Raw genomic sequence first — 72,089 nt, 5'->3', positions numbered from 1 at the left:
ATGTATTAATTTGATTGCTGTTTATGTAAAATTTGTTTAATTTATATATAAGTTTAATGTTGTAAATGTCTGAAGAGGGATTAGGTGGTAGAAGAAACTCCTGTGTCTCAATCTCGCCCCAAAATAAAGACGACTATCCATCTATCAATCCCTCTTATCCATTCCTTGCTTGTTATCTCTCTAATTTTCTGCAGATAAGTTCATGTTGAGAAACCTACGAGGAAAGGGGACTCTATGGAGGGGGATCTTTCTCCCTCACGTAGTCTGGGGAGGACGATTTCCCTCCTAAGTGCCATAAAAAACGTCTATTCTCAATTCTGTGTAAACACTCTTTCCTTCACTACTAAATACTCCAGATTGATATCGAAGACGAGTTTCCCGAACCAATACATTGACACCACTCGAGCCTCGGTGCTGAGTCACATCAGGTGTCCGAGATAAGCGTGGAGGGGCTCTCCTCACGGAAGGGGTAGTTAACCCCCTGGTAACTTCTTTCTGCGATGTCTGCGGTGTCGCCGGTTTGGTTTCCCAGCTGTAGGGTGTCGTGGCTAACTCCTTTCTTCAAATAGTTCACAGCCCTCCGCTAAGGTGCAACGATCGGATACGGCCTCCGGGCCGATTAAGTCAGGAACCACCCGCCCGCCCACAAATGGCTCTATGACTTCCTTTAACGGTAGATTACCAAATTGCTAAATATTACCTTTACATCCGGAAGTAATAACGTAGCTTGTAGTCATTACTGTATATGCTCTTTTTCTTGTATCAATTTCTTCCCGACATTTGTCCATGCCCTTCATCCCATGAATTGCCTTATTTATTTAAGCATTCGAAGTCATAAGATAAATTAACCAATTAAACTTCGACTCTTCATTGATTGCCTCTATAAATGGGCAACGTAATCAGACATCAGTCTATTTATCAATGTGTTTGATCTATTTTTGGAAATAATAGCATATTTATTCTTTAATTGTACTCCTGCTTTTTTCGATCAATGTTTACAACTTATTATAAAATATTTTCCGGCGATTTTGTGCAGGTTTCACAAATTTTCTATTTCTTTTTTACGGCATGTTATGAGGTGAGAGATTAGTGTGTTGGTTAACTCTCAATTCAGATTTGGGGTTGAATCATGAATTATATCCAGGAAAGGGATTAAAAAACCATTAAATTGTAATTGAACCTTGCATCAAATATTTCATCGGAAATCTGTTTGGTTGCTTGAACGGTGGGCACGGGAGGACATTGAGTAACGGTCGCCTCCGCTGATACCTTGAATGATCTGCATCGTCTGTGAAATCTGCGTCCGAGGCTGTTTCACGGTGATAATCTTTCCGCGGCTTGGCCAGAGATTCATGTCGCTGTGTGCAACAACTTCTTTGGAAATATTGCGATACAGAATACCTTGCATCATCACCGTAGAAACGATACGAATTTGCCGTCCTCGGTTCCATGGCATAATTTCCTTACCTCTCCCTTGATTACCTAATGCAACGATATTATTAACTCCCATGGATGCTGTCTGTATTCTATCGGCTGGCCTTATATATTAGGGTGGTGTCGTTAAGCTTCGGGCATCTCGTTTCTCGAAATGTTCTCCTATTCGGCGCGCCTGCGGACCTTCGGTGTCTTGTTCGCGTTTCCTTTTCCTTAAATTGTAGAATGAAATGCACCATTTGGCGCTAATATAACTTTGTGTGAGTAGAAGTAGCTATATTTTTACAAACTCTTAATGTATATTGCCGTGTCTATAGACGTATGCATTGTTAAATCAAATTGTGTTTGGGTCCAATTGCTCCGCCGAGTGTGGCACACAACTGTATTGTAATAATTAAATAAATAAAATATTATGCATGGGTATATATATATATATATATATATATATATATATATATATTCTGATGACGACAGTCGTGCCGTCGAAATGTCAAAACTACATGTCAGTGTCCTTTCTTTGTGCTGCTATGCTTTACAAATCTTCATCTCTGTACTTATCTATAGATGCGTCACCGAAGAGCGTTCCATTTCGAAGACACACACACACACACACACACATATATATATATATATATATATATATATATATATATATATATATATATATATATATATATATATATATAATATTTTGCTACATGTATATCGATATTCTCCTTACTCAACGTCCCTGTCATCAACCCTCTCCTTGCGAAAACCTCTTTGTATATGCATTACTTCCCCATATGTTTCTACTACTTTAGCCATTTTGGTTCGAAACACTTGCGAAATAGGTAAGCTGCTCCAACTGCTTTAGTTTTTGCCATCCTATTTTAACATCTAGCTTATGTCTTGTCTTCATCTAATTCTGAATAATTTTGTTTTATTTGCATTTCTTCTCATCCCATACCAATCGCACTGAATTTTCGGTAATGTTTGTAACCCCGTAGCTTACTTGCCAACTAAAGCTTCCGCTTTCACAAACCTAACTTATTTTATGAATCCCATTCCATTCCACCACTTCCATTTCTATCTCCAGTTCTCTGGCTGTTTCACCATTTCCTCTACCTTAACGTTGAAGATTACTGGTGATAAGAAATGTCTTACTCCTCTTCCCAGCATTCTCCATCCACCACTGGTGCCTGATCTGTCTGAGATATATACAGATTGCGGATAAGTGTCCTATCCCTCTAGTCTACTTCTATTTTTTGTTTTACATTTGTTAATTCTACCCAGTTGACTATTAAAACGCTTTGTCAAAATCTGAGAATCAGACTAAGACGTCCTGGTTTTATTCTATGTTCCTCTTCATTAGTGACCTCATCAGCTATGACATCGAGCGTGCCTATCCTCCTTCCAAAAAACTGATCGTCCGTAAATATTCAATTGCCCTGCTCTTCGACCCTTTATTAATGAACTTGAGAACAAAATTTTCTGTGTGCGAAGTTGGACATAACGTTCTGTAGTTATTAAATATTGCCCACCTTCCCCTTTTTTGGAATAGGAACTAATACTTATCTCTAGGCATCACTGAGTACTAAGCTCGACGGCGTGTGGAAGTTATGGTTTCCCTGGAAGATATAGTATGATACTCGAAAAATCACATAACTTGGGTGGAGCTGCAGTTGCCCAGGATGGCTTGCCCGGGAATCGAACCTGGACCCTCCGGTCATTATATATATATATATATATATATATATATATATATATATATATATATATAATGAATACGAAGAAGTAAGATAGCGCTAGCGAACTAAAACAGAGAGAAATATACACAAATGAAACAAACTTGTTTTCCGAGCACGTATTCTAGTTCCTTCTCTTACTTGAGAAAGGTGTTTTGACCACCGAAAATTCGGCATTCGCGTGAGTCTCATTTGTGTGTTTCTCTTCGCTATCGCTATCTAGCTTCTTCGTTTTCATTATTTTTCACATCCGTGAGACTCACCTTCTAGATATATATGCATATATACCATTTCATTGACATAAATTTAAATAGACATTGTGTGTATATATATATATATATATATATATATATATATATATACATATATATTCTTTGATTCAGAGCCTAACTAAACGCAGGAAGACAAAGAAAGGCATTCACGAATATGGCTGACGTTATGACGGTCAAGCCATCGTCCTTAGGTCAATAGCTCCTGTCTTCATAAAAATATTTAAATGTGTGCTCTTTGGCTAAAGGAGAATGAGTGAGTGACATTTCCGAACGAATGCCTCCGTGAGTAAAAACGTGGACATTCTGTCGGGATCTTTCACAGTTCTGACGAACGCCCTCTCTCTCTCACGCCGAAACCCCATCGCTCTCCCTTTTTCCCACCGACCCTTGCGACCCTCGCTTTAAAAGGGAGGTGGGTGAAGTGTGGGGGATGAGTGGTCGGGGCCGGGAGGGGGATGAGGCGAGGACTCACGCGCGGCTTGGCGTGTCGTCCCGTCTCGCCTGGGAGACGTGCGTCTCGGCATTGAGGGGTTTTCGGGGGTGCTGCGAATGGCGAGAGGGGAAGAACAGGCACGTGTTGGCCGTGGGGGCTCCGGGTCCGGCCCTGAGGAGCGAGGGGAGAGCAGCAGTTGTCCCTCTTCCCCCGTGATCTCCCCTCAGTCCATTGCCTCCCTTCTTCGTGTTTTAGGTCGCCGAAACATCGCCGCCCGCTTCCCCTGGGCTTTGCTTCCGCATCTCATTACGTGGTTCTCGTACTCTGTATTCCCCCTGCCTCGGGAGGAGACACCTAACTACCGTCTGCGTGTTTTCGTGGACCCTTTTCACTTCCCCCATTCCATTGGCATCGGCGCGCGATTCCCACAAATAGGTTTCAGAGTCGCACCAGAGAATTTTTATGTGTAATATGGGAGGTATGTTCATAGGAAAAGACCAACTTCTTTGGGAAAGGAAAACATCCTCTTGTAATCGTGACCAGTAGAAGAATGGGCGCCGAGGTATCGAAGTTTCAATTAAGCGTCGGACCGTTACCCCGAGCGTCCGTTTGCGATTCGATATTAATGAAAGCCCGCTCCTCCAAACCCCACCTACTCGACGGTGAGTAACTTCGTTTGCTCGTCTACAGGTACGAACGCTTTAAGGGTCAAGGTACGGACCGAAATTGATTTGAAGGTAACGGTATACTAGTGTCCTACCTTCCTCTGAGAAAACGTATCGGTGGCGTAAATCGTTTTCTTGTTGTCAAAAGGAAGGCTATAGCATTCGGGGAGGTAAAATCAGAGATAGATAATAGAACGGATAGGTTTAAAATTTCCTTTTTTCCTCGTGCCATTAGAGATCAAAATAGAAATGAAGGCCTCTGCGAAGGAGATAATTGCCATTGGTAGTGTATACAAAGTTTGCAGAAAAAGTATGGGCAACAGTTTTTTCCTGACCTATGCTTGCAATGCTAAATTTATACCGTCGGTTAAGTGTGCGCATGATCACAGATCGTATTACATTTCTAAGATAACAGTGCACACCATTATAACTGAAAATTTGGCGTTGTGAAAGATCTGCGCGAAAATCGTCCCGAAGGTCTTGACGCACGACCAAAAGCAGAGTCCAGTGTCTGCTTGCGGTGATCTTCTGCAACGACATCGCGACGATTCCCCAACCTTCTTACAGTCCCGACTTGGCACCTGCAGACTATTTCCTATTCCCAAAAGTGAAATCCTTCCTCAAAGGACATCACCATGGAACCCCAAGTGCCGTCAAAGAAGCTGCACTCGTATCCTTAAGGACCTTCAGGAATCCGCCTACCAGGGAGCCTTCGAGTCGTGGAAAAGCTCCTTGCCGAAGTGTATGAACACTCAAGGGATGTACTTCGGAGAAATTTGAGGGATCTGAAATAATTCTATTTTTCCGATACTTTTATGCACAAAATGTATATGTTGTCGATATACTCTGTTTTATTTTAAATAGACCCATCTTTTGAACAGTTATCATGCAATGTTTGAATATGCGTATCCTGTTATTGAATATTCTAGCGTGTCGTGTGATTAACTTTCATCTAGTGCATGGCCAAACTGATATTCGTGTGGACGTGTCATGATTGGGATTGCGCATGCACGGCTGGTGATGTAACACCTGACACCCCTGCCACACTCCCTAGCGGCGGCTTGCGGGGCATTATGTAGATGTAGATGAAAACATACAGGTTACATACAAATGTGAATTTTTGCAAAAATTATATTCTGTGGGGTGAAGGGTGATTTATAATCGTGATGGGCGATTTCAACTAATCAAGTGCACTTGCCGAAATAGGGTAACACTCCTTGTGAAGCGAAAATGAAGCAAAAATTTCAGCGGGAGAAGATTTCATGTTACACAAAATATCGAGCGTCAGTCACCTGACACTGTAGAGAGTGCGCATACGCCCTCGCGGTGTGTGGGCGGAGGGAAGGATTGCATTGTTAATGCATTTGGCTCGAGGTTTCTCCTCGGCGTCCGCTTCCCCTCTCGCTCCTCCCCCCTTCCTCGTCCTATTCCTCCTCCCCGCTGACGAAACTCTCGGTGAGTGGTGAGGCCGGGAGACCCTCGGGGCGAAGACCCTCGATGATGCGGCTGTTCAAGCGCTGTCTTGCAGCGGTGGGACGACCCTAGTGACGTGAATCTGAGCCGTCTGCTACACCTTACAAATCCATTCCATCTCTGAACGTGCTAAATTTTTTCGCTTTTGCTCGCCCCTCTATTGCTCCTTGCGGCGCATTCCCCCATCTCCACTCCTGCATACCACATTTCACCCGTCCGTCTGATCCTCGGCATTTGCCAAAGGGACCAGGCGTTGAGGGCTCAAACGGATGTTACCAAAAACGATGTAAATCCGATTCTGAGACGCGAGTGCGGAGTTTGAAATCTAATGTTGTTCGTTTGCATCGCGAGATGCAACGGGGATGCTTGAAGTCGGGGCCATCTCTCGGGCCTGCTCCAGCCACTCCGAGGGGCGACTGGGAGGGGTGACATTTCCCACCCCCCATATCCGAGCATCCCCTGGGCTCATTCATATGCAAAGCCTCCGAGAGTTAGCTGAGAGCTCCAGGGTCCCAGTGTCCAGGAATGACGAGGAGAACCTTGGGGCTGGCCAGAGGGCGGTTTTAGTGGCCGAGGGGCGGAGGGAGTCGTCCAGGAGTGTGTGAAGGAGAAAACCACCCCCTCCCTTCTGCTTCCCTGTCCTTTTTCCCACCAAGGGGTGGCGAATGGATGCGGCAAAGAGACGGCATTCATATGACATCTACATTAAACCCTGCAAGACACCGGGAAGGGGTGTTCCCAAGCAGGCATGCACAGCACACGAATAAATTAAGTCTAGTGCCATGCATGAGACAAAGCTACGGAAAACAGTCATGACAGACAAATGAATTACCAACCACTTATCGTATTTATTGGGAATGCACTCGGTACCACCGCCATTTATAGTATGATCATGCAGCCAGAGAGATATGTTAATTTTTGAAATTTAGCTTCGACTATTTTATTGTTCACTACGGTGACGGCTTTAAATCTAGTGCAAAGTGTTAGCTCACGTAGCTGGTAATAGAGAACTATATAGAAGAGAGATAGGAAATACATATGTGTAGTGAATGTCCTTTCTCTGTGCTTCTGTGTTAAAATGTTTAATCAAAGTTTTTAATTATTTGTGTCGTCGCTTATGATCGTTCTTTTTCGAATAAATAATCCGAAAGAAGAGAAGGAAGGAACTATATATATATATATATATATATATATATATATATATATATATATATATATATATATGTATATGTATACACACACACACAGATGCATACATTATTTCTACAAAAATACCCCGCTATCCACCAAAAGGTGTGCCGCTGGTAGGTGCGGGCACCAGGTAGGATGGGTAAGGATAAGATAACAATACGAGAGAGGAAAGGAAACGGGAAAAAATATTCAAGAAAAACCTCAAATAACGTGAAAATCGGTATACATGCTTGAGGAAGACTTAATTCAAAGCAAGTGTTTGTTTCTCTCAATAAATTAGTTCTTTGTTATACGGAAAATAGGGAATAAAAATGAACCACAACCATTTATACGACAGATCTCCACCATAGCAGGAAAGGTCATGAAGAACCAGAAAGTAGGAAGTGGACATTCTATTAATGCATGAGCATGCAACTCAAAGTCCCCGGCTCTAAAGTTACGCGTAGAAATTTACATGCAATATCTACCCTTTCGTAGTCCATGCTGATTCCTTATCCATTAATCCTGGTTGTCCCGTAAAATGAATATGGGACAATTATGTGTTCTAGAGCCTTACACATGTTTTCATAAGGGGCTGAGGGGTGGTAGCGGGTTCACGCCTGCGCTCCTTGCTATCGTTTGTACGTTGAGCGGACGTTATAGTGGGACCGGCATTTTGTTTGATTGATCGACGATTGATAGCCTGCGTCACAAAACACTCGTCTAGTTGAAAGGCATCCAATGCCTTGAAGTTTTGTCAGTTCACCATCCCTGTAGATGATATATTATACACACACACACGCAAACACACCCGCACACACATATATATAGGTTTTTGTGTGTGTGTTTATATATATATATATAATATAATTATTTATGCAATATTGAGGCATTATCATAAGTTATTTTAGTATTAATGCTCTTTCCAATATGGATTTAATTTGGAAGGGAAGAGACTCAAATTATACTGACATATGCCATGTACAAGTATGTGTCGGAATAATCACTACTCAAGTGAAATAGGCACCTTGAAGATCACTATGGGATAACTTTTCATTAATTTATTATTTATTTAATTCATTTGTCGACTTAATAGTGCGAGATTGAGATTATTAGTTCCTTTTTCCAGCTTACCCTTAGACACGACATTGAGGACAATTATATTGCTCATTGGGTGCAGAAAAATCTGCTTTCCCAAAAATACGTGTATTGTAAATGAGCATTACTCGGATTTGGGAAACTTAATGCCTTATTCTCAATTCGTTTCAGAAATTTATTAGTATATGCTTAACTCACCGAGTATAGTGCTTCCCTGCCAATTTGATAAAGCAAAATTGCTATTTTTTAATCATTTAGAGTATAAAGCATTTATGTTCAACAAAATGGAAAATTTAAATGCGAGACATTTTACATTTTGTTGTCTTTGTTATTTCAGTTCAACTGCACATAATTTTATCGGAAAAATTTGATTTTATAAATAACAGATTGTGTAGAATTTTATAATTTTTGCATTCATATAATTTTGTTTTTTTCTAATTTACTTCTATTTTTTTCAGGTAAGGGCACTGTTGGCAAGGCATTTTTTCTTCTGGAATTTTGGACCGGTTCACTTCAATGGTCTGTAGATTTTCTTCATTTCAATGGTGTGGTTGTGAAACGGTTAATATTTTACTCGTGTAGGAGCCTGAAAATACATTAGTTTGGATTGATCATGTACATGTTCACTGTTCACGGGATTGTTTTTATTGTGCGTTTATGCTAATGACTCATCAACGTAAAACCCGCAATCCTCCAAAAATTGATATGGGAGGGGGCGCAAGCACCAAGTGGGAATGGTAAGGGATAACGGATCATTGGTTCGGGCAACATTTTGTAATGAAGTGGTTTTCCTAATTCGTTTTTGGCACATTACTTATTTGTAGCAATTTTTATTTTGAAGTCCGTTTTAATTCACTCTCTTTAATGCTTGCTTGTCGGTCTATCCTCGTGAGTAACGCCTCCGTCTGCTGACCATAATATCGTGAGTTGCAGCCGCCTTGGCTATGGCTATTATTTTAATGGGGATGATACCGGATCGAATCCGAATTCTATGGACAAATCAGTCAAATTTTCACGAATAGACAAGTGAATTAATTTTAAACGGAACTGTTTGATTAACTGAAATCGCTCTCAGTACCTATTGGAATGATCTGTCCAGATAAAATTTCCCATTTCCTCAACCCTGGATAAGTATTTGAATAAACGATGCCTGAGTCGTAAAATTTATCATGTTAATAATTTCAACTTTTTGGTGCGCCGGGGTCGGTTTGCATTGCTAATGCTTCGTGGTAGTAATTCGGGAATTTAGAATGCCACCATGTTTCGTAATTGGTTTTGCCTTCAATTTTAATCCATGGAGATGAAAAGATTAACTGATTTAAGTAAATATTTTCTATAAACAAAATTATTGTCTTTCCCATGGTTTCTGTAGATCATGGAAATAGCCGTGTGTGCATGGAAACTTTATTTAAATAAAATATTGATTCTTAGAATGTAAATTCGTGTGTTTCGTTTAGATTCCCTGAGCCTCATTGCATGATACGTAAATGCCATTAGGCGAGTAGTTCTGAAATGGTACATTCGAACTATGCGAACACGAGTCCAAAGCTGAGCAACCTAAAATACTGATAGATCTTGCTCTGTTTTTTTTCGTTTGACCAGACCCCAAAACGAAATACTTGATAACATTATCATTCATAAAAATTGTCCTTAAATCCCCTGCTACCCACTGGCGTTGTAGATTGCGTTCTTGTAAATGTTGACAGAAAATTGGAATGCCGCAGTACTCTACTAGTCCGTTGCATATTGCTACGGACTTGTTAATGTAGTTATAACCTAGTCGAATATCTGGCCTATTTCCGCATATAATCAGCTTAGGAATTCAAAATACACGTATCCTCTCATTAGCTTACGTCGTCTGATGTTTTGTCTAAAAACAAATAAAAACTTTGCATAGGCAGTTCAAAAAGTTATCCGAGGGCGTCAATTTTCTAATAGGTTTTCGCCCCTACCTACCTAAACTCATTGTTTAATCGGGTAATTCTCAAAAGGTGTGCACATTGCTGTAATATTGGCCTATTTCCTCCAAGCATACACACGCCTCGTGTTTGACTCGATCCACGAAGTGAAGGGAACCCGGTATCGTCCCCTGAGCGCTTCCCCATCGCCGCGGGAGGATGGGGAAAATAAATTTCAACGAGACGAGGAGTTATGGGCCAATAAATCCTTTACATCGATGCGAATAATGTAAATGAATCAATAAAATTGGTGCCGAAGACTTATTTGCGTAATTATTTTTTATGTTGTCCAAGAATTTTATTTTCGATATCGTGGGTGGAATTTATTTTCGAAGAACTATCATTACTATCTCGTCTAGGATACAGAGGACTCTCCACCGCGGTCAAAACCGAATTTCCACATACGCACACGTAACATTTTAGGCGATCGACCAGTGAAGTTCAATGTGCCATTGAAATTAGGTGAGAAATTTGGCCGAGGTAGGATTCCAGGGAGGATAGGGAAGAGAGTGGTGAGGGAAACTTGGCGGTCAGTATGCTCCGGAGGAATGGCTGGGACAGTCCTACGTTTCATCCGGCACTCCGAGGACATGTTTCTGCTTCATCCATCTCCAATTCCCATGCTGAAATGTAATTTATGCCATTGTGTGGTCGATTTTTTTCTTTCCCGTCTTCGTGACAAGCAGTCTGAATCTTCGTATCGTAATGAACACGATATTTTTATAAAGACGGTGGACATTAAGGACGGAACACGGACCTTCGCTAGGAGCAGCTGGGTGTGTACCCTTACGAGGGATTGGGCATCACTTAGGAGGGATGGGAGTGGGAGGGTGGTGAGGTCCCTGCAGGGGAAGCTAGCCAAATTAGGTGATGCAGGGGATGCTGGTGGCGTCGACAGCGTTGCGGTGGGAAGGACGGTACGGTTGCGGGGTGGGTATCTCGCTAGCCAATCAGCGGCGGGCTGGTAGACACTCTCCATCCGTCTCCACTCCCATTCCGCTAATCTCTTCATTCCCTCATGGCTTCCTGCGCTGGTACTTAACCATGGCATTCCACTCTGATCCTTCGGCTCCCTTTCCTTCAATTCTGGTCTTCACTGAGCTATCGTGCACCAAAATGTGTCAATCAATTTCTCTCGTCATCTTATCGTAATATTCTCCATAGGCGTCGTCCTTCCCTCACTCGCTTGGAGGTACTTTTTACATTTATCACCCTGGCCATTCATTTTATTTTCATTCAACATTCTCCTGTATCACCATGTTTCCATCCCTCTCAATCTCTTCTCCGCTGCTTCTATCGTCCAAGTCTCGCACCCGTAGAATTTGGCATCGATGGCTAACACAAGTCTAAACCGTTCTACCGTTGCCATTCTGCTCATAATATCCCTCTTGCTTCTTCCGTCCTTAGTGATCCAACTCTTTAATAATCAGACCCCTTACACTTGCCACTGAATGCTTTTTCTTAGTCTTACTGGATAGTTTCTTTCCTGCTTCAACTGCAAGCTATTGCCTTGGTTCTTAAGGAACCCTATAGACGAGTGTGATATAGGAATATCAAAATAATCACAATGCGGTGCAATATGAATGAACGAAGATTTGAGAAAACATTTCCAAATGTGAGCTTAGTTCATGCAAGCTATATTTATGCTGCCATAATCGTAATTCAGTACTTAAATTGTACTTTGAAGAAAAGGAATATTAATTGCGAATGTATATAGGAGCTTGTTCTTTTTCTATTTGCTTCAATCGTTGCAATTTAGTCATTTTCTGTAGCACCTCATTTCCTATGTTTCCAATTGTTAGCTCTTAGATATCATTAAATTAATTAATTTCATTCATAGAATATATCATAAAAATTCACTTCTGAAGCGATCCTTAATTCTCATTTATCGCGCCACATTTGTAAATTGGGGTTTTACGGCACTCCTCCTGGGCCTATTCACCCCGCATGGCCGCCTTTCCTTCGGGCCTTATTTGGGTGGGACAGTCTAATCGACACAGACACATGGCAACGTCTGCACTGAGGGATGGAAACATGGACCTTGCGAAACGGGCGATAGAAGTTTCGAAGGGAGTGGATTATCCCCGAGTCGCAGTAGTTGTGGGGACTGGGCATACTACGTATGTGTAGGCAGCAGCCTATCCCGGGAAAAATGATTTGCAGCCGCTTCCGATGACGATGGTTGACCTGCCTCACGGTGTGACGTGCGTTCCTTCTGTAACTTCCTTGGTACCATACCACTTTCTTTTTGTTAAGATCTAATTCATTCCGGATGATCTCGTGCGTTGATGGAGTGGAGAACGTGGTTACATTGCGTCGTCCCCCCACCCCTCCGCGATATCGAGAGTGGGACACCCCCCCCCCTTCTCAACTCCCCCTCCGCGTGTTTGTGTGAGTCAGTCGGTGGGGGCGGAGGCCGGGGGTGTCGGAGCCGTGGCCGTGACGGAAGCGTTGGTGCGTGCGTGCGAGCGCGCCCGGCCCGCCGTACTTTCTTCCGCGAACCAAAGGGAGTGAGTCACGGGACCGGAGGAAGAGAGCGCCACCCCTCGCCCGGTCCGCCTCCCTCCCATTCTTCCTCCCTCCTCTCGGCGACTGCCACTCAGTGTGAGTCTGCACGTAGTTGCCGGATTCCAAATCAGAAGGCCTCGTCGGCGCGAACATCAAAGCCGTTTGGGACGTTCATAGTAGGGTAAATCGAGTCCTCCTTTTTCATGAAAATCCAAATTCCTCGCGGCGTTAACAATGTAATTTTTTCACCGGAAAAAGATCCTGACGTAATTCATTCGGATGTTGACCATTTTCCGAAAATATCCTTGCAAATTAGCCCGTGGGAGTGATCGTGGAAAAGTATAGCACACCGGGTTGAAAATGTGTTTATTGTCAACCACAAACAACGAACACCGAAATGGAATGTGTTGACTCAATTAAATGCCTTGGCGTTACCCTCACTCACGATCTCTCCAGGGTGAAAAACATACGAGGGATATGTGGAAAAAACTAAAAAAATAGGATATATTAGAAGAGTACTGGGTTAATGTGATGAAAAGATCAAAGAGAGATGTTATCTGTTTTTGGTTAGGCCTCATTTAGAATATGCTGTATGCATATGGTACCCTCACGAAGGTAGATTAATTACCGAATTGGATCGCGTGCAACGTAGAGGAGCTAGATTTGTAAAACGTTGTTTTGATAAACTTAGTATCCAAAATCTTAGAGCAGCTAGGCTGGGAATTGCTCTCGGAGGGATGGCTAAATCACAGATTGAAGCTCTTGCATAAATTGGAAGGTCTCTTTAGGAGTGATGTTGAAAATGTATTATTGCGCCCATCGTATTATGGTGGGAGAGATCATGTCATTAAAATGAGAGAGATCAAGTGTGGAATAGAAAGATTTAAGATGTCATTTTTTCCACGAACGATAGGGAATCATAATAACATAGTTCAATCGCGGCAGGGTCATGTTCGGATAAAATTATTCTGGTTTTGTATTCACCCCCTGCTATACACCCTAGCGGTGGCTTGCAGGGCACTAAAATAAATAAAAATCCATTCGACGGGTAGTTTTCTCTTGCAGTGTTTACATTAAATATTCCCCTCCTATTATTCTGCCTTCTTGAGAGGGCACTCTGGCGGTGGCTTACATGGCATGTATAAATAAATAAAATAAATATAAAAAACCATAGTGTATGTGTTCGTATGTCGGTGGCGCACGTCCCTGGGACAAAGCAACCGAGAATCCCTGAGAGGGCGCGGGGCGGGCAAGTCGCGAGGCGGGTGGCCTCCTCGCCTCGCGATCTCGTGGAAGGCCGCTGCCCCGCGGGGTCGGAAGGCGCCGGCGCAGCGGGGTCGGCCCCCTACCGCCCGCCGCCGTGACTCAACACGGCAACCGCAGAATCGAGGGCGTCGCGAGTGGCGCGCGCGAGATAGGAAGGCCGCTGAGAGTCCTGTACACCCTCCCATATTTTGTTTCGCCATTCCTTGATTCATCTGGGCAAGCAGATCCGAAGGGGTGGAATCGTTTCCTGTTGACGGTAGCAGAGGTATTCTATTCAACCACCCGAGGTATTTTGTATTAGGGGCCCGTTTCTCAAAGCGTCAATAAAATTTTCATCCCATAAAATCTAATAAAATAAATAAATATGTATATTATTTATATTTATATATAATATCGCCATATGGCGAACAAATATTCATTCTCATGGAAATAGATGAAAGGAAAAGGGACAGGAGCACATAGAAAGAACGAACTCAGGAGAGGCGAGGAAGGCGGAATCGAGCAGATTACAAGCGTAAAAAATATTTCCACGACCGGGACTTGAACACCGGATTTTTCGACTTGCCGGGCCGATGCTCTAACCTCGAAGAAACGTAATTTACACTGAGATCTGCGTGGGCTTCATGCTGCAGCCATGTACCGTCGATTCTATACATATCTATATAAACATACGTACATATGTATATATATATATATTTATTTATATATAAACATAATTAGCATAGTAAACTAAATCCCATTGAATTATTTCAGTGCGTGCAATCAATTACATACATTAATTATTGATTAGGACTATAATATATTAGTGTTTTGTGATAATAAGACTATAGTATTTCAACGCGAGGACTTTTTAATTCAGTACCATTGAAAGGTTGGCCTAAATTCATTGCTTTTGATACGATACCTTTCCTTCCTATCCACTATCAAAAAGAAGAATCATTCTCCTTACTTCTATTTATCATGTTCTCCGGGCCAACTTCATTGTGATTTTCTTTTTAGGAGAGGTTCCGTATGTCTTCGCCGATGACCTCGCCCTGTTCTGGGGAGATTTTTGTTGAAGCCGACCTGCGTTACGAGTATGAGAGCTCTGAACATATCATTATCAGTTGATTTCGGGAACATACTATTGTGTTGTTTATGGCATCGATCTTAGCTGTGAGGAGACGTAGTAAATTGAAACTTTGGCGACCGTTGGGTTTGTGTCCGAAGAAAAAGCCACCGTTGGGTTTGTGTCCGAAGAAAAAGCCGGAAAGTACTGGAATTTTTAATAAATCATTTCGATTTTGTAGAGAAGTGGAAGACAGCTAAGAATTTTGTTGTGAGTTTTCCTCTCGTCAAATTTAGTTTCGTGGTGTTCAGAAAGTGACATACTATAATATATATACTATAATATATACTATATATAGTATATTTAAACTCTTCGACAATATACATCACATTGATTATTATTATTTATTGCCCTACTTTATTTGACAGTAACTAGGAAATATTTCACTGTATAACATTTGTTGTTTCCAGCGTAAACTTTATGGAATGTACATTACAAAAGAGTGTGCAATTATAAAGTTAATAATTTCATTTCAATTTCACTGTGTATGTGTTATGGGTTAAATGGAAGAAGGGGCTATTTGGTATCAATTTCGCCCAAATAAAGACCTCTATCCATCTATCTATCAATCTATGTAGAATCTGATAGGTTGAAGACACCTTCTGGAACTCCATCATTCGTTTTTGAAACCGGGTGCGGGGGAATCTGATGTAAATTATTGGAAAGCTGACGTAAATTTTTGGAAGTCTGATGTAAACTACTGGTGGTCTCATTGCGAGATCTTGTTGGCAAGCATTGCCAATTTCTTTGAGTCATTCCGACGAAGATTGAATGGAATGAAATCCATGTTTCAGTATATTTGGCGTGTTTTATTGGTCGACTCTCTTCGAATAAATCTTTATAATTCTTTCTCCGAGGCGTGAAAAAAATAATAAAAGTTCCTGTTTGTGTGCGAAAAGCGCGTTAAAATCGAATTCGAAATGCATGCGATGGACGGTCGTCGTGTCGCCTCGTGTTACCTCCAGATCGCCTCTTCCGGGTATGAGACATATAATGGAATTGATTCCGCGTCGAACAAAATGTTTTCAGTCGCATCTTCCGACCGAATATAATATTCAAGCCGCCACATGATTTCAGCTGGCAGAACGGGAGGGGCGAATTTCTCCAACCCCGTCCCACGTGTCTGTACAGGGAAATGGAGTTGAGCAGAGGGTGAAGGGCAGGGAGTCCTCGAGATCATCCTCCCGCTTCCCAAACGTTTTATCCACCTATACTCGGTCGTCGTTGCCATGGCTACGTGAAATATTTATTATCATCGGAATGTAGAGGGAGAGCGGGGGTGTTTTTACGCGTGGCTGTGCGCGATTGGGTGCGTGGCTTGGAGGGTTTTCGGAGAATCGGAGGGCATCCAACGCCTGTGCCGGACTCTTGCGCAGTGGAGCCCTTTAGAGAGACCTTCCTCGTTCCCACCCCACTCCTCTCACCCTCCCATCGCCTGTATTCTCTTCCATGCATATCCCGTCTCGTTCCCCTGCAATCATTCTGCATAATGCCGCAGACCAGCGAATGCTGATGTGTCGTCCCCGGAGATGAGGACCGATTGTCGGTACGTCCGTGTATCTGCGGGCGAAAACGAATTTGCTTCCTTAAATTTTAGCCTTCGCATTTTTGCGATGGCGATTTTGACTAACTTTTGAAGGAGTGATTTTTTCTCCTATAAAGTGTTTGAGCACTGTTTTATTTGGAAAACATCGTGAAAATCGCCGATTTACGATTACAGATCTCTCGCTCCGCGTGGTTTGTAACACACCGCTTTGGCAATGACGCAGAATTGCATGCTGGTGTAAACAAGTGGTTAAAATGTAAGGCGACAGGGTGATTCAGAGACGGAATTGAAAGGATTGTGTATCCTTATCATAAATGACCCAATTTGAATGGCGGCTCTGTAGAAAAAGAGATTGTGTCACTAGTTTCATATTGTATTTCCTAACGTAAGTTACTTTCTCGACAGCCCTGGTATACATTGTTGTGTAAATGTGTTATCAAACGATTTGGAGTATTTTTGATGTCATCTCGTTGATTGTATTGTTTTACTAGAAATTATAATGGTATCTTGTGTGCATTTCTCTTGAATCCGATGAACTGCTTGCAATATCATATACATGTCAGAATTGTTTTCCGTACTTATGTCTCGCACATGTATGTCACACATACTTGTATATCATAGTATATGTCGTACATATGTATGTCATGATATATGACTTAATAGTCTTTTGCTCTGCTTCCTGGGTTGATGCAATCTATGCCACAAATCTTTCCGGCGGCTTGCAGGGTATTATGTAGGTTTAGATGGCATCCTATAAACTTTTCAGAATGCCGAAAGATATGATCCGGCTATGCACATAATTAATTACAGATGCGAAATTAAATTGCATTTATTTAAGTAAAACAGTAGATATACTTTCCGTCATTCCTCAACGAATTGCCTAATGCATTCTTATCCCGCCGTCACTCGGTGTTACAGTGTTCAACCGCTAATAACAGTTTCTGTGCATTGAGATTGGAATGCATTTTTTAATGGCCACTATCCTAATCGCGAATGACCCATGCATTCTTCTTTTCCATTTGATATCAAGGATAGATTCCGCGAGGATACCGTGCTCATAGAAACACCTGTGGTATCTCCAGAAGCTTCGCGGTATTTTATTTCAAAAGTTATTCTTGACATTTTGTAACTGAATTGTTCGCGTGTAAAGAATTCGAGAACTCTTCTCACAGTCAATCAATTCACACCGTACGTCTTAGCTATTCACTTGCCTTTATTCCCGATCGATTTGATCGATAATGAAACGTCTCTTTAGTTCCCACCTGAAAATGAAATATGCGAATTTTAAATAATTGGAATATTCATTTCATTAATGGAATTCGTCTTGTAAAATGTAATTTTGGACTGCGATCCCTCGCCCCTAAATCTTCTACTTTTCGCGAGAACTTCGTGTCTGCTCCGCTTTATTTCCTTCTGCACTTCTTCACACTTCAGGACGCTCAAATATTTCCAAAAAGCCTAGCCTTCCTTCATCCTCGTAGCTTACCCAACTTTTTCCCTTCTATCGAGGCCTTATCACACACCACATCTCAATTTTCTTGCGCCTACTTTCTTCTGGCTCCTTTTTGGATTTCTCCATCTACAACTTCCCCTTTTCCACCCACGATGTTTGAAACTTCATCCTTAGTTTTCATCTCCGCCCAACTTACGTCATCCATTCTGTTCAAACACCCACATCTCACAAAAGCCTCCAATCTACGATCGCCCTCTTGCATCAAAGACCAATATTTGGGACGATTCGGTGAAAATAATTCCTGCGGGTCGACACGTCGCGGCGCGGTCTACGGCGACGGGAGCGCCAACTCGAATCACGACGGCGTCTAGGAATGAATCCATTTCCCCCATGTTGGCCCCCTCCCCCACCGCTCCCACCCCTGCGATACGCCCCCTACCCTTAGGGACCTTCCCACGCCCTTAAGGACGCCCCAGACCTACTTCAGCAAGGACTCGGCCCCTCTCCCCCTCTGAACCCCGCGTCCCCGCAGCTCGCTTTTCACAATGTTCTCAATCTCATCTTTACCCTAAGCCCCCTCCCCCCTCCTCATTCCCGAATACCAACCACCCCTGGCGTGCAGTCTGAGCCCTCTCTCCTCCCCCATTTCAGAGAGCGACTAGGAATTCCTTTGGGATCCCCCCCTTCCCACAAACCTGCCTCCACTTCCCCCTCCCCTCCGAACAGGCAGGACGACCACCGAGAGAGGGTTTTCCTCCCCTCACCCTTTCTCACCCTGGCGAGGGCATGGTCCTGGAGGGGAGCGCGAGGCCGAGGGCACGGGTCGCGCCTGCCCGCAAGAGGATACATCGGTCGGGAGGTCGCAGATGGGACGACCGCCTCCGTGATCACGTGAGCCGTGCGGTTTAGCGTCACTTTGTTCGCCGTCGAGGGAAGTTGGCATTACCCCTCGCCACTCTTTGCGAGTTACCGTGCAATTTGAACCATCAAATCGTATTGAGAATGCAGAAACGACACATATCGTCTGTATATGCCCGTCCCTTGTTGTTAGCCATCAGTTCACGTCGCATATGATTAGTTGAGGTGAAGACCGAAGTGACTTCCTACAGTCGAAGTCCAAGCCTATGGTTGGATGCCTTCTCTGGTTTTGCGCGGAATCGACTCCATTCTTACAACTGCATAATTAGCAATTGATTCGTTGTGGATATAGCTTCAGAGTGAATAACTCAAATTATTTATTCTAAAAGTCATATACTCAGCTGAGACTAATTGTAAGTTATTATAGGGACTTAGTCCCATTCACTAATTCCTCCGTCGTTCCTAGCTGTCCTTGTAGTGTTTATTTCTCCTCCCTCACGTTTTACCATGCGAGCCCTTTCAGTCCTGAAACTCCAGCAACTGGGAGAGTATACTATACTCGACCAAGTCGCCCATGACCTTATGACCGCCTACCATCACCGGTTCATTTATTCGACATTCCTTCACGTCCCTCGGATATCTATCACTGCTGCCCCTGTTTTTAATAAAGGACATAGTTCAGGGAAGTTCCCGAGTTTTAAGGGGGATCTCGTCGGCGACTGGTGCGGGTGGCGAGACGTGAAGGAAGGGAGAAAGGGATGGGATGGTAGGAGGAGGAGAACGGGGTTTGGGTTCAGTGACGGTGGGGCAAAGGGAACTCCCTCTGGGAAGGGGGGGGGGAGCGCTCGGAGCACTTGAAAGACGCTGTAGGGGCCGGTGTTAGAAGAGTCCATTGTGTGCCCGCGTGATTCCTTCTTATGCGCAAACATTTCTTTCGCTTCAGGAGAGGGGGGCGAGGGATTTCTTTGGGAGGGTGATGGGTGGGTCTTGTTTTGGACCAACAACTCCTCCCTGAGCGGACAGCGTATTTATTCTCTCTCATTCCAATCTTAGGTTTTGTCGATTTTTCAAATGTGAATTCTTATGCGGATGATTTTGTGGGGTAGCTGTTATAGCTGAGGATAAATAGTCGTATTTCTCTTGTTTTTCATCTTACATCACGACTTGATAGTACAAGATTTGTGTAGATAGTATCGGTAGTAATTTTTTCCTGGCGTATGCGTTAAGTGCTGAATTCAGACCGTCGGTTAAGTATGCGCATGATCGCAGATCGTATTGGCATTGATAAGATGACAGCGCAGGCAATTATGACTGAAAATTTGACTTTGCCATTTGGTGATGGTCATACGATTGATATCTATCTTTTTGTTTTTCATATTATGATGAGGAACTTGGTTCTCACATTTGGGGAAAAACTCTTTCAGTAAAACACGCTTTTCCTTTTGGTGTTTGGTTTTAGAAATCAATCCCATCCGCAAGCGTTGCCGTCCATTTACCACCACAGCTGATCTGTTCTCGCCTATAACATGAGTTTACTGGGTGAGCAATATTTAAAATAGACTTTGGTGAATTCGTAATATTTATAATAGGAAGTTAAATTATAAGTAATATTTGACGGGACACTGCAACTTAGGGAACTGGAATTCATATTTTGTATTAAATTTGACTGATAGTTGCACCCGACGAATTTGCTCGCTCGTTTTTGTTGTAAAGACGTAATGATTTGGAAGATGGTGTTATATGGAGAGGGGGTCTCATGCGGCCGGCGGTTCTCCGCGATGGACGCGGGCGTCTCGTGCGACTTGCGGCACTAAATTATTTGCCCACGGGCCCGTCGCTCCGGGGGAGGGGTGGAGGCGGGTCCTCCCAAGCGCGCCCCTCACCCCGCCCCACCCCCTCGACCCCTGGGAGAGAACCGCGCGCGGAGTTAGCAAAGATTCGTCGAGGCCTGCGACTGCAGGCTGCACACATAGTGGTCAGTTTTACCACGGCGTCATTCTTCACCAGAATATCACTCGCTGACACCTTGAGGACTCTAAAAAAACATATATTCGACTGTGAGACAATCAAACTATTTCTCCATGGTCTGATCTCAACTTACAGTTTGAAGGGAAATTCTGCGAGCAGACCGATGCATTTGCTATAGGATCTGCCTTATCCTTTGCCATTGCTAATTTATTTACGGAACGATTCGAAAAACGAGCACTTACATCTGCTCTGTTACTTCCAAGGCATTTCTGCTGACTGGGAGACACCTTCATAAGTTGGCAACCCGGTTTTGGGTGCTTTCAACGGATTACATCAACAGATGAATATACAGCATGTAAATATCCGATTCTCGATGGTGAAAGAAAACTGCGCACAACCACGATTACTTAATATTTTAATGTATCGGATGAGGGGAACACCCTTGGCAACAAATTGTAAGTATAGGGACTGACTACCATACTGACATTTACCTGAACACCTTTAGCTGAACGTCAACAGCCAACATCCTTCATGCCGAAAGAACGTTGTGCTGTCTTCACTCGTCCGTGGAGCCAAGTGTACTGCTGTCGTCAGAAAGTCTCGGAAGAACTACAGCACCTCAAGAATAACCTTTTTCAATAGGGCTACGGATAACGCCAGAAATATTAGACTTTTTAAAGGCCTGTAGACCCCCGGAGACTCATGTCATAGCGGAAAAAACTACTCCGGTAGACAAGGCGTTTTCGTCTCCTCAGTATCAAGGAAAATGCCTCGAATTCTTAGAAGATTTGTTATTGAGGCCATCATCAACCTCCGCCGAAACTTAGGAATAAGATGGTTAAGATCAATGATCTCGGTTGAAAACCAAATGATTTTCACCCTGAAGATATACCGGGAAACTGCGAGATCATTAATGTATCATATGCGGTTGGTATACATGTGAATGCCCCCCAAGACTTAGGATTGGGACTCCGGAGAGACTTGTTCTTCTGTCCCATCTCCAGTTCTCTCTCCTTTCATTCCATTTCTCTTATTGTCAGTGCGACGAATATTGCCCGCATCAGCGTTTTTCCACATGACAATGGTGTTGAGGTCAATGACGATTTTCACCATCGTCCATTGTACTTTTTCAGCACGAGAATTGGCAGCCCTTCAAGCCCCCTATTAATCTCTTCATTCCTTCATATTCCTCTGTGATGAAATCCTCCCTGTTTCCTATCACTTCAATATTGTAAATCATCCCTATTACGCCCCTTCTAAATTTGTGTCTTCTTTGTCTACGTACTCAATCTCATTGTGACCCTATATAAGCTATCGTATCTCGTATGTTCTTTTTGTTTTCCTTCTCGTGTTGACGAAGTATTCTATAGGTTTTTTTAATCCATATTGATGGGTTGAGCTAAACTTCTGAGAATAGGTCAAATTCTTGGGTGTAACACTGAAATTAATAACCTTTATGGGTTCAAAAATCAGGAGGGTATATAAGTCAGCCTTAAAGAGGCTATGTTTTATTAGACGGGTGCAGGTAAATGTAATAAAATTGGCCATGGAGCGGTGCTACTTTGCTTTGGTTAGACCACGTTAGGAATGCGCGGCAACTATTTGGGATCCATGACAGAAAAAGTTTATTGAAATATTCAACAAGGTTCCGAGAGAATCCGCTGGGATTCTTTTGAATAAGAAGATTTGATTTGAATTTTACGCGAGAAGATATTGAATGTGACTGATATGTTGGAGGCGTTCAGTTTGGGTTCCCCTCGAAACACGAAGAAAGCCGGCAAGACTCTTTGTTGTTTCAATTTTGATTCGAAAACAAATGTTTTCGAATCAAAATTGTTTAAATATCTCGCTAATACGCCATTCACGTATGGTTCTAGTTCTTGTATCAGGCTGTGCTGTTTCTCTGATCACATTTCAACGTAAAATATCGTGTAAAACTCTTACTTGGGTCTCACAAGGTTATCATTAAAAACTCCGACAACTGTAGGCGGTGATTTCTTGTAATTTTAGGAAATGTAATTGAACTAATATATAATAGGGTTATGGTAACAAATGAAAGTTAAAGAATTGACGCCCATATTCGGTGAAATATAAATAGCAATAAAAATAATATCTCTTCCTTTGGGCTTACTTGTGGCATCTTAGCTACATGGGCAGCAAAAGAGAACTTGGGATGGAGGAAGCTCAACCGGTATCAAGCGAAGAATAGTTTTTCAAACTAAGAAGGCGTTCATGAAGAAGAGGCAACTAGTACATTCAAAGAATCTGAAGTTTTAAACACGAAAAAAGGGCGTTAAATATAGAGCGTGACTGTCTACAAATCAGAGGCATGGAACATTAGAAAAGTGGACTAGCGAAGGATAGGAGCCTTTAAAACATGATTCTGGAGGATAATGCTGAAGATGAAATGGCTACGCGAAGTTAGGAACGATGAAGTATAAAATAAAAGCAGAAGGGAAAAAGACCATATCGAAAACTGTGAGGTGAAGAAGAATTTGATAGATTGCGAACACTTTGAGGCACAATGGATTAGTTAAAAACAAGAAGGAAGGAATTTTTAAAGGGAAAATCCGACGAGGAACACGATGGGACAAGTTCATAGGTCAAATTTAGAGAGGACTAAAATCGAGGAGCAATCATAGGGTTTGGAGATGAACAAAGCGATTAGATAAAAATGTAAGGCTAGAGAAAACCAATCCCAGGATTGCAATAACGATAATGCCCGTACATAAATCATGGGCATGGTGTCGTAGGTTCATGAAGATCCCTACTGTCAAATTCTATATTCGGCATAAGAATTTTGACTGTGTCCTATGGCAAATTACAACTCCTCTCCATCTACTATAAGTGTTTTTATATTTAGCAATACAGTTGAAGTTAGTAGCATTGAAATGGCAAGCCGAGAACTAAGCTCCCTGGGTGTCCATGATTTTGATCTGATTTTTCGGCAACGCTCGTCAGTTCCAGAAACCTCCGCTAGTGAACCCGGCCAATGCGAGCCAAACATCGACTGGTTGGACAGTCGTGCGATGCAGGTTTGGAATGGAAAGTGATGGCGAGTGAAATGTCCCGTCGAGTACGCCCATGCCTCCCGTCCAGGCCTCCTCCCACGCCTCGCTTACATTCGCTCAAAGGCGTCCGTGCCATTCTCCCCCCTCGGCCCAGTCCGCGGGACGCCAATAAACGCCGCCCTCTTAATTTTAAGGCGCGGAATAAGCCCCAAGTAATGGAAAGACCCGCCGCCGAAACGCCACCCCCCCGCTCTCTCTCTCTCTATCGCGCCGTGACAAATTGATCCCCCCTTCCTCCCCCGTCCGCGTCCCTCGACCGCTCTGCTGGGATAAGCACCCCCGTAATTCCCGGCCTCTTCCTCGGAATTATTTAATCCATGCCTCCTACGACGGCACCCTTAATTCCCATCCTCCTGCAAGCAACAACCCCGCCCCCCTCCTCTTTCCCGGCGTCTCTCTCGCTTAATGCGCGGCGCTTATTATATCCGGCGCTGCGGCACGGCGCCCTGATTAGTGTCTCCCTTTAAGAGCTTCCACCCGGACTTATGTTGCGATTTCAACCACTGAGGCGGAGGTCGTGCTTCCGAGGCGGAATGACTCCTCCTGACTCCGAATCCCCAGCACGAGATATTTTTAATTTTTATCATTCAAGGGTGCTCTCACTAAGTTCATTATGCTCATCAGGCGAGGGAAATAACTTTTCCGTTTTTTTCACAAACACATACACACACCCTCGCACGTATTCTGGGGGAGCTACCGAAAATTACCCGACCCCCACCCTTTCTCTATCTTTCTTTCTCTGTTTTAATATCTGCTTGTGTGCGTATGCATGTGGGCTAGCGTGTGTACATATATATATATATATATATATATATATATATATATATATATATATATATATATATATATATATGCGGGTCGCGGTAATCCAGAAGGTAGAGCGTTGGACTACTGACCGGAGGGTCCCGGGTTCGATTCCCGGACTATTCTGGGAAACTATACTCTGGGAAACTGCAGCTCCATTATATATATATATACACACACATATATGCACACATACATGCATACATACATTTATATATATATATATATATATATAAAAACACAGATGTAGATTTTTAGAATATAGAGACACAAAGAAAGGACACTCACAATTTGTTATTTGACGTTTCGACAGCTTGGCTGTCGTCTTCAGAATCTTCATATATATATATATATATATATATATATATATATATATATATATATATATATATATATATATATATATATGCATATGTATAATTTTTTTTACTCCACTCTCTGGCCTTGTGGGTGAATCTTTCTATTAATCATGGTACTGGTATTGCAAAAAATGGTCAATTATAATACGAACACTCGTTTACTCTTTTATCAACTCATCATGCACTTGGAGAAACACTTAGTAAGGAAATAGATTGAACAGGTAAAGTACACTGTGCCGTGGTGCTCATAGTGTATTTCCAAAATATGTTTTTTTTAATATGATTTTCTGCACCGTTACTTCCAAAGTACGAAATATTATTTTCTCACCGCTTAATGCAGAATTCTCAAGCTTATATTTCTCTCTTCTTCTCGTATATCGTCAATCCTCCAGGAAGATCCCTTTTCTTTCTCCCGTTTAGACTCTCGGCGCCTCGCATTTATGCGTAGAGAGCATTCGTCGCGAGGGAGAAGAGCACACGAGCAATACTTCATCGCCAAACGGCACAAATAAACTTTGTACTCGCGTAAACTCATTCATATCGGAGTGTTAATAAATTTGATTCTTTGGGAACCCCTCCCTCGCTCGTTGAATTATTATCCCATAGTTCACCCTGTCGCCGTGGTAATGCTCCATCTCTCCTGATTTATTTCGTCTTCCTCGACCGAAGGAACGAATACTTCCACCGTATAATGATTCGTGGCGAATCGCATTCGTGGCGAATGGCGATCGGCAGTTGTCTGTTTTGACTGCGTGGTGGGCGCTCGCCCTAAGGCTCCAACCTCGCCGGAGCGTTGGTTCTGGGTGCTTGGTTGCCCTCGGGATTGTCTCGTTTGGAGGAAGTCTGTGTGGTGATCCCGGGGGCCTCTAAGGATGCGGATGTTGCGGCGATTACGTCCCTTAACTTTCTCCCCGATTCCCCCACCCCCTCCACCTGGATTCGATGGCCCGCATCGATTTCCCCCCGTTCCACTTCCTCGTGTCCCTTTTCGATTCCATGGTGTTAAAGTGTCCTCTCTCGGTGGGAGTATGAACTGGGATATGTGGGCTATCGACAATAAGCTTAGGTTTTTAGAAACTAATTAAGAAACCAGTCTTTTTTCCTTTGCAAGAGAATATCAAACTCAAGCCAATGTTCGAAAGGATACTGTTGCTGTTTATTTGAAGACAAAAGATGTTTATGAGCTCTTTCTTTAAAAAAAACAATGATAACAAATTGCCGCGTATTTCGATTGGGGTTGGGGTAAAACGGGAAAAACTAAATGGTACATCTACGAGGAAAAGGTTAACCATTTTAAATAATAATTGTTATTTGTCAAATTTATATATATCTCGAGTTTGATGCCACCAAGTTCCTCCCAAACCTTTTTCTTTATCATTAAAATTAGTCACATATGCTCACGAATATGAATCAATATGCTCTTGCTTCATTGTATTTGACAGCATTCCTTCCCTGTATGTCCCAATAATTTGGGTCCTGGTTTGAGAGAAATATTGGAAAAAAGTCATCCCAGACCTTATGCAAACGTATTATCGTTGATGCTTTTATCTGCCTTTACGAACGTGTATTTCTTCGCCGCTCTGTAGTTGCTGGTTGCAATGCCTTGTCTATCGTACTAATCTGTGAAAATCCCATGGTCAACCAGAATTATCTGCTATTTTTAAGGTTTTGAATGAGGTTCAATCAAATTAAAGTTAACGTACACGTTGAAATTAACGTGCAACGTATGTGCTGAATTAAAGGCAGGAATGTTAATAACGAATAATTTTGATCGTGGGCATGAAATACCAAGCATTGACGTATTATCGATGAGTAATCCGTAATTTTGTAGTCATTTGTGGTGAATTAAAGAATGTCACGCACCACTTTGTATAGCTGACTATTTTAGGAATCGGATTTGCATTTTAGGTGTCTGCGCTCCTATGTGGTGCCACTTAACTGTAGTGCATGGCGCGCAGGCCACAGAAGAAGATCATATCACAATTTGATGAGAGCTCAAAAACTAACAAATGACTGTCTATTGGCACATTTCCTGCACTTGTCTCTTTAGTTACATCAATACTAGCTATTATTACGATAGCCATGATTGTGGTAGCGAATGTTGTTGTAATCTTTTCAGAAAGTCATTTCTCCACTCGAGTGTCGAGACTTTGTGTTGAAGAAGTTGGGGGAAAGTGTGTTGATGAGGACTGTGGGTTGAAAAGAATTAGCTGGAGGGAGCGTTCCAAACTTAGGAAGAAGTTAAGCGGGTTGGATTTGCTTTCCGCTCGGCTGACTGTGTACCACAGCGTTAAAAGTGTTAAAACTTGAAAAGAGAGGAAGAAGATTACGAGGGTCGCCCTGGGCAGGCATGGTATTCGGGGGGGAGGATGGGCTGGGGGAGGATCAGGCGAGGTGGAAACACCGTCTCTTCCCTCAAAGTGCCTATAATCCTGCATCGCTTTAATTTTGCCGCCGCATTATTCTCCTGGACTCGATATGAAAGGTACAGTCATCACTACAGTAACTTTTGTTGCCCTTCAATTAAAGTTATACATCTAATACAAGTACTTATCTCTGTCTTGCCGAGGGGGCCTGGCTTGCAAATTCATCAAGATTTATCGCGATTTTACTCGGCCATTTTCATCGCTTGGTACCGATTATTGAGCTACTAAGGATTAAGGGCGTATGTTCCTCCCTCCGCCACAGCTGTCGTATTAGGTGGCGGGGTCGTTCTCGAATGGTTGAACGCCGTGGTAGTCCTTGTGCATGTAATAAACAAACATCCTAGTGTTGTTTTTCGTCTAAAAAAGGTCTTTCAAATAAATTGTCTTCAAGTAAATTTGTCTTATGAATTTTATTTTCTTTATTATAACTCAAAATTACTATTTAATAGTATCGTGAACTTAACACATGTTAACGAGATATAAATGGCAATTCCTAAACAATATTTTCCCCATATGCTGTTTAATGCGACCGTATAGATCTCCTAATAATGATTGTAAATTATGCGGCGAGTGCAATTTTCACCTCCAGGGTCCAATGGAGACCAGTTCTTCTTCATGAGCATAATGAATTCTCCCACAGATTTATGCGATGCAGGAACTTGCAGAGGTTGTCTTTAGGTGGAGGTGCGAAAAGGCACAGCCGCCAGTGAGAGCAACTCCCTGCCCATACGAGACCACCAAGAACTGGAAACACGCATTCATAAAACCTGCACTCGCGCTTAAATAATCGAATCGGAATCGCTCTCATTCCGTTTGGACGGCGCCGACACGACGGATCGAAAGGAATGGAGTGACAAAGTAACCACCCGTCGTCGGGCAATGGTGCGAGGTGGACACAATGGACGTGGCAAGAGAAGGGACGCCATGGGCGATTATCGGCAGCGGGCGAGTAGGGAGCGAGGGGGTGGGCCGGCTATTTATAGAAGGGGAGGGTGGGGGGTTTGGTGCGGGGGATGAGTGGAGCGAGTGGGTGCAGGGGGAGAGAAAAGGGTAGGCGTCTTATTGGAATGCCGGAGTCACGTGCGTGCGCCGAGGGGACCGCGAGTCACCGCCAAGGGGGAGCGGGGTTCGAATAAAAACGCCGGCACCGTCGTCAAGTGCTGGCCTAGCAGGGCCAACCACCCCCCTCTCCCGCTCCACAGCACCCCGAGTTGAACTCGCGCCCAGCCGCGCGCCTCGATTACGGCCCTCAAATTAAGCAGTGTGTGCGGCGTTACGCTAAGCTCTAATGTTCGCTCTATTCGCGCAGAGCCCTGCCGGTCATCTTAAAAAAAAGTCCCATCAGCCGTGGACGTGACAATAAGACTCCTAGCTCGGAGACCCCTATCCTTGTTGGTCAGAAACTTGGACATCAGTGCTGCTGATGCTGTGTCGGTAATTAAGAAGAAATCAAGAAGAATCACAATGCGTCAGGTACCTGGCGCTACCACCGTTACCGTAGGCCCAGGTTAAAACGGAAAACCCAATTCCTGGAGCCACTGGTCGGTGCCCAGGAATCCAAACCTCGCAATTCTAAGAAACCTACTAATTTCTTGGAATTCCATAAAATATTTCAGTTGACTGTGTAACATGAAACTAAAATCATCCGTCTGTTAAAAAAGATTTTGAATTCCCTACTCTCTGTAAAATAGTTTTGTACGTGCATTAAAGTTGGTACCACTACATTTTCTTTTGCCCACAATGGATAAGATTCCTTACACTCAGGGGAAATTGACTTGAGTTGAGAGTGAAGCGCTTTGCTGCCAATAAAGTTTTCTTTTCGCCTCGGAGAATCTGTCCCTCCCTCACGATGTCTTAAAAGAGTAGTTTGGAAATTTCCATCCGTGGCTAAGGTAAGGAGAGGATACCCATGAGGGTCACTGACCTTGGTAAATTATTTCAACCTTTAAAGTCCACCCGATACAATCGGCGATTAACTCAATATCCATGAATATGTAGTGAGGAAATTGAATATCCGAGAGGCATTTTGGCTGTGTATGCGAATTAGTCGTCATCGACACTGGCAGCTCTCTTCCGTAGACACTTCGTGAATTTCTTAGCATTGATTTATCACACCGCAATTTTAAGCAATAACTCTTAAAATTCGTAAAAATGATTAGGTCCATCTCCATTCTATTTTTCCCTACCATTTTAAATTTTTTTATTGATAACTTAACGAAACGGAAAATAAACGGTATATCCCGGGTGTGATAGGGGAGGAGAGACGACTGTTGGGAAAAATTCGAAGTAGTTTGGGAAAGTGGATGCAAAAGATACTGAGTGGCAGCGCGGTGCTAAAGATGGTGATAGAGGGGTGAATACTGAGAACGAGGCTTCCATGTTAGCTAGCGCTCAGGGGTTTGTCATAGAGTCCATCAAAAAACGGCCCTAAATCGGTAGACTACTACTGAACTTAATATTAATTGCTTCATTAAATTTTGGAGCGGGAATTTTAAAGGATGCATGCTTCCATTACTTTCATAGGAAGTAAAATTATTGGCAGTCAAAATATGTTATTTCATTTCTTGGCGTACTATGTGGAAAGTTTTATGTTGGCGTCAAAATATGGCATAACTACCAGAAAAAATAGATTTTGTGGATTTTGTCTCATGGACTTGTAGATAGTATCTGTTAGCCTCAATTATGAGTTCCTTTTTTGTTTCTTTTTCAAATAAAGATTATATATTTAAAGATTGTGTGTTAATAAACCCGAGATGATATTCTTATACGAGTAAATTTACTTGTACATTTCTATTGCAAAGAATGGATGCATTATGCGAGTAAATCTTAGATTTACTAGAAGTAGCTTGGTATTTCTTTAGTTAAATATTTTTATTTTCTTGTTAATGTATAAAAATGGAATAATATGAAGTGAGTAGATATTATTATGATGCTCTTCGTACTAAACCACCAGCAAAAGTATGCAGGACGTTTAAAATTCATCTTTTATGGAAAGTGTTGAAGCGTCTCTTCTTCACATGTCTAAAAAGAGAACGGGGCATGAATAGTTCAAAGTTCATAAGTTCCTGAATGTTGAGGAACCGAATCATAAATAATTTATTACCGTGCATTGTATGTGTCGTTGTGTGTGTCAGGGGTAACCCACTTCGGGAAGTTAGAAGGGATGATCTATGCTAACAGCTAGAGATAAGTCGGGTAAAATAATACTTGACGCAGAAAAGATCCAAGAGAAATGGAAGTAATATATAGAAGAACTGTATGGTAAAGAACTTAGGCCAACAAGGTGAGACATAGAAAAGGGACATGAGGTAGAGGGAGATAGCTTAGGTTCAGGCATACTCGACGATGAGATACAAAGGGCATTTTTTTAAAGTAATCTACCAGTTAAGGTAGGTTTTGGATGGACAAAAACAAATAATTATTTTGTGACTCCTAACAAAACACAAAATCCATCATCCTACTCTATATAAGGTCCCTCTTCATCTCAGAGTACTTCCTCCCCCCCTTCGTCCCGTCCAACATCCCTATCCTGTTTCTTCCCTTTCCTCGTTTTCCTAACATTCTCCCCTCAATTACAGTCTTCAACATCCCGCTGCCGGTCAACACCCCCTTCATCCATTTTTCCTGACTCCATAGGATTTCTCCCAACAAACCCCTCTCTTCGCCCACCATACCAAGTACTTCCTCATTTGTTTTCTTCTCGGTCCATTTCACCTTCTCCATTCTTCTCCACACCCACATTTCAAAAGCCTCCAGTCTACGTCTATCCTCCTGCTTCAATGACCACGTTTCCGCGCCGTACATAGCTACGCTCCATATCAAAGTTTTATCGAGTCTTTTCTTAATATCCTCACTCAACGTCCCTGTCATCAACTCCCTCCTTCTTGTGAAAGCCTCTTTGCCTAGCGCAATTCTTCTGCTTACGTCCCTACTACTTTGACCGTGTTGATCCAAAACACTTCCGAGATATGTAAATTGTTTTACCTGCTCTAGTTTTTTCCCTCCTATTTTAATGTTTAGCTTAGCCTTTTTCTTTCTGGAGAATCGCATAACCTTTGTCTTATTAATATTGATTACTGTTACTATTATTACCGTAATTTTTACTGGCCTTGAATCAGCCATCAACTTCTTGTCTCATCTGGTGAGTAAGCAATGACGATGCGACGAGTTTCCAAAATTTAGATTTAATGACAGTTCGAAGGATTACATGAAAGTGGTCTGGCTAATGGTAGTCACCGTTGACCACCTAGCTTACTTTCTGTGGTCAACATATGGCATAACTCGCTGCTATTTATTACATCGATAAAAGTGACCTTAGAGGCGTAGTTTTTAAGTATTAATATTGCAATTAGTTCTCTATTCGGAAGATATTTCACTGCATCTTTGCATTCTTAATCGTCCAGTGGTAATTTCTGGTAATTAAATATCAACAATTCTTATTATGACTCTTTCTTATTGCATTATTTTCTATTTGGTGTTAACATTTCAACTTTGCTCTTCCTCGTTGAGCTTTCCTCTCACTTTCCGTTTCATAGCATTCTTAAGAAACTTACTGCAGTTCCAATTGCGCTCGCCACTTCCACTTCTACTGACTCGTCCTAAGCATTGTATCTTCCCCATCTCGACTTCGACGCGCTTCACTTCTCACTCAATATCCATGAGAACTGAGGCATCCGTCTCCTGAACTTAAAAGAAGGCTCCTTCGATTCTTCTCTGGCCTGCTTTTCCAATCAATGTCCAATGCCTGTCCAATCCATCACACTACGCTCATGAAGTTCTCACACCCTGAACTGAAGGTTCTGGGAACTTGTCATTAACATGTCAATTAAAATGGTCATGGAAGGGTTGTCGATTGCCCTCTTTCCGCGCCCCCATCGCCCTCCCCTTTCTCCTCCCACCCGGCCACACGTTCGGGTGGATGAGTGAGAGGAGAAAGGTTTTGAGAAAGTAGTCGAGGCTTCGCTCACTCTCTCAATTGCTGAACTTTTTGTCCCCAGCGTTTAGGGTGAAAAATCACCCATTGTCGTCCTACTGAGTGCCATTTGTTCTATTGAATCGTTCATTGTGACGAGAGTGAGCGCTGGATGCCTATTCGAGTCGCGTTGCCGATGGCTCCCCTCTCTCCCTCTCCGGCATGCCAGCGCCGAAACCCGCTTCGCCTCCCGTCGCCCGTGGGCGCACCTGTTAAGTTTGAGGACTTATTTATTGCCTTTCACGCTTTGTAAATGAGAAAGCCTCGGTGTCACCAGTGAATCGTGATGCCCGCTCCTCTCCGCTTCGGCCTTGATCGCCTCCTTCGAGTGCCGCTGGCGCGTGGCTTGCTGGGGACTCGGCTTCCGCCCCCTCCCCCCCTGGTGGGTCCCGGTTCCACGCTGTGGTCGCCCAGCTCTCCGCCACTTCACCCCTCCGTTCCCCTCTCCCTGGCGCCTCTATCCCTCCTCCTCCCAGATGCGCCGTTTTTGTCTCCTGCGCGCTTTTCAAGAAATTTCTTTTCCTCTCCCTCCTCCTTTCCTCCGTCCGTGTCCGAGAGATCTCCCGTGACCGCATTTGAAACATCCCGAGGTCTCAGGAACGAGTGGAATATCTCCCATGTGGCGCACTCACGTAAAATTTAACAACGTGCATGTGAAAGGATTGCATTCATCACAGAGTTATCATATGTAGATACACACGTAATGAGATTCGAAAAATTTTATTTAAATTTTGTTTGATATTGATATTTTGTGGGTTTTCGTTGGAACCAGGCATTGAGAACTGCTGTACCTAAGAGCCTAAAACTTCTCTAAACATCTTAACAGTCAGCTTATCAAATAAGACGATTTTTGAACTCCACATATATCCTTCCTCCCTTCATTACGTCCATAATTTGCGAATGTGTTTCTTTCTGCCTCCCACCTCTCGTGCCCATTACATGCTTGCTCTTTAATCAAAGTCTTCAACGTCCCACTGCCTCACTCGGTATTCCTCCTGCATCTTTTTCCGCCTCCCATACCCAAAGTTGTTTTGCCCGTGGGTGGTATTTCTCCGTTTGTTTTCCTTTCAGATTACTTCATCATTCCCTTCCTTCTCTAGCGTTATCTTTAATTTTTTTTAAACTGGCAATCATTCGGTTTAGCCGTCAATCGTGTGTTTTGATGGGGATGGCGTGATTACGGCGGGTAGCAACTGGGCACTCACATCGAAGGTTCTTATTTTGAGAACCAATTTTAGAATCCTGGTTGAAGGGACTACGGATCAGTGATTAAAATTGACAATATAAGCTGTCAGATTTCTCCGATCATGATTCATCGGACTATTTTTTAGTGTCCACCGCACTCACGCACGAAGTACGTAAATAATCTCCGTTTCCAAATGTCGCCTTGTCACCCCCTCTGAGAGCAATCGAATCGTGGCCTAATTTCTCTCCTGCGGACGCGGTCCCTTCCGACTTCACAGCCGTGGCGCCACCTGGCGCCTGCAGCACAAGCCGTATACGTGTCCACCAAGTCTCTCCGGATAGTAGCTGTTCACCGGCGCGATGGTGGGAGTACCCGCGTCACCACATCTCTCTCTCTCTGTGCCTGTAGTCTTGTCCCGCGCCACCTTGGGCGATCGATTCCCCGTGAATTCCTCGGTCGGATCCGCCCCTCGAATGTTTGTGGATACCGCACATTGCCTCGTCGAGACCGAGAAGAGGACTCAGCGCGGAGGAACCCTGAACACAACGGAACATATGGTGCCGAGCAGGTTTCAACCTTCCCAAGTCATCTCATCGTAACCCACTCTTAAGAACATCTTTTCTTATTTATTAACTATAATCGATGGTTTCCGGCGCAACTTAATGAAATCGATTCATTTTGGAAATGAAAAAATAGTAAATTTGTGATTCCACAGAAAATGTATTACGATACGACCCGGGTTGCGACGTTCAACGTGTTGGCTGGTCAAACGGTTCACTTGAAGATGACGTTGAACGTCGAAACCCTCTTCGTATCATAATAAATTTTCTGTGGAATCACAAAATTATTATTATCTCATTTCCAATTTATTGCATATAGTCCATTGGCATAGGTAGTTTATGACGCACCGATTAACCACCGATACTCTTTTAAAACCTCAAAAAACACGACTTAAAGATAAACTCTACACTGCCCTCAACCCTTTCTCAATTTCGCATTCTTTCAAACCTCCCTTCATTCTGTCCAATATTCCTATTCTTGCCCTCCAAACAGCTCGCCTGCTTGATGTTCTCCTCTCCGTCACATTTTTCAGCAGTCCGTCGCCAGGAGAGAAAGGCCACGCATATATTTTGTATCTTGCGTCCTTACTCCACCTTACATCCTCATTCATTAAACCCACCGATATGGATTGTATGAAAGGTATCGGAAAAAGTTTCGGAAAAATAAATTTATTTCAAACATTGCTAAAAGGCCTGAAAATTCCTCAGACTACATCCCTTGAGCGTCCACAAAGTTTTGCCAGCGGCTTTTCCACGACTCGAAGGCTACCTGGTAGGCGGATTCCGGAAGGGCGATAAGGGTTCGCGTGCAAGCTTCTTTGATGGCACTTAGGGTCCCATGGTGGCGTCCTTGGAGATAGGGTTTCACTTTTGGGAATAGGAACTAGTGTGCTGGTCCCAAGTCGGGGCTGCAAGGGGGTTGGGGAATCGTCGCGATGTTGTTGCAGAAGGTCTTCATAAGCAGACAATGGGCTCTGCTCTTGGTCGTCCGTCAAGACCTTCGGGGCGAGTTTTACGCAGATCTTTCGCATCGCCAAATTTTCAGTGATAGTGGTGCGCACTGTCATCTTATCAATGCCAAAACGATTTGCGACCATGCGGACACTTAACCGGCGGATTGAATTCAGCAATTTTAGGCGCACGTGAGGAAAAAATTATTACCATTACTTTTTATACAAATCTTGTGCCTATTGGCCCTTATGTGATTGTCAGCAGCCTCTAAGAGCACCAGGCGTCGATTGCATCCATTCTTCTCTTGTTTGCTTTTCCGAGGTCCAATGTCTCTGGTTCGCACGGTGCCACACTAACCACGATGACTTTCCCATAATGCGACACTTTTTCTTACCCCATTTCATTATTTAAAGTAACATTTTTCAGCTTCCCTCTCTTCCATTCACAGCGACTTGAAATTTCTCCGTCCTCACTTTAATGATATATTTTCCGAGTACCTGAGGCATTAATCGCTTCTGGACGGGGGGACGCTTTCCGTTCCTTGTCCGTCGTGAAGGCGCCCTCGGAGGAGGCGCGGGGGTCGCTGAGGCTTCCTGGAGGTCGGGCACTTCCCCTCACCTCGTTTGCCGTCGCGTCGTCCCGGGGAGACTTTCTCCGGCCGTTGCCACGAGGCGCCGCTGCAGTACCCAGCCCAGGTCCGTGCGCTAAAGAAACCCTCCCCTCCTCAACCCACCCACCCACTCTCCCTTCATTCCGCATTTCCGCTTCGGCCGATGGATCGCCCGCGGCGGAGAGCGAAATTAATGTAACGGGAAAACTCGCAGCGGTTGCAGTGATTATTTGGCGGGGGGTGGAGCAGTCCCACGGGATAGTCGTTCCGTTCACCAACTTTGGCGGAGACTGGACTGGAGTGGATAAATCAGGACGGTTTGCAAGACTCTCGGAAGGCTGTAAAGTGAAGCCAATTCATTGAATAATTTAAATTGTTGACTTTCTTTGAGAATGTATGGAACAATTATAGACCACAGTTAATTTTTAAGTTCAAGCAATGAAGTCAGTAATTCGAAAATCGTTCCAACCTGTGACAGAGTGAGCCAGTTTTCATTTTCTGCGGTTTCCTCGGGAGTAGTGGTAATATTTGGCAGCCGCTATTCTATGACTATTGAACAATGTCTATTTGGCACATATAGTAAATAGTAAAATACTCGTATAGCGAATTTCTCTTTGCGAAAGTGACATTCTCGGACAGGATAGGCAGTCGTTACATTTGGCCTCGACGAATTTTTTATTGTAAATAAGAATACGATGTTATGTAGAATTGCTATTTGTTAAAAGTAAGCAATCCAAGAACGTTGTGAATGATTCTTCCTAAAGTTACAGAAATGTTGTACGGAAGATCACACCGCTTGGGGTATGCAGGAGATATGGAGAGAGAGAGATAGCTCGGGAATTGAAAAAATCTGCTTCGTATTGTAGCTAAACCTAACGGTCTAACGCGCCATCTGTACCGAGTTTTCGATCAACCTTGGTTACGTAAAAATGAGCGTGGTTACGTAAAAGTGAACCATTTTTCATGACTATTACATTGATATTCTACTGGTTAAGATGGATATAGTGAAGACAGTTGTACAACTTGTATTTCCTAGCCAAAAACAAACTGAAATCGGACATTACAGTAAGTCCCTCTTTAATTCTTTCCTCCCTTCATTCTACCCAACATGCCTATCCTATTCCGACCCTTTCGTCGCTTCCCCAACGTTCTCCCCTTTATCCCAGTCTTTGACATCCCGTAGCCAATCAAAAGACTACATTCATCTTTTATTCCTCATCATAATTTTTTAAGTACCCTGTAAGCTACCGCTAGGGTTTTTAATAGGAGGTGAGTACGCACCAGACTAATTTTGACCCGAACATGACCCCTACCACGGTCGGACAAGGTTATTCTAATCCCTTATCGTTCGTGGAAAAACGACATCTTACATCTATCTGTTCTACTCTTAATCTCTCAAATTTTTAACAATTCCTTCTCCTCCCTCACCATATTTATCACTTCCTCGTTTGTTTTCCTTTCAGTCCACTTCACCTTTCACATCTTTCTCCGCACCCACTTTTCATAAGCCTCTAATTACCATGCTTCCTCAGTGACCATGTTCGCGTAATTACGTATATGAATTAGAAACGTGCTAAGGCAATTTTTCATGTCGCTAAAGTATCCCCGGTCGATTAGCGGGAGGCCCTAAGAAATGAGTAATCGAATAAATCCTAAAGTTAGATGCAAATGTTGTAAAATATTAAGGCGAAATATCAATTCCATCGAAATTTCTTAACGTAGTTTTTACAGCCATATCCATACAGCCATAGGATTTGCGTTTGCTTTCGCCATGCTACTAAATTGACGTCTTGCAGTACAAGAATACGTGGAAACACTGCTATGAAGTCACGGATGTGGAAATGCATGAAAAATCACCAATTGTGTTTAGTGTAAGCATGCAGACAAGAATATTGAATCACTCCGGAAACTCCCCTTTCTCTGCTCGAGGGATCGAATATGAATTCCGCTTGTCGTTTTGATGAAGTCATAGTGCGTTTTTCTTATTGGGAATCGCAGTGTGAAAACCATCCCATGATAAAGGTTATCTTTATTTTTTTAAAGAATTCGGACACTTAACGAGCATATTTAACTTTGGGCACCAATTTCGTTACCACGTAGCGGTTGTGTTATTTAGACGAGAAAGCTGGCGGAAGGTTGATTGAGTGGAAAAATTATTTGCGTTCAATCCAAATTCTAAATACTACTCGAAGGCCATCTGATTGACTTGAAACGCTTGACAGCGGTGCGTTTTCGCGTTCATTGCGATTCCACCTCACCTGACTCTGCCCGAACATTCTGTACCGTCCATGCCTCAATGGCTGTCGCAGTTCGCTTATATATCTTTTCTCTCAAGCCTTTCATCATTCTCCGTGCCACTCATGCCCTTTCTTCTTCTATCATCCTTAACCTTCGACGCTCCACTTCGTCATTTCACTTTTTCTCCCTATTGTTTCCCCAATTCATATATTGTGTTGTGCAGATGTTTTTAATCTTATAATTCCGATGATGTCTCTGTCCCTTAACGTACAAGGCATCGTATTTTCACGAGCCTTATCTCTAAAAAACTTTATCGCCGCCAATTCTCCATCACAGTCGCTCAAGTTCCAGGATAACCAAGATGGTAATTCTTCGTATCATATTTGATTCCCGCCAACCCCTCCGCTCCTTGACGTTTTGTCCCACCTCGGCCGCCCCCAGTTTCCTGCCCCCACCACATACCCTTGCCGCCGATGGCAATACCCTACAACCCAACACACACACACTCTCTCTCTAAAACGTCCTCCAGCCCATGCGCCCACAAGCACTCCCCCCCCCCCAATCAATCCCGGGGTTCATCGGTGACTTTAATGGCCGCCACTCCTGAGAGAAGAATTGAGCCGCCTTTTAAAGAAGCGCGCCTTTAACCATGGCTGTCAGAGTACTTCATCCCTTTCGAAGTCGTGATTCAAGAGGATGGAAGGTACAATTTGGCGTCAGTTATTCGTTGCATTGGAATCGTTCAATCCTTTGGCGTGTTTTGTGGAGAGCACATAAAATGGGCACAGTTGTTAGGTCTGGGGGAGTTTCGGATTCATTGACCATTTTATTCAAAGTTTGATACTGTGTTAAAGAATATTTAAAAATTTCAATGATAACCTGTGAAAGGATTAGATTGGATTTCTGAAAAACATATGATTGGTTTTGTTCGAAACTTGGAGTATTTATTAGACTTGGTGTGCTTTAATTGCACAAGGCCGGCTTCGGGCTTGGCGGGCTTGAAGAAGAAGCTATTCGCATTTAATGGGACTAAACTATCGTCTTAAGTCGAAATTGATAGACTAAAACTCTCAATGTATTTGAGAAGTTGTTTAAAACGTGTCCAATTGATCCATAGAAATATGATCTGGGAATACGCATTAGATAGCTGACGTAGTAACTCGATTTTCCTAAATTGGCGCTACGTTGACTTTCGGTCTTAATGCGAGAAATATTGAAGTAAAATATTGGCGCTTGTCTTCGGGTTATGCGAACTTTGACCATATTCTGAGAATCTTCACTTAAATAGGTGGGGATCATGTTTATGAAATGGTAGATTTCCCATTCTTACTTTCCAGTTCTGTCCTGTCTTCTTGCTGTGGGTCTATCACCTTTTTTTTGCACAACAAAGAAATAATTTACAAGGTGAAATCACTCCTGTTTTAAATTAACTCTTCCTCCAGTATGTGTACAAATGTTCGCATTATTTTACTGAATTTTTCACAGAATATGTTTTACAGGATTTTGTTACTGATTTTTTTCCCTTTTCCCTTCCTCTCTCATATCCTCCCTTATCATTTACCCTTCCCACCTGGCGCTTTCACCCCCTGCCACACACCTTTTTGGTGAATTGCGGAGTAATTATGTAGATATAAAAATCAACACTTCTTCTGCCATTATAGTGAGACTAAAAAATCGGGATTCAGATTATCTTAACTGTTAATTTGGCGATTTCGTCTTTGAACCAAGGTTCACGAAATATCCTTGAATAACACGTGCTAAATTACTGAAGGATGAATGAATTTAAGAAAAGAGGGATTTCAAACACTCTACCACAAAGTCATTGGAGCCAAAGCTAAAATATCACTGGAGTTAAAAGGTGCGAGATCTTTCTAGAACCTCAAATCGTCGACATTTATCAATTTACGACATGTAAAGCAATAAGGTAAGGGATTAATGACAGGGCTTAGAATGCATGGAATGAAATTTAGTTACATAATTAATATAGATTAGATCATATGAGACTTTAATGTCTCGGGGGGGTAATGGACTAATGACGAAGGCATTGGATCTTGTCGATTGTGAATCAATTTTCGTTGTGAATTTTTGTTGGGTTTCACTATGGTGGCTGCGGGGACAACTTTCCCCGTTACTCCTCTCCGTGTATACGCCTCTGGTTGATGAAAATAAAAGCAAAAGTGCTGTTGTGGAGGGTAGTTTTGTCCGACTTGTACTCTTGGTTGTTGAAGGATGAGCCAGAACTGGAAGCTGTTGGTGGACGTTGAGCAGAATTGAGAAGGTGAAATGAAGGGATAGATAGAGGACTTTATTTGGGTGAAGTTGAGATCAAATGGTCCCTTCTTCCATTTAATCCATCGTCGTATACATACTATGTTAGGCATCCAATTTATAATTACATGCATGCCTACACACAAGTACATATGGACAGGCATTTAATATGCCCAGATTTGCGCAACGAAAAAAATATATGTACATCCATGTATACATACATACACGTATACACACATTAAATAAGTAAACACCTAAACATACACACATACTCAAAGTAAATGACAGCGAGGAAATAGAACAATAAAATAGGGAAAGTCCAAGCAAAGAATGAGGTTTGTGGGAAAAGCTAGGGAGAGCGTGGCATTGCTCTCCTAGCAAAAACCCACGCAGGAAAGCACCCACGAAGAGAAAGGGGGTGTGAAAAACCTGCGAAAACCCTATGAATTAGAGCGAAGATACACATGTATTTTAATAATTATTTTTCGCATAGTATATGTGCAATTATGTTACTGAAATTCAATTGAAGAAATTAATTACATTGACAACATATGACGAGTAATGAAAAACTTAATGATGCAAAATTCTACTGCTTGAGATGAAAAAAGAAAAAGGAGAAACGGTGATCTGTATAGCAGCTGAGTGACATGAGGGAGGGTATACTGGTTAAGTTTTGTACCCGAGGAAAATAAACTTTTGAAGTGCTCTAATAAATGTTGCTGTGGATGGAGAGTTTTTAAGTCCTCTGGTAGAGAATTGCTCGGACAGCATGCTGTAACATGAATTACTTCTATGGTTCCTGTTGAGAATAGAGCTGATGAGGAGGGACTTTTTTTATAAATATTTAGGTTTGTGGTTTGAAAATATCCTGTAGAAAATTGAAAGAATATGTAAATTCCTGCAGCCTTCTAGCTTTAAACAGGATATTCTTGTAAATGATTCAGAAACATGTATTTTCGTATTTTCTAAGATCAAATATGAACCGCACACAAGAATTATGGGTCCACTGTAGTTTGGTTTTCAGTTCGCCTGAAAGGTCTTGGTATACCACATCACAGTAATCAAAAGGGAAAGGAAAGCAATGAAGAAGCACTAAGCTTGATGGGGGGGCGATGCCGAAGCCTGAGAAAAGGGGAAGACGTTAGGCCATCGAGAAAGAGGGAGGTAGGAAAAGAGGATTGGTATGTCGGATGGGACAAAGAAAGGTACAGGGATAATGAATACATATCTGAGTTGAGAAAGGGTTTATCGTAGTATAGCGTTACATTATATCGCGTTAGGTGAGGCTTAGAAGTGTGATTGGTTTTTGTGTTCATCCAAAAGTATCCTTAGCCACTGCAGTTGTATTAAAAGTAATATTAAGTAATGAGGTGCGTTTCAATAAGTGAATTTCTGTAATTATGGAAGGGAATATCTTATCTTCGCGATAATTTGTCACCTCATTAAGCATTGGGCGCAAGGCTTTGCAGCAGCAGGAGAGGCTTTCCCAAGGCGTCGATTCACTTCCTTCTCCTGGCGACGGGCGCCGATTACATACGTTGGACGGCCTTCGTGGTGCAGTGCAGTGAGGGGAATCGCTCTCCCCACCGCGCTACGGACGAGTTGCGCCGACGGGGAGTGGCCCTGCGTCCATCCGGGCCCCTCCCCCCCCCACCCCGACCTCTCCCGCTCACCCTCCCTCCCTTGATTCGTTCTCATTGCGTCTCATTTGGGCTTCCGGGTCTTCCTCCTCCGCCTGCCTCTTGGTCGACAATGTCCCCGCTCCCCTCTCGAGCGAGGGCGTCCCCGTGGGGACAGTCGAGGGAGCTGACCCTCACTCACCCCTTCTCTCACTCCCTCAACTAATCTCAATTACTGTCCCAAGCATCCGGCCGCCTCCCCCGCCATCCTTGCCCACCCCCTGCAGCCACCCCAACCACGCCGACATCATCTTCGCCTTGCCCTCTCCTCTTCCCTTCAAGGGCCTGCTTTCTTCGTCGAAATGGAAAACGTTGAGTCCGTAATGCTTCTACGTTATGTTAAGGAGGCTGCGTGCAGTGTTTAATAATAATTGCAGTTCGTTACTCTGCCCCGATTTTTTTCTTCATGGTTTGATTGATGTCCTTATAATATACCGTCAGTTAATTATTTTGTTAATGGATATACTGGAACTTTTAAATTAACCTATCCGCTTAGATCAGTTGTTAGACATACCGAGTGCTGCCATTGAATACCTCAGTTTTGCGTTTTTATTTTGTGTGGATATAACTTATTGAAGCATTGATCCCTCTTAATTTATTGAATTGAGAGTTCAATCGGTCGAGTAAAGGTGTGGAAACTTGGGAGAGCACAAATAATGGAGTAAATGCGAAATTTTTCTCAATAACTTTGCTATTTTCTTTAGTCTTTAATAGTGTCGTTATTTTGGGATGAACTTCGAGTCCATTGGTCTTGGCATATTTTCGGGTTCCGGGTGAGTTGGCGATCGTTTGCTCAATTAGGGAATAGTTTTGCTAGAAATGATTGCCTATTCAGGTCAAGGGACAATCATTTGACCTGGAAACGCTGTCGGGATTGCTAACAAAACTGTTTCTACCCATGACAACCATCGTGGTGGAAACGAGGAAATGTGAAGAGATCAACTTCACGGGAATCTACGCACATTGAATTCACTATTATCCCATTTGTTTTTGGCATATTTATTTCGCAGAAATAAAAACCTTCGGAAACTTTCCAATAAACTGCGGGAGACGCCGCAGCAATAACTTTTAACGGAGTCAGCCGCTAATATGCATTTCAATGCCACAATTTCAGAGTTTAAAAATCATTCGCCTTTCGAATTCGTTCTGGGTCAAGGTGAATGATTTTTACCCTCTGAAATTGTTCCTTAGGAAACTTGTCAGCTTTTTACAGTTTGGTGAAGAATGTCCGTTCTTGAGGACTTAATGCCAGCGCAGCCGTTTTTCATCGGTGAATCCATCGGAGTAATCCACTTCTTAGAGGAGCACCTCTGGCCTTCAACTTTGGGCCTTACCATAATTTTTGCTTATAATGAGAGATATATTCTTCTATAAATAACTCATTATATTTTTAGATTAATTACTCAAGTATTGTAAAACTTTAAATACCGTTGCCATTGGTTGTCGTATTCTTTTTGGCCTTCCCGAACGCTCATCATCAGCCAATCTAGTAAGGCGACGTTTAGATTCTGCTACCCAAAATTTAACGGTCGTAAATGATGCCGCAGAGTCCCCTTACACGGTGTCCAACTCGTCTTTGATTTGTGTGGGCGTATTGCCAAAACAAATATTTAATGACAACTTTATATTGGATACATGGAAGACTGCACCGGATACCTTTGTCGGTGATAATTGCTCGTTTCATCGTCTGTGTGCTAAGATTGCATGGTGACTTTATGGTGCACTGCTCTCATCAGCACACATGGACCTGGAATCCGTCCAGTGTCTTATGCAATTTGATTTTTTTTCATAAAGGTATGTTTTTTTAGGATTTTTGTGGTCGTTGTGCCCTGTAATGCTAAAGTGCGAGAGATAGAGTTTATTGGGAGTGAATGCTGGTGTCATTCCATGGTCATTCACGTTTCTGGGACTTGAGAAATGTTATTGTCTCACGTAGTCTACTTTGCCGGTTAAGTTGCTGTATTGTAGCATTTGTTCACAGCGCTATTTCGTGTTTTTGTGTGACGGCGGAAGAAGGGATACAAAAACAGTGTTGCGTGGCACACGAGTCCGACCAATTGGAAGGAGTCCTGTCGATTGGAAGGCAAGGCCTTAGCGGCGAAAAGGTGTCCGGCATGATTCCGGTTCGCTCGGATGGAGAAGGTGATGTGGGCGGTACTTGCGGATGTTGACTTAAAAGGAAATAGCGAGATTTGAACCCGAAGATATATTTTATCTCTGGCATCGTGCATGGCTCGTAAATTTTTTATTCCTCTCGGGGCACTTCTACAAACCCATCCTGTGTCCAGGGTTTGCATATTAAGTCTTTCATGTTGATACATATTTGGTGTCGTAAAACGGCGGCAGCACGTATAGCCACACAATAATGTCATTAATCTTTTGGCACACGCTGTTCGTTAGACTTGCTTAACAGAGCGATTGGTATTGACGTAAGCTATTGATTGCGGCCGCGGAACGTTATGTTTCAAATTACAACCGTTTATTGATTTAGTTAGCGTAAGAGTGTGCATGGAATTAATTTAAAGCACATTTCAGTTAATCGATTCGGTTTGAAGGTCTCACGAGGGAAATCAATACTGTATATCATCCATCAGTACCTGCATGTCCATATTGAGGTGTTCCTGGGGGCACTTTCATATCGTCAGCTGAATTATAAATCTTTCTAAAGGCAAAGTATAGTTAAACTTCAAGTTGTTTCATTCGTTCCCTCCTCTTTGACAGCGTACACTCCAGTGGTTTATTATGACGCGGTTTATTTGTGACCAGGGACCGATATTCTATGGACCACAGGGATAAACCACGAGCAAGTGAGTGCCGTTTCTGCTTGGCAGTGTGCTTCTTTCTGTGCCCCGCATCCTCACGCCGCGCCGGGAGGATTCGGCTGCAGGGCGAAGGGTAGCCAACGTTTGGGATGATGCCCTGACGATGTAGTACTGTCCACAGGAGACAAATCGGTGGTCGAAAGCTCAGAATAAGTCACATTTACATCATTCCGAAACTCTTCCGAGTGGCGATGACGGCCCTTTTAATCTCTTACCTCCTAGCGATGTTATCCAGAAGCCCTCCCCTGGCCGACCGACCCCCTCCCGCCTGGAACCCTTTGCTGGGTCTCTTTCCCTATACACCTCCCCCTTCTTCTTGAATCATTCGCCGCCGCGGACGCCCGTTGACGGGGCATTCTGAATGTGAACTGATGCATTTACTACCATGCAATTGTGTGAAAATTTTTACGTAGTTGATACGTACATCAGAAGAAAATGAGGTTTTAGTCTTATACCTTTAGTTTTCATGAGACGTTGTGTTAAGATGATTTAACGTAATCGGTAAAACTGTGATAATTTAGTCAGGCCTATTTTGGAATAATTTGAATAATTATTAGGGATTCATTGAATAAAAGTTAATTAAGGATTTTTTACATCCATGTGTTTATATTTCGGCGTATTTTTATGCCGAAAGGCGTCATATTTTTGTAACTTTAGCTTTGTATTAATAAACTTTGTATCATGAAATTAGTTTTAGTCAATAATTGGGTTTATGTAATTGTGATCTTGTTATATCATTGTTTAAAGTCCCATGTAAAGGCCACTAGTGCTGTTTTCAGATTAATGCAAAATAAAGAAATAAATACTTTTAAATTTTTGTTGGTTTTATAACTTGTTGGGCTCCAAATGGTTACTCCCTTTGCTAAGATTTGGTAAACAACGTATGATTTCCCAGGTTACTCATGAATGTAAACAGTTATGTTTTTACCAAGGATATAACTAAATGCTTACCCCCCAAACAGAACACTACGCTTGGTGATTATTTTCTGTAATGTTAAGATACCGAAATAAGACTCCTACTAAGCACCGAAACGAGACATTGATACAATCATAGTGGTATCCAGTAGCAAAATGTGCAAAAGGAGTTAACGTAAACATTTAAAAAGACTATATTCTTTGTCGTGACATTAAGCACAAACTAAGAAATATGTCTTTACCTCTACACTTTAAATATTGAATGACTCAATAGAACGAAGTTTTTACGAAAATAACTACTTCCATGTGGCAGACGCTGAAAGTCTCCTGCCTGAGAAGAGTTCCGTCTTTTCCATTCACGCGCTGATAAAATCCTCTCTTTTTTCAGCGCTCCAAGAGAAATATTAAGTTTACTCTCTCAAAGACAAAAAGAATGTTATCGTCTCTTACATATATATACTCTTATAATCCTTTCCCACCGTGGCGAGTATTCTTCTACTGGTCTTCAAGCACTTGGAATTATGCGGTCGCGATATGGCATATTTAGGATTCTGCGCTTCTTGTATCCTAAATCGAGGGGACGAAATATGTGCCTAACTTCGCGCCCCCTTGCTGCCTAACGAGTTTGGACACCCTTCAAGATGGCGTTCTCCCTAAATTTTCAACGATTAAGTGCCTAAACGATGAGTTTGGACGCAGTTTTAGTGGATCGTAGATATTCCTGAATCTCACGAGGGAAAGAAAATTCTCTCTCGTTCGAATAATTTTATGGTTGAAATTTGTTTTATGTGGAGGGTGCGCCATCAGCAAGTATTTTTTTTATTGCCGTCGCTTCTTCAGCCAAGAAGGGCGAGGGATCCCCTCAAAACGCCCCCCCCCCCCGCCGCGACACCGCCGCCCGCACGGTGCGAGCGATCTGAAAGGATTGCTCCCGGTTTCGTTTCCGCCGGCACCTCGTGATCCCCACCCTCCTTTTACCTCCCCAGGCGGTGCCCACTCGACACGTTGGGGGCACGCCGGCGTTGGTTGGCCATATTCCACCCCCTTCGATGTGAGTTCCCCCGCCTTCCCTAACATCATATAATAATATCATATCCCTCGCCTACCGTCGAAATCCCTACCTCTCCCCGCTGCCCCCTCATCCTCACCTCGCCCCATCTTTAGCGTCTCCCCCGTCCGCCTGTCCATCCCCTAACACTGCGAAGGGGGAGGGGTTTTTCCGGTGGGGGTGGGGAGCCCCATTCGTCTGCCACATTGTAAGCCAAGGCTTTATAGGCCCAACTTTTCCCTAATTGCCCCGTCCACCCTCACGCCGACCCCCCACCTTCCCCCGCATTGCATCCTCCCTCCGAAAAACCCGCGAGATCTCTTCACAAATCTGGAATACACTCTCCGCCGGAAAAAGAGACTCATGGCGGGGGGGTTTTGTGCCCCTCTTGGCCGCGCCACCTTGTCTTTCTCAGCACGGCGTAGCCCGAGGGATTAGTGAGCTGCAGGAGAGGCGTTGGCGCGAGGGCGAGTGGCGGGGGGGGGAGGGGGTCGGGGGGGAGAGACCGCGGTGGAGGAGGAGTAACGGGTCCTCTAGCGGCTTGCCGTCGACACTCTGTTGCAAGCTCACGCCCGGGTTGGGATTTTTCGTTTCCTATTTTTCCAGGCCCACGCGAGGGCGTTCAGGTTCTTTTCTTTCCCTCGTGACCGCTAGGTTTCATTTGATCGAGGATAACTAGCACGTGGTCTCTTCCGTTCATGCGATAAGGGGATTGCACAATTGATTGTATGAATGCGAGTAAGTGGGGAAATATGGGATTCTGAAGCGGCCCAGGGCAGTTCGATGGAGTTTTTGTTTTCCTATTTTAAGCGCAAGCATTTTCGTTTTTTCCTGCCTGCTATCGTATCGAAATCGTAGACAGCGGGATCGAAGAAGGGTTTATTCAAGCATCGGCATAAATTCCCAGCGATCCACCAAAGAGGGGTGTTTGGCGGGGGGTGCAAGCACCAGGTGGGAAAGTTGATTGATAAGGGAGGATATGGGAGAGGAACGATAAAGGGAAAATACTCTTAAAAAAACTATCAAATAACGTGCAAATTTGTTTACATTCTGAAGGAAGACTTAATACAAAAACATGGTAAATTCACCTAATGAATTGGTTATTTGTTATGCGAAAAAAGGAAATTGAAATGATCAAAAACGAATTATACGACACACCTCCACCGTAGCAAGACAGTTTATGTAAAACTAATCGAAATTGTGGCCCTTCTTCCATTTAACCCATAACCCAGAGAGAGAGAGAGAGACGAGGGATGAAAAGAGAATCTTGAAAACAACAAAGCAGGGCAAGTAATATACTCTATCGGGGATATTTGGTTTCGGAGATCAGGTTATGTTATGGTTTTTTAATTGAGGCGTAGAAATGTATCGTTACGCTGTCTCGTGTTTGTCCAAAACCTGCATTAAACGGGTAGAATACCTAATTGTACTAGTGGTGTGTTGAAGGCCCCGATAGAAGGGGGAACGTTGGGTAAGCTGGTTGGAGGAAATGAGAGAGTAAGTAGGCTTTTTAGACAGTATGGAGGCAGATGTCGCGTATAAATGAAGAAAGAAATAATGTTGAGCTGAGAAAGAGGAATTTCTTCATCTACATCTACTTAATTCTCCACAAGCCGCCACAAGGACGTGTGGTGTTAGGACACCACCCGTAACTAAGAAAGAAAAAAACCGAATGCAAAAGCCACAAATTAATGCAGTCCACAAAAAAATATGGTATACATTCATGCAAGAACCCTTACACTCCGCACACATGCAAACACAAAAGCTACCAGCTAACATACACATGCACCTACAAATGAGCCTGATATATTTGCAATGCTACTTTTGCTCCGACTTATAAATTTTTTTAAATATTTATAAAGTTACTATGTGTTTTTACTATTATCATTTCTGATTGTTCTGGGAAAGAATAAGTATTTAAATCTATATGTAGTGGAATTTATCTCCCTTATTTTATCTTTGTGATCTGATATACCTGAGTAGTGTGGGGATATAATAATTCCTTTAGTGTCTTCGTTAAACTCGTTTATTCTGAATCTTTCTAAAAGTCTAATTCTCGCTTGTTCTCTTCGCGTTTCAAGTGACTCCATGCTTGAATCCTATAGGAGACCTGTCACACTTGTTTTCTTATCATAACCATTTTTAACAAATCTTTCTCTCAAGTTCTTTTTGCCGAATTGTCTCCCATTCACCCCATATACTTGCGGCATATTCCAAATGTGGCATAACTAGAGCAAAATAAGAACTCGCATTAACTTTCTCATTACATTTGCACAGCACTGGTTTAATGAAGCCGAGATTCCTCAAAGCAGATCCGCAAAAATTTTGTCAGAAGTGGGATTCGAACCCACGCCCTCTTACGAGGACCAGAAATCACAAGCACTTGCTTTTAGCAAGTAAGTCCAATCTTGAGTCTGGCGCCTTAGACCGCTCGGCCATCCTGACATGTTAGTATTTTGTGATACTTAAATGTAAATATTAGTTGGTAACCATCGGAAACTACCTTTTAATGGACGGACTACCTTGAAATGCAAATGGTGAAAAGGCAATTCCCTTTTCATATGATGATGAGCATTTCACCTGATTTTTCTCCCTCATGCATTTAAATTTTTAATCTTCTGAAACTTTGCAACGTGTTTTCGAGAAAGATAATTTAATAATAATCTTACCCTCTTTTTATCAGCTACTGCATGTGCATCTTATTGAATACCTTTTCCTTGATCTAAGGAGTATAATGCTTTGAGTAAATATATGTTTTACCATTCTTATCCAACCAATTGTTAATTTTGACACGATGTATTCTCCACTAGCAGGACATGGTTTTTATTGTATTTGAAGAATAAAAACGAAAAACTTCATATTCCTTTATGCGTGATTCAATGTTTGCCTTTCGTGATAATTAACTTCCATCAGTTGTACTTGCGTTGGCCGTTATTATTAGTGGCAATAATACATTATTCCATCCTATTCATCGTGTATGGCTGCTAACTGTTTGGGTTCTTTTACGTGGCCCATGTGAAGTTTGCAGTTCTCATGACATGGGAGACATTTTCCTCAACTGCTGACGTTTTGAACTTCTGCGAACGTGTTTTCCCCCGAAAACGTTTGTTTATTCATCTTCTTCACCACCGTATATTTGCGTTTTTTTGTCGTAAACATTACTTAGTTGTTTCTCTGATACTTGACTATAGTAAATCATGCAAGGGTAAGGGCAATGCAATATTGCAAGGGTAATTTAGGAATATTTTATCGGTGCCAGCATTAGTACGCAATACAATAATTCCTTTGAGAGGAAATTAGTTTAGGCACTGCCCTTAAAAACGAGTCCGCAACTGGCTCGCGTAATAAATAGTTTAATGCGGTATTACTTATTATTTTGAGCTCTTTCATAAATGAGGAAGTCCCACGGAGTCACTCTAACACGTAAGCGAAATCACGAAAACGAAACGTAAACCACGTCCTACGTTAAATTTTAGTGTATTTAGCGAAACTACTCTTAGCAAATAATCTTAAATCCAAACAACATTGGTGTGATGACGCTTGGCAATAAGAATTAAACGAAAAAGGTTTGTGGTGATGTAATTTCGGAGCAGAAGTATTCCCCTCCCGAACGCCTGCTGCAATCTTCACAGAGGTGGAGGTGGAGATTTATCTTCAGTGAAGAGATACATCTACATCAATACTTTGCGAGCCTCCAAAAAGGTGTGTGGCAGGGGGATAGGAATAGGGATAGGAATGTGTCAGAGCATAGTGACCTAATCTCAATCCCGTGATGGTGATCTCTCCTCTCCTTGTACTTCTGAGAGAAAATGAACCCGCTCACTGTGTGAAGCTTGTTACTGGTAACCATTCGAAGAGTGTTATTCCGCTGCTTTTGGGAAACGTTCTTTTACCGCCACTTTGAAATCCTCGCCCTGTACCATCCAAGATTCTTGGTCTGTAGCGGTGAAGACCTCCTTAGCCGCTAAATCAGCCTTCTCAATTCCATCAATTTGCATGGACCCTGGTACCCGCATGAAAGATACGAGGGTCATCCGGAAAGTAGTACCCGTTCGTGAAATAAAGACACAAAAGTAAATATTAACAAACATAAAAAATTTTATTTGAAAGAGGATACTTTAAACTACTTCTCAACATAATCTCCAAGCAAATTAAGGCATTTGTCATAACGTGTGACAAGTCTGTATTCCTGCTGCATAGTCCTTCGCCGCCAGCTCATTGAGATACGCGAGGGACCCATCTTGCACAAATTTTTGCATAATGCAGATGGTGTTTAACAATTTCATGAACAATTGTTCGAGAAACATTGGGAAAATGCTCATAGATGTCATCAATTGTGACGCGCCGATCGTTCCTCACGAATTCGTCAACTGAGCTCACCAGTTGGTCTGTAATGACAGACGGTCTCTCCGAACGCTCATCGTCGTGTGTGTTCCCCCTCCCCATGTTGAAGTTGCGACACCACCGCCGAACAGACGACTCGTCCATTACATTGTCTCCATACACCTCCTTTAATTGGCGATGAATATCACATGGGCGAACGTTTCTTGCATTGAGGAATTTAATCACTGCCCTCACTTCACAACTGGCGGCGTTCTCAATTTTTTTAAACATTGTAAACAATCACAGAAACAACACAGGCAATGCTAGCGTCACGCAACTTGGCTCAGAGAAGGCAGACAAGCCACTGAAGCTATCTGACCTCGTCCAGCGGCTACTCGCGTCGTCAGCACTTCATGCGGCACGAACGGGTACTACTTTCCGGATGACCCTCGTACTTAAACAACCTTATCATTTAAGATGGATATCATCGAAGATATCATGATATCATGATGATGATATCCATCATCATATCAGGATATGATCATGAAAACTGATGGATATCATTTCGCATAGATAACTGTATCTCCTCGGCGTTAGGATGAAATATAAAAAAATGGGAAAGTAATTGCAGCGTACTCATCGAGTCAGTGGAGACCAACAGCGCCACCGAGAGACATGTTTATCGCATTGAGCTCCGCTTTTTAGGCACTGCACAGTGGGCAAAGCTTTGCCTAAATGGTTCCATGGACCTTCCGGAATACGCCTACTAGAGAGTTTCGGCTCGTGGAAAATCCGCTGGCAAAAGTTTGTCAACGCTCAAGGGATGTACTATGAAGAATTATGAGTTATTGTAGCAATATCTGAAAAAAAAATTTTTTCGAAACTTGGCGTGATACGTTTTGCATAAAACTTGGACCTTCACCACTCTACATACCTTAGGGAACTGGCCGAGGATAAATATCTCTGTTTTCGGACGAATGGGAAAGTGTTGAAAAATCGATGAAACCGGGAAACCTTCATCGTGATAGCTGAAAGCAGGATAACCTCGTGCCCGTCCTATTTACCCGCTAACGTTTCCAGCTTTGCGTCATCTTCTTCGGTGTCCTGAGGAGTGCCTCTTTCCGCACCGAAGAGACGGAGAAGTCGGCGGTGGATGAAGGGCACACCCGCTTCGCACCCTTGCGTCGTCCGCCCGGTGTCTGGTTTCATCTGTTAGCGTGGGTTCTTGCTTAACGTGGTGAATGCGCTCCTTTCTCTCGTGCGCTGCGCCTGCATTAGAAAAAGGGGTGGTAAATGCTGTTCACGTGGAATCGACTGCTTAGGAGTATTGTACCTTCCTTGAAATAATTGAAGGTTAAATTTTTTATATTAAAATTATTATCACTGTAGGGTAATTTAATAAATAAGTTAAAATGATGTTTTTAGATTGATAACAAATAGAGCTCTCCCGTTATGCAGGTAGCGGCAAACCACCTTCCTTCTTCCAAACGCAAAACGCTTTCAAAAAAGGAAGTTATGTTGCCACACCCGTTATAATGTGGATGTTGAGTGTGTCTAGTATATATACGAGTATATATACTCATCTATATATATATATATATATATATATATATATATATATATATATATATATATATATATATACATACATATATATATTCTTGGATGTGTGTGTGCGCGCTCGCTAAGATCTTCCTGTGGAGCAGGTGTACTCCGAAGTACCTGGCACCGTAGATTACCGTAGAATGGTACCATTTGTTATCTTGAGTTGTACACGCCAAAATTAAAAGACTAGTAGTCTTCTAAAAGGACTGCTTCCAAAATTTTAGGTTTCCTGAGAAGATTATACAGGGTTCGTCCGGAAAATAAGTGTACTGAGCTCAGGAAAAAAAAATGTATTACACTTTTACATATCTTAAGCTAATATTCCTCAAAATAGGACCCTTTTGAGTCGATACACTTGTTCCAGCGGCGTTCCCATTCCTGGAACGCTCCCGCGAAGGCGTCATCGGTAACCTCTCGAAGACACGTCGTCACGGCCTCTTTGACGGCGTCCAAAGTCCCGTATCGCGTTCCTTTCAAACTCCTCTTTATCTTCGGGAACAGAAAGAAGCCCGGTGGTGCCAAGTCCGGGCTGTAGGGCGGGTGCGGCAGCGTTGCCACGCCGTGCTTGGCCAAGAAGTCCGACACGACAAGCGCGGTGTGAGACGGCGCATTGTCGTGATGCAGCCGCCAGATGTTTTTGATCTCTGGCCGGACGTGGGCGACTCATTTTCGAAGCCTGTCGAGCACTTGGACGTAAAATGCAGCGTTTACAGTTTGTCGTTCAGGTACAAATTCGTAGTGGACGACTCCCCTTTTGTCAAAAAAGACAATGAGCATCGCCTTGATCCGAGATTTGTTCATGCGAGCTATCTTTTGACGGGGTGATGAAGGGGTGTGCCACTCCGCACTTTGTCTCTTCGACTCCGGGTCGTACTCAAAGATCCACGTCTCGTCACCCGAAACAACGTTCTCTAAAAAATGTGGATCATTTTTGCAGTGATCCGCAAGTTGTGTCGCGATTTCCAAACGATTGAGTCTTTGATCATCACTGAGCACTTTCGGCACCAAATTTGCACAAATTTTTCGCATCTGTAATTGCTCCCTAATAATCTCATGCACTATTGTTTTTGGCACATTACACTGCTCTGCTATCATCCGAACACTAAGACGACGATCAGAGTTCAGTACATCGCGAACTTTTCGCACATTTTCGTCGGTGAGTGTCGTTGATGGGCGTCCAGGCCGTGGTTCGTCGTCGACCTCTTCTCTGCCCTCCACGAACATCTTGTGCCACCGAAAGATCATGTTTCTGGACATGGCTGACTCCCCGTAAGCCTGGTTAATCATACCGACAGTTTCGGTAGACGATTTCCCAAGCTTTACCGCAAATTTGATGGAATAACGCTGCTCCAAAAACTTCGGCATCGCGTTCCGTGACGTGGGTCGAGCGTGGAGGTTCGCGTTAACACAGCTCCTCACTACACCACAGCTCAGAGCCGACTGCCTTTTTCAGCGTCGCTTGCCAACATACCCCCCTCCAATCGCAGCCCGTCAGAGCGGTGCTGGGCGCGCCTGGAGCGGCGGGAAAAAATCAGTACACTTATTTTCCGGACGAACCCTGTAGATATGTGTGCATCAGAATTAGAACCTAAAATAATTCATTTATTTTTTCTTTCTTTTCAGGTGAGTAAGACGAGCAGTTGGCATTTCTCATCTGGCTGTTGAAGTTTTCTGTATTATCCTCTAAAGTGAGTAGTAAATATCAACATCCCCTGTTAAACTCCCTAATGGCTGCATAATCTTTCGAAATATTCTCGTTGCCTCTGAGGATCGGGACATATTCCTATTTCCACGAAGGAAGATCCTTAAGGAATGATAATGGTAATCGGATTTTACGGTGATGTTGTGCAGGGGAAATGTAGAATTATTTTATCTAGGGCTCTGTGATGAAATAAGCACGTCGAGGAGTAGATCATCTTTGTGGTGTTGGACGTAATCGTCGTATCTAATCGCATCCGAGGATTAAATGGTCGCCATTGCACACGGTTGAAATGCGACTGGCTCTGTTTCATTCGTTGCCTATTGCTCGGAAATTACTTTTTTTAATGCTGTAAGGAGGTTTGAAGAAATAGTTACGAGAGAGTGTGAGAGGTCAAGAAGACAACAGATTTTCTTAACGGTGTTGTGTGGACATTATTCATCAATTCTTCATCTTATTGCTTTGCTTACTAACAGCTCGAATTGAATGCATGAAGAAGTATTTTAAAATCATATAGGGCGGTACGCGTAAGATGTGGTAAAAATTATTTCCATCATTAAAAGTTTTTACTATTTGTGTTGGCAAGTAATATTTAAGCATCATATTACAACTGATGTAGCCAGAAAAACCGTTGTGTGTATTAATTTAACAGGCCACTCGATTCGGCTTGATTTGCAATGCACGTCACAGATAACCAATTATCGCATTTCAACCGCAAGGACACGAAAGTTTTGTTAATGGTGGAGTTGATTTTAATCTTCCTTGTCGAGACTGATATCACTGCTGCTTTGACGGCGCAGCGATAACATTTGAGTCATCCAAGGCTACACTTATTATGTCCACCACCCACTCAATGCAGAAAAAATAATAAGAACAGCAACCTGGGGAATAAAAATTTTAGATTGTATTTTATACAATACCCATAAACGATCACACTTTTAGAGGTAAACGAAGAAACAGATGCCATTGTTCAGATGCGTTCGTAAATAAAGTTTTTAAGCTCAAGCGAACGATGTTTATTTTCGAGAAGGGGAGCTTCAAGGATTTTGCCGAATATCTTATGAAAAACGGACGAGTACGTGTTACGATGGGTCGCGGTAGTCCAGGGGGTAGAGCGTTGGACTGCTGTCCAGAGGGTCCCGGGTTCGATTCCCGGGCGAGGCACTCTGGGCACCTGCAGCTCCACCCAAGCTAAAGTGATTTTTCGGGTACCAGATCTTCCTGGGAAACCAAAACCGGCACAGGGAAAGGAACTGGCCCCCGTACCCTGATGTGTGAATTTCACGCGCCGTATAGGGCTTAGTACTGGGTGATCTCTGCCATCAACTACTAAACCGACCTTCGGGTTGATTACTGTGTTTACATGTTACGAAAACGCACAATGCTGTAACTGAAACTACATGGAAGTATTTCTTAGATTTAATTTGATGCCCTATGGAGACATATATTCCTAACAAACTAAAACACGAAAGCAAAGAACCTTTTTGCCGAATATCATATGAAAAACGGACGATGGCATATTAAGAAAACGCACATTGCTGTTGCGGAAACTTCATGAAAGTGTTTCTTAGATTTCATTAGACACACTACAGAGACATATGTTCCAAGCAAAACAGAACAGGAAAGCAAAGAACCGCGATGGCACAGCGGATAGGAAAGAAGAGCTGTAAGACAGCATAGGCAAGCATTCGAAATGCAACAGTACATTGAAAACTGCTGTAGGAACGCCTTTCGATGAGACATCGTAGTAATTCTGAACACATCGTAAGTTAACAAGAAGAATCATGCAAAGCGCCCTAAAAAACTTGCGAATACTTGGAAGATATCCCTTAGGATTTCTGCTCATACGATAGTGGGATCACAGGGAAAGCGTCCAAGTAGTGGTTGTCAAATACACCAATGGTGATTATTTTCTTTTGATAAAGTTCCCTTATTTATATTCTTGATGTCGTCAGCGGAGAAGTTACTGACAGTATTACGATTCTAATGTGTATAACGAAGAATGCAGAATTGGATGTGATAGTGACCCCTTTTTTACGTTGTTTTTTGGTGGATTACGGTGTGCAATGTGTTTTGGAAGTGTTAGATTAAATATAGTTTCACTGGGTACCTAACACCTCGAGACGGATTTTGAAGTGGCGTGTGTATATGTATGTATATATATATATATATATATATATATATATATATATATATATATATATATATATATAACACTTTTTGAAAGACTCACGGACGTGAATAATAATGTATAACACTTAGCACTAGTGGACACAGACAAAAACACAGAAACACACAAAAAAAGAGACTCACTATTTTTCGAATTTTCGGTGGTCGTTGCCACCTTTATCAAGGAGGAGAGGGACTGACTGACTGAACAGATGTAAAACATGCCCTATTTTCAAAACCAAAATCCCATCCCTCTCCCACCCGCTTTTTAACTCTCTGCCACCAATTCCCTCCTCTACTTGCACTTCTAGCAATGTAGTGTACCTTCTGAAGTGCCAACTGTGCCCGGCCTATTATATTGGGCAAACCACCACACCCCTCAATATCAGAATCAACAACCACCGAGCCTCATGCAAAAACTCTTCCTTCATTGACATGCTCCCTATCCCCAAACACGCCTCCGAACACAACACTCCCTTTGATAAATGCTATAGTGTATCAATCATAGCATCCCTCCCACCCTCTGATCCTCCTCTGAAACTGAAAACACTAGAGCAATCCTTCATCTGGCTTTTGGAGTCCTGGAACTGGCCAGGAATCAATATTAGGCACTAATTACCCTGTTCTAATTATATTTTCATCCCCCTTCCACCCCCATCACCTTCTACATTTTCCCCACCCTTCTAACGCTGCCCCTCCAAACCCGTCCCTTCGGAATTCCCTCCCCACCTTCCCCTTCCATCCATCGCTCCAGCCCTCGTATTCCCTTCAGTTCTGTCCCTCTCCTCCTTGATAAAGGTGGCAACGACCACCGAAAATTCGAAAAATAGTGAGTCTCTTTTTTTGTGTGTTTCTGTGTTTTTGTCTGTGTCCACTAGTGCTAAGTGTTATACATTATATATATATATATATATATATATATATATATATATATATATATATATATATACTCATATATACAGAAACAGATATAAGGAAAAGGGATAGGAACACATATAAAGGACGAACACAACAGAGGTGGGGAAGGCGGAATCGAACGGATCACAAGAGTAAAAATATTTCCTCAACCGGGACTCGAACACCGGATCTTTCCACTTGCCGGGCGGATGCTCTTAACCACTTGAGCTATCGAGGACAGTCAATTTACCCTGAGAACCTATTTCTCCTTTGGTGGGTGAAACAGCCCCCTGACGCCATCTCTTGGCTGAAAGAATCGGGGCGCTTGGCGACATATTAGACCCACGGTTCTCAGGGTAAATTGACTATCCTCGATAGCTCAAGTGGTTAAGAGCATCCGCCCGGCAAGTGGAAAGATCCGGTGTTCGAGTCCCGGTTGAGGAAATATTTTTACTCTTGTGATCCGTTCGATTCCGCCTTCCCCACCTCTGTTGTGTTCGTCCTTTATATGTGTTCCTATCCCTTTTCCTTATATCTGTTTCTGTATATATGAGTATTTATTCGCCGTTTGGCGGGATTTCGTGTTTGAATGTGTATATATATATATATATATACACACACACACACATACCCTATTGAGCCTATATATATATACACACACACACACACATACCCTATTGAGCCTATATATACGAGGGTCATCCGGAAAGTAGTACCCGTTCGTGAAATAAAGACACAAAAGTAAATATTAACAAACATAAAAAATTTTATTTGAAAGAGGATACTTTAAACTACTTCTCAACATAATCTCCAAGCAAATTAAGGCATTTGTCATAACGTGTGACAAGTTTCTGTATTCCTGCTGCATAGTCCTTCGCCGCCAGCTCATTGAGATACAGGGTCACTCCTTCTTTAAGTTCTTCATCGCTGTCAAATCTTTTTCCTGCCAAAAAGTCTTTAAGCTTTGTAAAGAGATGAAAATCTGAAGGGGCCAAGTCCGGGCTATACGGTGGATGGCCGATCGTTCCTCACGAATTCGTCAACTGAGCTCACCAGTTGGTCTGTAATGACAGACGGTCTCCCCGAACGCTCATCGTCGTGTGTGTTCCCCCTCCCCATGTTGAAGTTGCGACACCACCGCCGAACAGACGACTCGTCCATTACATTGTCTCCATACACCTCCTTTAATTGGCGATGAATATCACATGGGCGAACGTTTCTTGCATTGAGGAATTTAATCACTGCCCTCACTTCACAACTGGCGGCGTTCTCAATTTTTTTAAACATTGTAAACAATCACAGAAACAACACAGGCAATGCTAGCGTCACGCAACTTGGCTTAGAGAAGGCAGACAAGCCACTGAAGCTATCTGACCTCGTCCAGCGGCTACTCGCGTCGTCAGCACTTCATGCGGCACGAACGGGTACTACTTTCCGGATGACCCTCGTGTGTGTGTGTGTGTGTGTATATATATATATATATATATACACACATACATATTATATATATATATATATATATATATATAGATATACCCTGCCACCCGCCGGAAGGGTATAAGAGATGTGAGCGATGAGAACTTATGGACGCACTATCAAAATTATGTAATGCGTTAAGGTTTACTGCGGAGGAGTTCTTTAATAAAAATAATGAAATTAGACGGGGTTATTATGCTTTCACTACAGTATCTATTTTTAATTCTTTTTCCTATGCATGCGAGGCTAACTGCTTTTTTGGCTAATTAAATGGCTTTGGAGTATACAAAATTACGTAATAGGCATTTTGTATGTCATGGTCATTCACGTTGAAAATGTTATTTTGGTTTGTTTGGTGAATGAGCATGATGCCACTCCATTGACTGTCGTTTACTCTCAGGTGATGCATAACAAACCCATGTTTCGTCACCAGTAATTATGCGAGTCAAGAAAGAGTCTCCTTCATCAGAATAACGTCCCAAAAACGTCAGTGCTGCAGCCATACGCTTGGTTTTGTGCTCATCTGTAAGCTTGCGAGGGACCCATCTTGCACAAATTTTTGCATAATGCAGATGGTGTTTAACAATTTCATGAACAATTGTTCGAGAAACATTGGGAAAATGCTCACAGATGTCATCAATTGTGACGCGCCGATCGTTCCTCACGAATTCGTCAACTGAGCTCACCAGTTGGTCTGTAATGACAGACGGTCTCTCCGAACGCTCATCGTCGTGTGTGTTCCCCCTCCCCATGTTGAAGTTGCGACACCACCGCCGAACAGACGACTCGTCCATTACATTGTCTCCATACACCTCCTTTAATTGGCGATGAATATCACATGGGCGAACGTTTCTTGCATTGAGGAATTTAATCACTGCCCTCACTTCACAACTGGCGGCGTTCTCAATTTTTTTAAACATTGTAAACAATCACAGAAACAACACAGGCAATGCTAGCGTCACGCAACTTGGCTCAGAGAAGGCAGACAAGCCACTGAAGCTATCTGACCTCGTCCAGCGGCTACTCGCGTCGTCAGCACTTCATGCGGCACAAACGGGTACTACTTTCCGGATGACCCTCGTATATCTAGCGGTTCTACTATTGATTTTACTAATCTTATTTCCATTGTCGCTCCTATCCTAGTGCGAATGGTTACGCTATACATTTCTAGCTTTGTCTAGAAATGGAACCGAATCTTAATTTAATTAATTGGTTTTGCCGTTTATCTGCCGTTATTCCTTTGTTGCTTAAGTGGTTCTCAGCCTTAGTCCTTTGGAAATGCAGCACGCACCAGTTTGCCGTGGCATCGTATGATGACGTGTTCGCGTCCTGAGTACACTGCCCCCGTCGGTCGCCGCGGCGGCCCCCAGTTGCTCCTTGACGCCTAAGTAGGCCTGCGAAACGGGGATCAAGTTTGTACACGCGCGCGCGCGTTTGGGTGGCTGCTAATGGTCTCGAGGGATGGCCGGCTGTTGTCAGGGGTCAACGTGGACTCCTTTTTATTTCCTCCCTCCCCTCCTCTCTCTATCTCTCTTGTCTGCAACGCGACCCGCCCATATCTCGTTTCCGCCCAAATGCTGTTTTCATATCATTGGTCAAAATTAAAACTCACTTAGCTTCCGGGAGATCATTTTTTATGAGTCCTTAGAGTTTATGTTTCCTTGTAGTTAGTGAGTATTTAGCTCTCTGCCCTAGGGCTCACATTCGTTACTTCGTGTTATACTCTGTAACCCGTCCCGAGGGCAACATCGGCCTTTAGTTGGTCAGTTTTTAATGGTCATACTGGGTGTATCGGAAAACAGAAAGACTTTTCGATTGCCTTTAGTGTAATCGCCCTTGAATTGGTTGAAATCGAGAATTGTTGGAGAGAGTTACATTTACTTACCTTCTTATGTTGTTGTGTGGAAGGAGGTGATTCAAAATCGTCCCTGTAACAGCAATCAGCTCTAGCTTAATTTTTAGTTACCAATTATTAGTCAATAGTCTACGATTGTAGTTAGGATTTGGATGGGCACACACCTAACAACATTCTTAAACGTATTTCTTAGCGTCGGATAGCAGGGCACACACTGCTCTTCAATTTCGCGCATACTCTCATTCTTATCTTTCTTCATTCCGTACACACCCCGATCCTTTTCCTACCCATACCTCGCTTGCCTAACGTCCTCCCACCTATCACAGTCTTCAGTATTCCATTGCCAATTAAAATGCTATGTATTACGAATGCTATGTATTCATCTGCCCTTCATCCTTTGGATTTCTCCCAAATACCTTCTGTCCTCTTTCACAAATCCCTGTCCATCTTCTTTGGATTTCCTTTCGGTCCAAGTTATCTTTTTCTTCCTCCTTCGAACCCACTTCTCGAAAGCCTCGCGTATACTCTTCTCATCTAATCATGCATTGAAAGGAGTTAAAGATCAAGCTCTACAGCGCTAGTATTCAAAAGTAGTGTGCTATATCGGTTACTCTTCTGCAGGATTTTAGCTTGCACCCGAAACTCAAATTCAAGAGTCCACTGCCATAAAACTAAGTAAATCTAAAGCGCTGATGAAATTCCACTTGACTTTGGCAAAATATCAATTCAACTAATCTTGCCTTACATTACAAGAATTTTCAATTCGTCATTATCACAACAAAATTTCCCAAGTCAATGGAAGCCTCCCCGTTTAAGCCAATTCCAAATGTAGATCAGTATCAGGAGGCGGGAGAATGTCACCTTACGGTAAGAGGACGCCTTGGTAGCTTAACCGGCTAAAGCAGTCGGCCGGACATTGAGGGATTAGAGTTCGAATCCCGGCCAAGGCGAATGATTTTTTACACCTTAAAAATGTTGCATTTAAAAACTGAAGACGTTCAATGGACAATAGGGAAGTATCGATACTTGTTCTGCTAGATTTTGGCGAGGTATTCCACTCAATGGACATTGATATCTTTCGAGCAGTATTAAAGTACGTGAATTTTTCATCTTCAAATACAAATCGGATTACTTCAGACCTATCAGATTGACAACAGATCGTTATTGGCAATGACAGATGTCTCAGACTACTCAGGTGCGAATAAGGAACGGATAATTCGGATGGGCAGTGTTAGGAAGAGGTGTAAGGTAGGGTTGCTCATTATCACCGATGGTGTTCAACTTATATGTGGAGGAAATGATTAAAGAGACTTGGGAAGAACTGGAGGTAGGAATGAAAGTCGGCGGGGCATTCGTAAAATCAGTTTTGGTTTTGCTGCTGACCAAGATCTAGTTTGTCAGTCAGTCAAGGAATTGCAAGCATTGCTGAGTGAATTGAAATACCTGTGCGATGGGTATGAGATGGGAAAAAGTGTAAAAAAACGAAGTTAATGCGGTTTTCCTGAAAGAGAATGCCTAACTTAAATATCAAAGTAGGAGCTCATGGACTTGTGCGGGTGGAACAGTTTACCTACCTAGGTAGTGTTCCGGACAAAAATGGTCAAAATACACGTATTATAGGCAAACTCGACGTAATGCGTTGGACAAAGAAGCTTTCAGGAAGAGGAGGGAATTGATAGCAAGAACATTTAGCACTGATGTTAAGATGCGGCTCGTCAAATCTTTGATATTTGCTGACCTCGGTGGTGGCGGGGTAACGTCCTTGTCTGCCATTCCAAGGGTCGTGGGTACGATTCCCACCTGGGTGGGTTTTCCTCCACCTATGGCTTGGGTGTTTGTAAATGTCACCATTAGTCCGATGTAAAGGCCAAAATGTGCTGTTTACGGACTAATGCTGAATAAATAAATAAATAATAATGGAGCGTGGCTTTGTACGGCGCGGAAATTAGCCATTGAAGCAGGAAGATAGGCATAGATTAGAGGCTTTTGAAATGTGAGCTTGGAGAAGAATGGAAAAGGTGAAGTGAATTAAAAGGAAAACCAATGAGAAGTTGCTGGGCATGGTTGGGGAGAAGGGAGTGTTTGAAGAAATCGAAAGGAGGCAGAGAAAAAGATACAGGCCGTTTTAATTGGCAATGGGATATTGAAGACTGTGATAGAGGGGAGAATGTTAGGCAAACGAGGAAAGGGCAGGAACAGGATAGGGATGTGGACGGAATGAAGGGAGGAAGGAAGCACACGGAGATGAAGGGTGGCTAATTGTAATGCTGAATGTCAGGTTTTGTTTTGTTAAAGGGGATAAGGAAATTGTCGCTATACCTTTTGGTAGGTTGTGCCCATCCAAAATTTACCTTAGCTGGTAGATTACCAAAATGTATACAGGGTGCGGCAACATAACTTCCTCTTTTAAAAGCCTCAAAGAAAATGGAGGGCTGGTGAAGGGGCATGAAGGTTAGGAAATGGCGACTATTGGTTATTTTTACTGGGCGATATTAATTCTGGGAAGTGTGAAAGATATAAATACCCATATATGGGCCAACACGCATCCTCTCACCTCTACGTATGCTGGTCAGGGATTCTAGGAGGGGTTGAATCACCGAAACAGAGAATTTGTTGCCAAATGATTGGCCGTGGGAAGCAGTACGAGTAGGGATGGCATATATAAGGATGGCTGGATATTTAAGTTCGGTAGGGATCGTTCAATTGACTGCCCTTTCTCTATTCAATGTATTTTCCTTAACCGTCTGATAAGCCTTCCTTTTTTATCTCCTTAATTGTTTCATTTACTTTTTTTGTTCGTTTTCGCGGGATATTCTATTCTATTTTTTTTCAAATTAATCTTTTGTGCCTCAAAATGTGTCCAATCCATGCTTTTAAACTTTATAAAATATAATTGCAAATATTTCAATTAATTGAGACCTCCTGAACTATAAGGTGATGCACTTTAGTGCTGCCCGTGTTCTCATCGCACTGCATTGTCCGAACTTACGGCTCTGGCTACTCTGTTGAAGCGGCTCCCATTGCCGGTACGGAATTATTTTGCCCCGAACATTCGAATCGTGGGCATGGACGAGATAACGTTTAGAATATTTTAAGTATGTTTCAAAGAGCATTCGATTCCCCTATGGCATGCATTTCATTTACTCGATATGGCGTTTTTTACAACAAAGGATTACGAACCTCCGTAATGACTCGAAACTTTTCACTCAGACTCGCAATTTTGACTGCCGAGAAGAAGTTGAAACGATCTTGAGAACTAGACCTCCGGGGCCCTGGAACGGCTCCGTTTGCTCCCGGCTAATTACCCCGGGGGGCAGACGAAGCACCTTGGCAGGGCCCTTCAAATAAAAGAGAAACGGAAGAAGGGAAGAATGGGAGGAGAGGGAGGGAACTTGGAGAATGTCATCCGTCGCTCCTCGGGGTTGCGGCTGTCGCGGAAAGGTCAAGGGCTGAGGGAAGCAGCCCTGATGCGAGTCCTCGCAACCCACCGAGCGGAAAAGGCTCCCTCCCTCTCACCCCCCTCCCCCATCCCCGCTGCTCTCCGTCGCGACTCCCCGGGAAGAAAGCAACCGACTCGACCATGACACTGCGTGCCCTCTACCCCTTGCTCCGCACCTTCCCCCTCCCCCCGTGTTCCCAAAACGCGCTCACAACGTCACGAATAACACGATTCGCCCCTCCCTTTCCTTTCCGGTGAAATTCATCAATAAGCTTCCTCCACGGAGGGAAGGAGACCACCCTTCCCCTCGCCCTCGTGGCACGCTCTTCTGATTTATTTTTTCACAGTTTTACTGCGATTGGCCATCTTGTATTATCTCGAAATTTCACGCCTTTGCCCTTGGGTCCTGCGCCAAACGCTGTCTCACTACGCCATTGCATTTGGTAGAGTTTCCAAACCGCCTTCGTTCGCCGCGGCTAGTCTTAGAGCATCGTATTTTTAGACTACATTTTTCGCTTTGAAAAGGTGACCATTCCAAACCATGAAATCGGGAATAATTCAAATCCTTTATAAATTCGAGTGAAAAAAGGGAAAACACGTTCAAAGCTTTCAAGGTATTTACGAATTGTGGATAAATATGATATTCATTTTAGTTGTTAGATCAGGTAATTTTTTTATGGGAGCAATCGCGTATACGGTTTCCGGAAATGAGTAAATCATTAGCAGCACCGTCTCCTTTGGTGATACCATTGGCGGGCCTTTCGATAAGGAATAATTATCCTATATAATGCCTAAAAATGTGTCCAAGCATTTGGGAGGAAAATCGGGAAAGGAACGGCGTATCCTACAGGAAAATTGGGAAGGAATCGGGAATGGGAGTAAGGATCGATTTGTGCATATGAGGACAGTTCAAGTAGTTTGGAGTTTAATCTGAATTGAAACCTTTAATAATAGGTTATACACATTAGAAGAATAAGTGGAACATCCATAAAAAGCTAGGTTTCTGTTGACGAGTTGTAGGCAAATGTAATGGAGTGGTGCTACCTAGCTTTAGTCAGGTCTGATTTAAATTAAGAGGCAAGTATCTGGAATCTATTGGAGAAAATGTTGATTAAAAAATTTCTAAAGTTTCAGAGAAAATCCGCTCCATTAGTTTAAATCTGTTGCGAGAAGCAATTAGGCGTTCAATGCTTTGATTGTTATGATTGCACAGGGCACCTGAGTTTTCTTCCGACGCTGAGGGAATTATTATGGCTCCAAATTTTATTGGTAGATTCTACCACCAGGGTAAATGAAGAGAGACTGGGGCAGCGTCGCCACCTTGTGCTTGGCCAGGTACTCGGAATCACGAGGAAGGTGGTGAGTGACGGTGCGTTGTCATGGAGCAGCCTCCGGTTGGCAAATATCTCCTTCCTGTCGCGTTGCTTTCTTTTCTGCAGCCTTTCGAGGACTTCAACGTGAAACTTACTGTTCACTCCCTATCCCTGAGGTACAAAATCTATGTGCATAACGCCTTTTGGGTCAAAAAAGACGGGTACTCATTACTATCTCTTTTTAGGACCAATCATGTATGTAGACTTTTTTTTTGAGAAAGACATATTGGAGACATCATCAATGGAAGCACCATTAAAATTATGTATTGTGTATAGCTTAACTGCTGAGAATTTCTTTAATAAAAATAATAAAAGTAGACGGGGTTGTTATACTTACACCACAGTACCTATTTTTAATGCTTTATTCTGCCCAGACGAGACGAACTGCTTGCAATGGTGATAATATAAAATATATTATAACGATTGATTGGAAACGATGAATTGAAATCCCCCCTCAGCCCCAGAATGTTTCAATTGAGTGACGAAGGGTAACGATCTCAAATTCGTATATTCGTCATTGGCAGTGGAAGACCTCGCTGAGAGGCTGACATTTTTTTTTATTATGCTGTTCAAAGTTGGGTTGACTCTGAGAAGAGACGCTAAAATGAAGATGTAAAAAAATTGGTTCCAGAATGCATAGCATTTTACTGTCGCACTCCACCGCTTTTGGTTAATTTTTATTTCTCTTAGTCAAAGCTAATCGATATGTAAATTCTGACTTAGATCGAATATTTATTTTTTTTGAAGAGCCCGGGATTCGACGATAAGGACGATGATATATATCCCGATATATTGGACAGGAATACCTTTTTGCATCAAATACCAGCATAAGTATGAGCAAAAGGCAAGGCGTTCGCATGACATAAGATGGAAATTATGTTAATCGTGTGCGTCTATTACGCAATGGAAAACCTCAAATATAAACCCATCTTTGTCATCAATCTTTCGTTTGATTTGCCACAACCGTACGCATGCATGCTTTATTTTTGAGAAAGACTGTATTTCATGCAATTATGTCGGAGACGCTATGTCATTCAATTTTTATTAATTAGTTTATTTTCCATTTTAATGAAAATTGGAGGAATGATATGATTGTGAACAAGAACTTTCCCGATGAACAAACGAGGGGCAATTAACTGTCATGCACTGTTCACGCTCAGAAACAAGGGATCACACTGTAGTGGTGAAAACCTTTTGGAAATTAGGCATGTTGAATGACTCACAATTTAACGTTATCAAGTCAGAAAGCGGGGGGAGGGGGTGTGGGATTCTGTGCGCTGTTCACCCCCCTGGAAGGAATTGCCTGGCAATCGTCATGCTTATATAATGCCAAGGCACATTTGAAAAATTTCTCACGTTTTCGTTTTCCACCTTTCTTCTCTCACCTCACTTCTCGTCCTTTTCTCTCTTCTTTTCCGTTACCTCTTCCCCACGCCATCCTCCGCACACGCCCCCCATCCTCTCAATTATCTCATTCGCCGCCGGAATGCCCCCCTTGGGTGTAATGAGAAGGCTGTAATTAAAAGCAGCTCCACAATGGGCCATGCGGGACTGCATGTCGGTGTCTCTCTCTCTGCATCCACCATCCCGCCCCCCCTCCCACTTCCCTCCGCCCGCCCCCTCCCTCCCCTCCCTCCCTACCCCACTCGCCCCCTCGGAAGTTTTAAGGCTGTCTCTCTTTTCACACGTCCGCGTACGCACTTCCGCGTACCCTTCTGTCCCTTAATCCCCTCCTCTCTCACGCCTCGCATTTTCTCCCTCCCCCTCCTCGTCTTCCATCACTTCTTTGGCCCCCCCCTCCGTTACCTCTCCCATCACGCTTTCCGTTTTGGGCTCACTGTTTTCTGCCGTTTTCGCTGTTCACAGACGAGCGCCGAGGTGCGCCTCTCTACGGCATCATCGGCTTCGAACGGACGAGTCGACTCTGATGCTCACGCCGCGTGTGATGCCCACGTGGTTCAATTGGCTGCACTTCAACCCTGACTCCCACTTCATTTTTTCGTCTTGGCATCAATGATTTGCCAGCACTGCATGCAGTGGGAATGTAGGATTGGTCTACGGATTTTTAAGATCTCCCACGGGAGAAGCTGCTTTACGCCAACTTCAGATTTCAAGGAGAGCCAGTGTTGCACAGCATTTATTCTGAATCACGCCCGAGGTTTGGCGTGGAAGCATACTCGCGAATATCAGATCTACGTGAAGAAACACTTCGTCGTGGTCGAATCAGAAATAAATCGATTCGAAAATGATATATTTTTTATTACCACCCTCCCCTAGAACATCGCATTATTTCTTAAGAATTGGATTTACTTCGGAGGGGTATTAATATTATATAATTTTGGAGTGTAGATATCGAAGAACTTGGGAAGATTTTGGGAAGAAAACTTAACGGGCGGTGAAAAAATATGTTGGCGATACTATAAACCTTTAAATAAGGATGAGATGCCCGACATATGTGTAGATCCTGGATATTCTAGTGTCGGTCATTAATGGAAGTCAATTTAATATTCCTCCCTGCTCTCCTCTCTTAGTTAATGTGGCTGCGTAAATATTTTTTATGATTTCAAGTGACCTCTGATTGCTTCCTTCATTCCGACATGGCTGTGTCGCTGTAGATCCACGCTCTTGTCCTCTCCCTTCATTTCCCTCGGGTCCGACCCTCCTCCCTCTCCACTCCCCACCGTCCCTCCCTCCCCCTCCCCCGCGGTTCGACGTGCCCTGCTCCGCTCCCTCGGGTACGAATGCGGCCTCCCCCTCTCCCACAGACCCAACCAACCCCCCCCCCCCGCGCCCCCCCCCCGCCCCCCCCCCGCGCCCCCCCCTCTCCGTGACCCCTTCACTACGCTCCCGCCACAATACAATGGACAAGCCTAAAAAGGGAATATTATTCATCTTTCGTCAGGTTATTACTATTATTAAAATTATTATTATCCTTAATCTACCGGTTAAGGAGGGTTTCTGATGGACACAAGCTACCCAACGGTAGAGTGAAAGTTTCCTTGCCTCTCTTAAAAAACGCGACCCAGCATCCAACACTACAGTATGCCCCTTTTCAAATCTGGATATCTCCTCCCTTCATTTCTTCCAACATCCCCATCCTATTTCTTCCTTTTCCTCGCTTGCCTAACATTCCTCAGTCACAATCTTCAATATCCCATTCCCAATCAATAGCTTTGCATCCATTTTTATGTCTCCTTAGAATTCCTCACAGCAATCCCCTCTCCTCCCACACCAGCACCTCCTCAGTCGTTGTAATTTCGATCTCTTCACATTTTCCGTCTATCTCCACATCCACATTTCAAAAGCCTCCAATCTACACCTTTCATCTTGCTTCACTTACCATGTTTCCGAGCCGCACAAAACTACACTTCATATCTATGTTTTGAGAAGTCTTTTCTTTACATCCTTTAGAAAGTCCCTATCATCAACTCCATCCCCCTTGTGAAAACTTCTTTGCTTAACGCAATCCATCTCCCTATGTCGCTCCTTCTTTGACTATTGTGATCACGAATTTTTCAGAAATAGATAAACTGTTTTTCCTACTCTTTTCTTATGCCCTACTATTTTAATATTTAGTTTAGGTTTTCTCTTTCTAGAGAATCGCATAATCTTTGTTTTATTTACATGTATTCTGGTTCCATACCTATCGCACAGACTTTTCAAGCCACCCAATAATACTTGAAACCCCTTTGTTTACTGGCAAACTACAGCTTGATCATCCGCAAACCTGAATGATTTAATGAAATGGACATCAATATCCTTCACTATATCCTGCTCTTTCCATAGCCAATTGGTTTGCAAACATTGCCATGGCAGTCCTAGGTAAAGGAGTAAGTCAGGGTTAGCACCCATGACCATTATCATTCGTCCATTTCAACGTATGTGTGGAGGAAATAATAAAAGGGGCATGATAAGACCTGCAGGTAGAAAATCGGGATGGAAATCGGTGGGGACATCATGATATAAATTAGGTTTGAGGAGGAACAAGCTTTAGCTTGCCATTAAGCCAAGGGGTTGCATACATATCTGAGCGAATTGTTCACATTTTTCCATTCGAAAACATAGTTTATTTGGCTTTAGGGATGCAGGTAGAATAAGATAGATATTAAAAGAGGAATTCAAAAATAAGAGCAGGTTGAGTAGCAGCAGAAGCAGCACATAATGAGGTAAGCTTAGTGGACGCAACGCTTCATTTTTTACATGCATGTCCATCCTGTAATATCATCACTTCTACTCATATTGATCGTTGCTTACGTTGTGTAATTCCGAGGATCCTACTCTTAGTTTGGTTGATTTGGATTTCCCGACCCGTGACGTGACATTCGCCGCCAATTTGTTTTCCAAAAGCTATTGTCAGCGGGGGACGTTCGAGTGGCGCTCTACAAAAAAAGAGCATCGCGCTAGGAAGACGTAGAACTCTCGTGTCACCCACACTGGTCGACCAAGGTGATCACTTGTGATGGGAATGTGAACGAAGGCGATACAAATCGGACGAGAAATGGACGAAGGACTCGGTAAGCAGCTATGCCCGCCCGTTTATCAATATTTTATATTGTTTTCCTTGTAGTTCTTTCTTGGGTTCGTTTATCCCATATAATTATTTGCGTTCTCCGTTTGTCCTGTCGCCCGGATATCATTTCACTTAAATAGTAATGGGTGCCCAAGGTCCCCCTTGTCTTTTGAGTCATTCATGGGATCTCTGGCTCTCATTCCGCGGGGTCCGCCTCTCTCCCCTCCCGGCTCACTCCTGTCTCTCGTCGCGACTCCTCCTCATCTGGCCATCGCGTCCCCAAATGTGACCACTAGCATCATCGTTTCTTTTTTATCCAGTTTTAAGCTAGACTTGTTTTCTCTTCTCAAGGGTAGAATTTCTGTTTTTTATTAAACTTGCCTATTTGAATCAGTCAGTAAGCACCACTTTGTCTATAAATACAGTTTAGTAGGTTGTCTTGCAATTGAAAATCTATTTGGAAATCCCATCCCTAATCCGTTTCATGAGAAGGAATCAAGGGGATATCTTTGCCATGGGAAAAAGCCCATTACGAATGGCTGGAAAGGAAGGGCGCCGAGTCGGTGTATATGTGTATCTCAATTGGCAGAACGGAGACGCCATTATTCATCAAAATCCATGTGGAATAAATGGCATCCAGACTGCAGTGCTCGTCGCATCTCCTCACGACGGGGGCATTCTTTCCTCGGAGACTTACTCATTGGCCATTGCGCGTCTCCTTGCTTGAGTTTTTCAGTCACGTCTCCCTCCGTAGCTGCGTGTGTCGACAATGGTGTTTGTTTGTTTGGAATGCGAACTTGCCCGACTCCCCAGTCTCATCCCGCGGGACGAAGGCGCCCCTCCCCCTCCCGCTTCTCCACCCACACCTATTCTCACATTTTTGCGAAGCTTCTCCTCGCTGCTTATTACTTAAGCCGCGTCGCTGCCAGGGGGTGTGGTGCTCCGGGGGCTGGTTGGAGGTGGGAAGGCTGGCGAGGCGGATTGGCGGGAGGGCGAACGGAACTGTATTGCCTCCCCCCAACCGTCTCCCCTCCCCAACTTTTGCTCGTGGGATTAACCTGTTATCGTTTTGCCTCTTCCACTCCCGTACTACCACCACCCCCTATCCCAATCGCCCTCTCTCTCCCTCGCCTGTTTCCCGTTAAATGGAGTACTGAGGATTTTCTCTCTCATCCACTTTGGGATACGCGTCGCAAACTAATTCGAAACGGTTTCGGGGCCTCCCCTCAAGTTTCCCCACGCCCTCCTCCCACTTTTCGCGGATTAATAAGATTAGAGGAGGTTTCTTGCAATCCTTACTTTGGCGTTGTGCTCCTCTTATGGCGTCATCCATTCGCGACCAACTCGAATAGATTCTCGAATTGTAGTTGAGATGCAAGAATGAGTGAATTAATATCTTTTGAACTCTATTTGAAAATATTAGCAACAAAAAGAGTGGAATGCCAATCTGAACCACCACAGGCGCAGCTAAATGGGGTATTAATATGCATATTACTATGATGTGCCATGAATATTAAGGGGTAAAAATGACATTAACGATTTAATGAGGACTTATATGGTAAGAGTATGATTTACTAATTCATGAATGGGGAGAGGAGTCTTAAGGAGCTCCAAAATTTGGGATTAGTAAAAACTAAAAATCAAAATAAATATTGCTGGTATATGAGGAAAGCTAGGATGAGAACGGGTTGATTCCTTTTCAAGCGCACGTCCTGAGGGTAAAAATACCTTGAAGGTATGAAGTATCTGGTTGCAGAAAAGAGATAGGGAAGCTGTTGAAAAATATGGTCATCTCCTCGAAGATCAAATCTGAATTTAACCCAGTGATTCATTAGCCACTGGAACCGCATATCAGGGACTTTCGTCATCACATACGTGGGCTACACTGATGCCGTTT

The 72,089-nt window shown here is 43.1% G+C and overlaps 1 non-coding gene across 1 annotated transcript; it reads right to left on the bottom strand.

Moving 5' to 3' along the window:
* Window positions 1-49,172: 49,172 nt before the first annotated feature.
* TRNAL-CAA (transfer RNA leucine (anticodon CAA)) lies at window positions 49,173-49,291 on the bottom strand. Its single transcript has 2 exons — window positions 49,254-49,291; window positions 49,173-49,218 (listed from the first exon to the last, which is right to left on the bottom strand). It is a non-coding gene; the product is annotated as a tRNA-Leu (tRNA).
* Window positions 49,292-72,089: the final 22,798 nt, after the last annotated feature.

This window comes from Hetaerina americana, unplaced genomic scaffold, assembly GCF_022747635.1.
Source record: "Hetaerina americana unplaced genomic scaffold, ioHetAmer1.1.p SCAF_2, whole genome shotgun sequence".
Lineage (NCBI taxonomy): Eukaryota > Metazoa > Arthropoda > Insecta > Odonata > Calopterygidae > Hetaerina > Hetaerina americana.
This window is presented reverse-complemented; position numbering and strand designations above follow the sequence as displayed.